A 55656-nucleotide genomic window follows, 5' to 3' on the forward strand; every position below is an offset into this window, starting at 1 on the left:
CTCTTGATCTCAACTGAGATCTCACCTCCTTCGGGAAGCCCTCCTTATGAGGTTTGATAGTTCAGCAGTGCCCTGTACTTTCCCTAAAGTAGACTTGTCACACTGGAATCGCCTGACTCCCCTCCCTACTCTCTCCCTACGCCCCAAGCTGGGTCGGTGAACGGACCTTGCCTGTCTCGTGGTACTCCATTCTCAGCCCTCACCCCAGCACCTGGCCGGTACTAAGTGCCCAACAGATATTGATTGAATGAGTGAATGAAATTGCCCTTCATGGGCCAGAGGTTAACATTGTGTGCAGGCCTCAAATACGAGTTCCCATTCACTTTTATGAAATCTGCTCAGCTGCCCTGACGAAGTTTTACTTCTTCAGACTTGGGAGAGTAACACATGGGTTGTTTGGTTTGATCCTTACTTTCTGGAGTCCATGAAGGGTTGATGGGGACCCAGCTGCAGAGAGAGGGATGACCAGGATGGTGGGAGTGACCCTGGCTGATGTTCTCCCTGCTTGACCCTCTTGTCTCTGCAGCGGCTGGACTCTATTATCTGGCAGAACTGATAGAAGAATACACAGTGGCCACCAGCAGGATCATAAAATACATGATCTGGGTAAGTGGTACCTTTCCCCAGGCTTGCCCTCACTCTTGCCCTGCCTCAAAGGAGGAGGTGGGGAAAGACCCCTCTCCATGTTGTTTCCTGAACGTACCGCTCCTACCTCTCTGCCCTGTACCTTTCCTCTGGGTCTGCTCTCCTGGGTGCAGGTCTTTCCTGGCCTCCTTCCCCAAGTGGCATCGCTTCACTGCAGATCCGGTTCCTTAAGGTGACAGCTGAGTGCACATTCTCTGTTGATAGGACGATGGCTTGGCCTTTGCTTGGCTGTCTTCCATTGTCTCTTGCTCCTTGCTCTGCTCACAGCATTTAGAACTGAGAGGAACCTTAAGGACGGTTTTGAGTACTGGTTCATTGTCTTCTTTCTAATTGGATCAAGTGATTTGTCCTAAGAGGAAGACACCTCCCCTGACCCAGGCCCTGCTCTCCCCGGGTCTCATGGAAGGCTTCTCTTCCTGAAGACACAATCCTTGCCATTGATGTCAAAGCCACAGGAATGACTGCGGGTGGATGGATTTCTGCCAGCTGCAGGGAAGGCTAGGGGTGGGGTGGGGGCACATTTGGACAGGAGGAGTCCAGTGCCTCTCAAGTCACCTGCCCCTTCCATGCTGGGCATGGCCTGGGGTAGGGAGTTAGTGGTGGAGACAAGACCATAGTTCTCAGCTCTGGGTTCAGAGGCCTGGCTCGTGGGTGTTGGTACAGGAATTAGACCTTCATTCAACCAACTGCTGTTTGTTAAGCACTGACAACTATAAGTCTTTCAGAACAGTGTTTTTCAAACTGCAGGTATAATTCATTATTGGCTTGTGTAATCAATTCAGTAGGTCATGATTAGCATTTAAAAAAATGGAATAGAAAAGACTAGAATTAAAATTTGAACTTTGATCATATACATGTATGTGTTTGTTGGGGTCACAGTGTAAACTGTTTTTCTTACTATGGGTTGCTGTCAAAGCTTTGAGAAATGGCATTAAAAAATGCTGCCCTTTGGGAGCTGAGAGACTAGTTGGGGAGGTCAGACCTGTGACTGTGAACTGAAGAGAGATTGAAGCATGAACCTGGTGTTGCCCTGAGTGTGCTGGGGGTTAGTGAGTCCAGGAAGGCTGCCTGGAAGAGGCTCCCTGCACTGTGTGCCTCTGGTTGTTTCAGTTCTCCACAGCTGTGCTGATTGGCCTCTACGTGTTTGAGCGCTTCCCCACCTGCATGATTGGCGTGGGCCTCTTCACCAACCTCGTCTACTTTGGCCTCCTCCAGACCTTCCCCTTCATCATGCTGACCTCGCCCAACTTCATCCTGTCATGCGGTGAGAGGGGCAGGGTTGGGGAGGCAGCTGAGGTGGCTAGAAGTGCCCAGCTCCGTCTGGGGCACAGAAGGGGACATAGAGACAAGAGGCAAACCACTGAGGCCAGGCTGACTGGGAAGATGGGGTTCTCACATGTCAGGAGCCTAGAGTTCACCTTGACTTTAGTGACTAGAATTTGGTGGTGGTGGGAGTGGAGGGCATACTCAGGACTTTCCCAGGGAGGTAAGTTTGAAGAAGGGTTTGGGAAGAGAGGAGGTGGGTTGTCTGAGTAGTTATAGCCCCTGAGAAACCACTTGGCCAGGAAAAGTCCCTCCCTGGCAGGCAGGCAGCTCCCCATCCAGTCTCTGGCCTCATGGGGCTGTGGGCCCTGCTGCAGACAGCTGCCCTGGGGTTGACAGCCTGTCTGGAGGCCCCTGGCCCTCCTGCCTGGTCCTGCCATCACACTCTGACCCTGGGGAGGTATTGCCCCTCTCTAGGCCTTAGCTTCTCCATCTGTTCAGAAATGATGTTTGAGAGGCTCAGCCGGCCCATAGTAGGTGCTTACAGATATTTATAGATACTCGTGGAAAAGGTTTTGGAAAATGTTTGGTTACTGGGATAGTCTTTTTTCCCATTAATAATGATCATCCTGGCCTTTGGTCAGGGTAATAGATGGAATTGGGGGTTTTTAAGAGCTGCTTTTCTATTTCTGTGGGAGAACCTGGAAGAAGAGTATTTTCCACAGGGAAGGCGCAGTGTTAAAGCCGGGACTGGCCTCTGCCCTGAGGGCCTTGGTGTGATTTCACCAAAGGATTTCTTCTGCGAGGGTTGGTGTGGGGAGCCCTTCCCTGGAGACCAGGCCCCTCTGCATCTTCCCAGGGGGGAGAGCCCCCCCCACCTATTGCAGCAGGCTCCCTAGACCTGCCCTTTAGGTGCCTGAGAGGGTTTTTGTGAAAGATCTTGTGGGCACCAGGCACCATCCTATCTTCCATTGTCCCCTAGTGCTAGAGTGTGGCTAGGCATGGTAGAGCTGCGGTCCCTGCCTTAGAAGGGGAGAGGCATGAGAGGAGAAAAGAGACATGGCATTTGGCTGTGAGGCTGTGAGCGGTGTTGAGTTTGGGGGCACGCTTTGTTTTGGTGCCTGCCCTTCACCTCACCATGGGAACAGGCAGGGGTGCCTGTCTCTGAGCAGCCTATTCGATAAATTCATCTGCACGCTAAGGAGGTGTGTGTGGGTCCAGAACATACCAGTTCAGCCCACTGTGCCTTACCCTGGGGCAGATGAGGAAGGACCCCTTCCCCAGAATTTTGAGGAACCCTAAGACTGCACCCCAAAGTGTCTAGCAAACCGTGCCCTTTTATTCCTGAGGAGTGAAAGCCTCTTTATTTGAGGTGGCCTTCTCCCTGCTGCCCAGTTTGGAGTAGAGTCTCCTGGGAGTGTGTGATCTGCACACCCCTGACGTCCCCCACCCACCGCCCATGAGAGAGCTCTCTTCAGGATGCACATCCACTAAAAACCAGGTTAATTGTCACGGTGCTTCAGATTATGTAACACTGAAGTCTCTTTTTCATAACATTCAAAGAGCTTTCTTACCTACCTTCTAATTTGACTCATAAATGCCCTCTGCAGCAGGAAGGTGGGGGCTAATTCTCCCATTTTAACAGACGGGAAACTGAGTTCTGGAGAGTGGTATGTTGGCCAGAGCCACACTCTGAGTCAGGTGTAGAGTCAAGACTAAGACTCAGGGCTCCCAACTCCCAGGGGCCTTTTGAGGGTTACAGTCAAGCTTTATGTTATTCCCTTCAAACTGACCTACTCTTCGTTCCCTCAACAGGGCTAGTGGTAGTGAATCATTACCTAGCATTTCAGTTTTTTGCGGAGGAATATTACCCTTTCTCAGAGGTAAGAAGCGTTCAGTACATCAAACAGGGCGGGGAGTAAAGGGGACTTGCATGATTTGCTCTGTGAACTCAGCTGTGATTTGAAACTGAGTCTATTCAGGGATAACACATTTCAGAAACACACAGCATAGGTGATTTTAGAGAGCAGTGTGGACGCGGAGCAGGGATCCTTTTGGCTGAGGTGGGGAGGACACTACCCCGCCGTGAGTCCTTTGGGTCTCCCAGGATCCCAGCCTAACACCCTGAGGTCAGGAAGGGGCCCTGGGGCAGTGTTGTCTGACGCAGACCTCACAGGGCTGGGGTGGGCTGCAGCCCTGAACCCCGGCTCCTCCGAGGGGCCGGCCAAGGTTCTCTCCTCTCAGGATTTCTCCACACCTTGCTGTTCCAGTTTGAAGCCCTGGGGAAGAAGAAGGTCACTTCTTTGGGGAGTGTGGGTCAGTCATGGTTTTGCCCTCCATCTGTCTTCTTCAGTTCAGAGGAGTTGCTTGTCCTAGTGACCTAGATTTGGGGATTGTGGCCACACTCAGTCATCTTCAGCCTCTGCCTTTCCCTGCTGAGTTATTCTCATGTCTGAGGATGTCCTGTCTTTGCTTTCCGGGCCTGGGCCCCCTTCAGAGATCAGGTGTGGGGTCTTCTGTGCACTCTTGACCACCTCTCTAAGATACACGGTGACCACGCCCAGCCCATCCTGGCACCTCCAGGGGCACCCTCTTCTCAGTGTCTCTTGTTGCCAGGTCCTGGCCTATTTCACTTTCTGTCTGTGGATAATCCCATTTGCGTTCTTTGTGTCACTGTCGGCTGGGGAGAACGTCCTGCCCTCCACTGTGCAGCCAGGAGGTGAGAGGGGTTTGTAAGGGGTCGTGGGGGGAGGACGCCAGCAAGGCCTGAATTGGCTGGGGGAGCCAGAGCCCAGCCCTGTGGTGGAGGCACTTGGGCTCCGGGTGGGGAGAGCTGTGTTCACATTCACACGCACACACACACACACTCATCTCCCTGCCTGTGTCTCCACAGATGACGTGGTCTCCAATTACTTCACCAAAGGCAAGCGGGGCAAACGCTTAGGGATCCTGGTTGTCTTCTCCTTCATCAAAGAGGCCATTCTACCCAGTCGTCAGAAGATATACTGAGCCCCTTGGGGAGGGGGTGTGGGGGCAAGATCAGGAGAGTCAGGCCCTGGGCCTCTGCACTAGGTTGGGCTGTGAGCCTGGGAGACACCTTCCCCTAGCCCTGGCCCTACTTCCCTTGATTCTCCCTGAAGCCCCCATCCCCACCCTCAGGAGGCTCAGCTTGGCTCATTTCTGATGCTGCTAGAGGCTGTGACCTCAGAGGGCACCAGGGAGGGTGGCAGAGCCTGCTTAGCAGGAGGTCATAGTCCACCTGGTTGTGCAGAAGCTGAGCTCCCTCTGGCCCTCCCCGTCCCCTTCTGTGATGGGTCAGGAGGATCTGGCTCAGCCAGGGCAGCCAGGGCAGGAGCCGTGAAGCTGGAGAGCAGACAGTGATAAGTCCTCTGGGCAGATGGCCCTGGGGACGGGCCATGGCTTGGCACTTCCAAGAGAAATAGATTTTGCTGTTGAACTGTGATTTCTGTCCAAGTGCTGATTCTCATTTGAATAAAGATTCTAGGTGGCACTGTTTGCCTTAATGCCCTGAAAGTTCATCTTCCTTTCTTCCTGCCCATCTCCTGCCCTGGACTGGACTGGCTTTTCTGCTCCAGGGGCTCCTTTTCTGGGTTTGGGTCTTGCCCTTCTGAAGGGACTGTTCTTGTGGCCCTTAGAGGAAGGGGGCAGAGAGGAGGAGCTGAGTCTGGTCAGGGGGTGGGGGTTCGGGGTGGAGGCAGCCTGTCTTATGCCTCTCCTTTTTCTTCTCTCTCTTCTTTTCCCAAGGCTCTGTGACTGTCAAGCTGGGGGCAGAGAGGGGACAGTTTGGGACTGGGTTAGATTTTCAGAAGAACATCTACAATATCCTATTTATGTCTTCCTTTGGGGAAAAAGCAGTGGTTTCTGGCTGAATCTGTCTCAGGCTCAAGGAGAAACAAAATAAAAATTGACTTCCAGGCAGCCTGGGCTACAGCCTCTTTTGTAAGAAATGGGACTGGCAGGAGGAGCTGCTTGTCACTCAAAGAGCTCACAAGGCCTGGCCCTGTCTCCTGTGTGCTCTTGGCTCCTGGGGAGATGACTCAGTCTTCCAAGAAGGCCAGCCAGGTCCCCGCACAGACCAGCATTGTTGACCTTGCACCCCAACTCCAGTGCCTTGCAAGTACTCAACTGTACAGACTGGAGTACAGTCCCCGTGAGAGCCGTTACTGGCCGTGTCCTACACCTCAAAGCGAGGCTGGCAGGTGCAGAGATGGATTGCACTCATGTGGTACCTTTAAGCCACTGGGAAGACCCCTGTGCTTGAAAATCTTTCCTCTGGTCCTGCCTCAGGTCCCAACATAGCCCTTCATTTCCTTGGCTTTAGCATTTCCTGTTCTCTTAAAAATAGCAGCCTTCCCCTTCCCTGGGAGGAGCAGCACATTTTCGTCTTCTTGGTGGGAATGAGATTGCCAGGCCCTTTTATCCTGTGCAGACAAGGGGGGACAGGATAGAGGACACTGGGGGCCAGCGTCATCCTCACTTCTGGGCCAGCAGCTGGCCCTGTTCTCCCTTGCTGTCCATTTCTTTGATCCTCGTCCCAATGATGTGGCTTCACCCCCTCTGTTCACTGCACTGCCGTGCTCTCCCAGGGGTTGCCAGTGGCCTTGTGCCAAATCCAGCAGACCCTTCTGATAGCCTTCTGGATCTCTGCAGCACCCGACAGGGCTGATCACCCCCAGCCTCTTGAGTCGCACTTCCCTGGCACTTCTGTGGCTGGTTCTCCTCCTACCTCTCTGGCTGCTCCTCTCAGTGTCCTGTGCCAGCTTCTCCACTCGCCCCATGCACAATGGGGTTTCTCAGGGTTCTGTCGTGGGCTCCCTGGAGGAGCTCCTCCACGCTGATGGCTTCAAGGACTCTGCCAAGGAATTGAGAGTTGACCTCCAGCCCCCAGCATCCCTCCTGGTCGTATGAACCACAGTTCTGCTGCCTTTGGGTGCACAGACAACTCTCCTGGCCCGGATGGCACTTGTGGCTGTCCTCTGCAAACCTGCCTTTTTTTGGTACCTGCCGTGGCCCTAAGATCACTCAGGAGCCAGACCAGAAACCTGCTTTCTATCCCTGCTTTCTCTTTCTGCCCCTCACATCCAACCTCTAAAAACTGTCAAGTTTACCTTCTTAACATCTCTTAATGTGAACCACTCCCACTGTCATCAGCTTTCACCTGGATTATTGTGATAGCCTCCTGCTTCTCTAACCCACAGCCAGAGTTGTCTTTCTAAATTGCATAGTTGATCAAGTCACTCCCTGGCCTACAACCTTCCATGGCTCCCCACTGCCCTCAGAGTAAAGTCCAGACCCCTTAGCATGGCTCGTGAGACTCTAGTGTCCTGGTTCCTGCTCGCCTCTCTGGTCTCAGCACTTGCCACCTTGCACTCTGCGTCCCAACCTCCTTTATCCAGAGATGCCACTTTGATTCCCCTTTCTTCTGCTCTGAAGGCACCTGGGTACCTTCCCTGTCAACTCTCAACTTAGATTTCACTTCCTCCCAGGAGCTTTGAGTGTCCCCTCTCCCGCCAGCATGCCACACAGATCACCCTGGGCTTACTTGCTACCTTAGCAGTCTGCCTCCCCACTAGACTGTAAGCTCCTTGAGGGCAGGAACTGTCCTTCAATTTTTGTATCAACAGTGCCTGGCTTGGTGCCTGGCACATAGAAAGCACTAAATAAATGTTTGTTTAATGAATGATTTGTAGTGATGTGTGCGGGGGATAGCAGGGGATCCAGGGTAGCTTCCTGGAGGAAGTACGAATGCTTTCATAGTCTCAAACTGAAGCTGTAGGTCTGTCCTCCCTCCCTCCCCCACATATGCTGCCTGTGCCTCCCTGAACTGCAGAAACCCCAGTGGCAGCTAGGAATGAAGGATGGCAGCCCATAGTGGCAGGGAAGCCCTTGGCAGGGTGACACATTAGCTGTTTTCCACTCCATTCTGGATCTGGAGACGAAGAGTGAAGCTTAGAGCCTGCAGCAGGAAGGACTTAATCTGAACAAGAGGCAGAATTTCCCAGTGGTCCCTCATCCTAGAAGCTTTGTCCCTGGTGGGCTGTTGGGTTGGGGTAGGGGGCAAAGGGGACACCAAAGTGTTACTTGTAGAATGCTAGGGCCCAGGATAGAGACTGACTCCCACTCTGAGCCTTGGGCCGCTGCCCTAACTTGGATCTCCTGGAGGGTCCAACAGATTCTTTGTGGAGAGAAGGGAGACCTGGGGTCTGGGCTTTTGTTGAGGGGAGGGGGCTCCGATCCTTGAGCTTGGGAGTGGGAAGCCTGTGGACAGTCCTCCCCCTTCCTCACCATCCACATACGAGTTGCCACACCTCAGCCTTCATTGGGCTGCCTCAGGTCCAGAGGCTACCAAAATAAGTTTATGGGGGGGTTTGGGGGAAGGACAGAGTGAGGAGCCCTTGATGGGCTTGCACAGCTGCCAGGAAGGCTTCATCAAATGTCTCACGCAGGTTCATGGCTAGAGTATCAGTCCAGAAGGTGTCTTCGCCGAAGTGCCGCTTCCGGGGCACGTCCCTCATGCTGACAGAGTAAAAGCCCTGGGGCACCTTCATCCTGTACGGCTGCACTGAAGGGTACAGCTGGCGGACTATCACCTCGAAAGGCAGCCGGGGAACAGGCGCCACCGAGTGGCCGGCCACCGTGCGCAGGCGCGCGCCGCCGTGCCCATTGGACCTCACCTGGAGGAAGCTGTGGAAGTCGTGCTCTGGCCTGGGGTCTGGATGCACGCCCAGGCGGATGCCCTGTGGGTAGCTGATCTGGATGCTGGGGGATCTGGCAGGGTTGTTGCTAAGATTCCACAGCTTGGGTCGGCTGACCATGGGCCGCGTGTAGATGGGCCTGGGCATCACCAAGGGTGGCAGCTTGAGCTGCAGTGTCTGTCGCAGGCGTGCCTCTGGGGAGGGGTGGAAGCTTTTGGGAGGCCACAGTCCCCGGTGCTTGGTCTTGGAGAGGGTGATGGCCCGGGGTGGAGCATGGGGCTCTTGCTCAGTGTTGCCCATTAGAGATTGGCCTCCGGGCAGCAGCTTGCGATGGAGCCACTTTTTGAAGTCAGCTTCTCTCAGGCTTTGGTGCTCTTTCTGCAATGTCAGAGGGCACAAGATAGTTGTGGAACGCTACTCCCGCTGTGCTTCTGTGGAAGGAGGCCCTGTGGCTATAGCCCTTGGAAACCTCAGGTCTGATTGGCCAGATACAGTCCTGCCCCAGCGGAGCCCTGAGTCTGATGGGAGAAACTCTGGCCTTATGGGAGCCTTCATTCTGATGGGGAGACGATTGCCCAAAGGGAGCCCCTGGGCTGATGGGGCAGATAGAGCCTCTCTCATAGAGGGGGGTCTCCAATCTGATGGAGAGACAGCCTCCATCCTAGGTGAGGCCTCCAACTTGAGGGGAGAGACACAGTTCCTGCCCTACAGAAAACCTCCAGTCTTATGGGGGAGACAAGCCTGCACCCCACTAAAGGAGTCCTCAGTCTGATAGTGGAGGCATGTCCTGCCTCCTAAGAGAGTGTCTGGTTTGATGGGGGGAAAAGGCAAATGAGATGTGCAAACTGCACACTTGACCCTGGAAGGAGAAAGCAGAAAGGCTTGGAAAGCCTGGAACTGGGTGCAGCAACTCTAGGCAGGCTTCTTGGAAATGGTCAACGTTGAGCACTCATGTAGGGGGGATACAGTTGGCTGGCTCTCCAGGCTGGGTGGTAATGACTCGGTCTGTCTCTCTGTTCTTGCCTCCACTAGAGTTGAATCTTCAACCCTCAGCTTCAAGTTGAGCCTCCACTAGACTTGAACTGCCCCATTCCAACCCACTTGTCTCAGTGTCGCACTTCCCAGACTGTTGCTGAGCAATCTCAGGTGGTTTAGAGATTGACCCAGCTCCAGAGGTAGGCTCTGATTAGGCTAAGCTAATCATAATAATTCCATCAGCCTTGCCCTAGACCTGGGTCAGGCAGCACATGGCTTTCCTTTAGCTCTAGGGATTGGAACAAGAATGGACATATGATCCAATTGAGGCCAATGAGCGATGAGGGGAGATCTGCAAAGGGCTTCTGGGAAAGTTGAGAGCCACAGGAACAGATGGGCTTTGCCTCCTCTGGACACGTGTGACTTTGAGGACTAAGTGACACCGACAACAGAGGAGGGTAGGGCTGAGAAAACTGGCAAGAAGTGCAGCTGGAACAGAGCTGGAGTACTGGATTTTGCCAGCCCCGAAGCCCTCCCCACTTCTGGATCCACTTAGGATTCCCAGCATCTACTTTCTGGGCTTTCCAGTTCTTGCATCCTATGTAATTATACCTGCTTAAAATCCTTTAGTTACTTCCCTCCTTCCCCATCCAAGGTCTGTCATTGATCTGGGCCCCTGCCAAATATCTAGCTTGTCAATCTCCAACTCACATCTGACCCCCTCGCTGTACTGAATTTGCACTTCTCAGCATACACTATGCTTCCATGTGCCTCATGCCTCTCTATACCTGGTCAGCCCTTCCCTACTTCTTCATATGGCCCACTGCTGCCCATCTTTAAAGACTCATCTTAAGCATTACTCCTCTGGCACCCCCCTGAACCCGCTCCTCCTCTATGGGAATATAACCCACTTCCCCTACTAGACTCTAAGTTCCTTGAATGAAGGGACCACATCTCATTTGTCTTTGGAGCTTCAGGGTCTAGCAGGTGCCCAGCAGAGTGAGTGCTCAGGGTCTGTTGGAAGGATGGATCTTTTTAACCAGTGTGTCCCAATATAGGCAGGGCCTGAGTCTCGTTAGAGATTCTCCTCATCCAGAAGGAGGCAGTGCACTAGGAGGGGCTCTGTAAATACTTGCTGATTTAAGCTATATTTGCTTTCTAACACAAGACTTTTGACCTAAAAGAGTGGCTTATAAGGGTGGAATTTCAGTCAGAGGAGGAGGAGAGGCAGGCTCTTTCTGGATGGGACTGCTTCTAGCCACTCTTCTGACTAACTGCACGGGTGTCCCTGCCTCCTCTATTTATGTGCCTGGACAGCAGCAGATGCCTGGCGCCCCTGCCTGCCCTCTCCCTTACTTGATATTCAGTCAGGTAGTCCTGCTCCATGAGGGTCAGCTGGTCCTTCAGCCTCTTCAGTTTCCCCATCTCACGAGCAAAGTTCTTCTTGTCCCATTTCCACATAGCATCCTTTAAGAACCTGGGGCCAAGGTGGGGGTGTGTCATCCCCCCCTGACTGAGCTTCAACCTGGGCTGGGAAGACTGGCTGCTGCTGAGGGCCTGGATGGGGATGGGAGGAGCTGCCAGAGACAGGGTTCCCACTGCCCAAGGCCCCTCTGGCTAACTGCTTCTTTAGAGGTGAGAGGAAATCACCACCCTCCTGCTGAGTAGCCAGGGTCTCAGGGCAAGGAAGATGGGCAATGCTGAGTCCACAGGGGCCAGCCCTTGTGGAAAGCCCTGGGAATAATATCCTGGAAGGGGCCTCCTCAGCAGACTTGTCCCCTAGCCATCTGGCTTCCCAGACCCTCCTTTTAAAGGCTCAGCCTTGGGCGAGGCCCTAGGGGAAGGGCTGGCAGGGAAGGGATGGCAGGCTGTGGGTGGTTCTCACCCTCACCGGGCACAGATGCGGTGATTCCATATTTTGCAGTAGTCGATGGGCTTGCAGCCCATGGCATCCCGGGCGTGGACATTGGCGCCATTTTCCACCAGGACCTTCACACAGCTCAGCAGGCCCTCACGGGCTGCCAGGTGCAGGGGCGTGGAGCCGTTGCATGTCCGACTGCGGAGGGCCCCGGCAAGGGGAAAAAGGGCAGAAAGGAAGGACAAAGGGCATCTGTCCATCAGATAGGTGGGCAAACCAGCTTCCAGGTCTGCTCTGCCACCAGCCTGCTGGGTGATCCTGGCATGTCCCTTCTCCTCTCTGTGCCTCAATTTCCTCGACTGTAGAAGGAGGGCTTGGACTACATGAACAGTAAAAGTCTGATTCTGGTGACATATGACAGTTAAGAACTGCTAGAAGGAGAGCTGGGTTGGCTAGAGCTCAGAGACCACTAACCTCATCCACTCTTAAATCAGCCAGCCCTCCTGCCCCTTCCCCGTGCCTGGCTGTGGCCCACAAGGCCTGCATGACCTGGGCCCTGCCTCCTCCTCAACCTCATCCTCCAGACTTTGCCCCACTCTTTCCCAACGTGTGGCTTTTGCACATGATGTTCCCTCTGCCTGGAACTTCTTCCTGGCTCTTTGCATGGCTAGCTCACTCTTTGCAGGTTCAATTTGAATGTCACCTCCATAGGGGTAACTGCCTCTTCCAAAACATATCCTCTCCCTGCCCCCTTTACTCACCACCCCCTACTCTGTTTCCTTCATAACCACTTACTACGTTCTGTCATTTTGTTCATTTATTAGTTTGCTAATTTACTGTCTGCTGCACTAGTATATCAGCCTCACGTGGGCAAGGACCATTTCTGTGTGTTCACGGCTATATTCCTCAACTCTGGCAGGATACTGAGCACAGTGCATGCTCCATGAATATTTTGAATGGATGCAGCCTCCCAAATGCCATCTATGCACTTTCCATGCATTTTTCGATTATCACAATAGTCTCATGTGATTGGCACTGTCATCCTCCCGAATTGCAGTTGAAGACATGGAGGAAATAGTTCCCAAACTTTGCTGCAAATTAGGAACACCTGGGGATCTTTTAGGCCTTCCAAAGCCCAGGCCACACCCCAGACCAATGACATTACAGCCTTTGATTGGAGCACAGGCATTGGTATTTTCGAAACTCCCCAGGTGATTCCAATGTACTGACAGGTTTGGGAACCTGAGGCTTAGAGTTGAGCGACTTGCCTGAAATCTCACTGTTCACTAGCAGGTGGCAAAGCTGGGACATCAACTAGGTCTGTCCTCTCCCAAGGCCCGATCTCTTTACTACACCACGTGGGCTCCCTGACTGCTTTATGTGGGACCCAATCCTTGTCACCCCACAGCCCCTCCCCCTGTGCTGCATGGATCTGCCTGCCTGGAAAGGGAGTTCCTATCAGCCCAGCCTCCAAGCCACTCTTCAAGTCAGGCTGGACTCACGTGTTAAGGGCCGCCCCTTGCTTAAGCAGATAGTGAATGCAGGGGAGGGCTGTGGTCTTGTTGTTCCTGTGGATGACGAGGTGCAGGGGTGTCTGGCCATTGTTGGTGGGCAGGTTTACTGGAAACTTGTACTCCTCTACCAGGACCTGCAGGCATGCCAGCTTGCCGCTCTGGGCTGCAAAGTGGATGGCAGTGAAACCCTGTGGGGGCCAGAGGAGAACAGGAAGAGGCTGAGCAAGATTGGGGCCCCAGGATCCACAACCTAACCTACACAGCAATTTCTTGGGGGTACCCTTCCCCTCTTCCCTGTGCCTCAAGAGTTGCGCACACTCCTTTCCCACTGCAGTATGTGCTCACCCTTTCTCGCTGCCCCCAAAATGGCCCTCCCACAGAAGGTGAATGAGGACGATCTACCCAGAAAAGGACATCTCCGGATGCTCCATAGTCAGATCTGCGCCAGGGCACCACTATGTGAGGAGCTCTTTGTGAGGTGGAGAGGACTTCAGACAAGGCCTTACCTTGTCGTCGGCCGGGATTTCCCCACGGTCCCGGTTCAGACAGAACCGCAGCCATTCCAGGTTGCCCAACGCGGCCGCGAACAGCTGGTAGTAGCTCCCGATCGCCCTCTGGTCCCCCTCATCGACGGGGCTAGAGGCAGTGCGGGGTAGGGGCGAAGTGAGCAAGGAAGCGGCCATCCCGGCTGGGCGGCCTGCGGGGGGCGCCGCGTGGGCGAGGGCGGCACTCGCGCCCCTAGGCGTTTGTGCAGCCCGGGCAAGGCGGGCTTGGTCGGCGGGCAATGAGAAGGCGACCTTCGTCGAGGGCCCCGGGCTCCTCTCAGGAGGTAAGCCGGGCCCCAGCCTGCCTCCCCGGGCTCCTCGGGCCGCACAACCGCCCCGGCCCGCTCCAAGTCCTGCCCTCCCGGGAGGCGCTGAGCGGGTTTCCCGCGCCCCGCAGCAGGGCCACCGAATCCCGGCCCACCTGGGCTGCTTGGACGCCGAGTCACTCCTGGTGACCTTCGAGACTTTCTCCGCCAGCTGCATGGAGACCCCGTGTTGTTAGCGGCGCTGCCCTCCCCGCCCGCCGAGAGGCACCGCCGCGCCCGCAGTGTCCCGCAGCTGCCCGCCCGCCGAGGCTCGACCGCGCTCCGAGCGCAGACCGCCAGGGTCCGGCCGCCTCCCTCGCTCAGGGGCAGAGCCGGGCGCCTCCAACGGCCCCTGCCGCTGCCCACACCGCCACCCCAACCGCCCAGGCCCTCTCGTCCTGGAAACTCCGCTTCAAACACACGCAACAAGACGAAAGACACCTAGCTTTTGTTTCTGATTATAAAATTTATAAGTGCTGATTGTAAAAAAAAAAAAAAACAAAGGACAACGAGGAAATTAAAAATCACAATCCCATCATCCAGAGAAATCAAGGTCTATTACGATACACATATCGTATATACATTTTGGACCTCTTTTCGTTTAGCGTTGTATTATGAGCCAGCTTCCACTGGCATCCGCAAGAACTGAAGGTACATTATGACGCAACCGAAGCCCAGCATCTAATGGATGCGCTGTCACTTCACATGCGGCGCAGAAAACAGAATGGCTGGTTGTTTTCTTGGGATGGATTCTGGAAGTAGAATTACTAGGTGAAAGAGAATGAACTTTTTTTGTGTGTGGGGAAAATTGGTCCTGAGCTAACATCTGTTGCCAATCCTCCCCTTTTTGCTGAGGAAGATTAGCCCTGGGCTAACATCCCTGCCCACTTTCTCTGTTTTTGTATATGGGACGCGGGCACAGCATGGCCGGATAAGCAGTGCGTATGTCGGCGCCTTGGGATCCGCACCCTCGAACTCTGGGCCACCAAAGCAGAGCGCACAAACTCAACCACTACGCCACCGGGCCGGCCCCGGGAGTGAACATTTTTAAGCTTAAGATATGTATTTCCAAACGGCCCTCCAGCAAGGTTTTATACCACTTACACTTCCTCCTGCAGCGATGCAGGTACTGCGCGTCAGCCGTGTGACTTGGGGCACGTTACTTGACCTGTGTCTTAGTTTCTGCATCTGCAAAATGGGGATTATGGTACTTCTGTCAACCTAAATAAGTAAACTGAGGCAAGCTCCAGAAAAAGGAATGAATTTATTCAGGAATAGCAGAGGAATTGAAAATCGGGGCAAGCAAACTACGGTGAACCATAGGCAAGTCTGAACAAAGGGAAGGTCAGCTTTTCTTAGGTTTCAGATGGAAACTGGGGCGGGAAGTTTCGAATAAAAGTTCACTGGAGAAGAACCAGAGTTCGAGGTTGTGGTGGTTTCTTACTGGCAGCAAACGGCGGTTCGTGAGTGTTGCTAGGACAGAGAGGGCTCTTCCTTTTCTTAAAAGCAGGAGATGAAATTCCCATGTGAAAAAGGTCCTCCCTTGCACCAGAAGAAAAGTGACATTCCCATCATCACGGATAAGAAGTTGAGACACAGAGAATTTTATACTAACAATTCTATACAAACAGACCCTGTTGTCTTCCTTCTTCCCGCTGGTTCTGCAGGCAGCAACGAGCGGTACATGCGTGAGAGCGCCCCCTTCAGGGCTTCCTGACTCCATTTTAAATGAAGTTTTCCTTTATTTTCACGTTTCCCAAGGAGGGAAGGAATGCGAGCGGTGGGACCGAGGCTAGCTGAATAAATGCTATCTACGAATTTGCTATTATTAAAAAAGGAACTATTCAAACCCTCACCAGCACTGGATATTATGATTTTAATAAACATTTGCTAATTCGGTAGTGGAAATGGTATTCTAGTTTGACTCTTTGATTACTAGCAAGAGTTAATTATCAGTGTTTTTCTCTTCTGGGAATTATCTGTTTATTCATTGTTCTTTGAGGGTCTTAATATGTTTCTTATTCATTTGTAAAACTTATTAGCATAGTAACCCTTTCTATATATTTGTTGTCAATATTTTCCTCAGTTTGCCTTTTAACTTTTTGCAGTATACAGTAGCCAAGCAGTGGATGTTGCTTGAATCAGTGTTGAGTGTTGCTGAACCATCCACATTCTCACGCCTTCTCAGGGGGAACAACCCCAAACTTCTCAGAGGGCTTCTGAGGCCCCAGGGTCAACTGTAGGCATACCTGACCGCACCACATACTTCTAACCACCTTCTCCTCCCTGTGCCCCAACATCCCAGGTATTTCCCCTGGGAAAATCTAAGAAGGAGGGGGGAAGTCTTTTAAGACCACAGTGACCTGCAGGGAGGGACAAAAATTCAGATTCTCCACCCAGAAGCACCTCTACCCCTTTCCACAAAAACCTCCTCTGGCAGCCCACTTGCCTCCCACCCCCAGTGGAAGTCAGCACCCCTCCCAAGCAGCTTAAAAACCAGCCAATCCTACGGGATCTCTGCCCCAGGTGGGGCCTTAGCAACTGGCTTCAAATTAAGATAAAGTGACAATGCTTTGCAAGGACAAAGTTTGAGGATTTCCTGGCAGCTGCAGGATTCTGGGGGCTGTTGCTTCTGGGGTATTAGGATCCTAATGATAACAAGACCCTATGTGTGTTTGGGGTTGGAGAGTGTGTCTCAGGACCTCTTCAAGTTCACTCTCATTATCTTCACCTGGGGTGTCTTGGGGTCTCTATAGCAGTAGTTACAACTCTGGCTGTACTATATTAGAATCACTTGTGGGGAAAATACCAATGCAGGGGACTTATGCCTATGGATTCAGATTAACTGATCGGGTTTGGAGCCTGGGCATTGGTATTTTGTAAAGTTCTCTGGGTGATTCTCATGTGCAGCCATTCTTGCCTCAGTCCTCTTCCTGGGGAGGCAAGAGGCTGCAGGTGATCCTGAGAAAGGAAAGTCACTAGAGTGAGGCAGGATATAGGATCAGAGCAGAGTCTTTGGGAAGAGAGGATGCCGTTCCCTAAAGACCCCTTGGCTGGAGCCAGAGCCGCGAAGTTGGGCAGACAGACAGTGCCTGGTGGAACAACAGAAGCCAGACCACGGGGAGGGCAGACCGCAGAAAATGCCCAGAGAAACAGTTAATTTCCTCTCTGGAAGTGGATGGTAAGGATATGGCTCCTGAGAAACTGGTCTCTACTGCCCCCTAGCAAGGGAGATGGAAGGCTGAGGGAGGAGGCACACCCAGAGAGCAGTGGAGGCGGTGCCTCAGAGCCGGTCTCCACACTCCAGCTCCTCTTCCCTGTTCTCTGACCACCTCAAGATCCTTTGGAAGTTAAACTCTTTTGGATTGAGTTCCTGTCACTTTCAACTGAAGCCTGACTAGTAAAAAGCTCCTGAGGTTAAATCTTCTGTAGGAACAAATAATTGGGATTAGTGGGGTGGTCCCTGAAAGGAACTGTGTGGTCCAGAGCACTGTGAAACCGCAGGGGACACTGGAACCTCTTCCTGAGCTGTCTTCCCAGGGGTGGATGTGCACCCCAGGGAAATGGCCAAGTAAGTGAAACTGAAGAATTATGCTTTGAGTGCTGGAACCAGTTTGTTTGAGCAGGAGCACATCCTCACCTGGACTAGAATCAGGGGAGGCTGACACTTTCTCTGTGATCTGGCAGGGCCTAGCATGTCTCCTGAGGATGGTAGCAGGACAGGGGATCTTGGCTGCAAGCAGTCGAAGTCCTTGAGTGGCAGGTCTGGGTTCTGGCTTTGGTAGTAATGGGGTTGAAAACAGGACTGACCGACTTTTAGGTCAGCACCCTGGGGTATCCATTTGTAGTTGTGGGGGGAGGAATAATGCTACCTTGATGGGGTAGACACTCCCATCTGGGGGAGAAAAGAAGCTTGAAAGACAGGTCCTAATAGGTGGGAGAGAGAATGCCTGCCTCTTGAGACCAGATTTGGAGAAAGACAGGTCTCCAGGTTCCACCACATTGTGGGGGTGCAGATGGAGTCTCAAGACAGGAACCCCAGAGAACAAGTCATATCTCTTACACCAGATTTCCAAGTCGTGTGCCCATTTCCTTCTCTTCTTCCCAGGACTCCCAGTGAGTGTGCCAAATCTGAATGTGTCCTTTTCTTCAGCCTCAGAGCAATTCCAAGGGATCAGCAGAACCCTAGCTAGGCTGGCGTCTTCTCCCTTTCACCGAATGTCTCACAGATTGGCAATTATTGTGAGGCTCCTAGTTCCAACGAGATTATTTAATCAGACTAGCATCTGAATATCATGCTTAATTCAGATGATCCCAGAAGGGATCTAAAATGAAATTCCAATGTCTCTTGGATTGCTGAGACCTAGAATAAGTTTGTCTCAAATGCCTGTGCCCAACTTCCACTTCTGGAACAGTGGCATGAGGAGCTCTATGGACTTGATCCCCAGGAAACAAACGTAACTAGTAAAAATTATTTTACAAACCAACAGTTAAAGTCTCTGGAAATTGTCCTGAGAGCATACAGCAAGTGAAGAAACATTTATTCAAGACCATCTTCAGAATCTCAGTAAGAAGAGCAAAAGCCTGTGGCACCTAAGCCACAACCTGCTCTCTCCTCCCCTCTCCCCATCTCAGAGCAATGACTGAAGTTCTGATCCAGGTGGGTGTGGCTAATAAAATAGGCTCCCTTTCCCCTTAGCTCCTGGTGAAGAGATCTAGTATCTCATTGGGAGGAGCAGGCTGCCAGCATTTCTCATCATCGCTTCCCCGCTCAGCTCCAAGTTGTAGAGGCTGAATTCCTGGTGAGTGCAGCCAAGAGTTTGGGGGCTCCCTTCTTCCATCCAGCCCCCACTCACAGGGCAGAAGCATGACAGGCTGAAAATATTGGGGCTCTGATCATCCTTGTCCCAACTTACCTGCTCATGGCACAGAGGTTCCATGTTGGGGAAGGCAAACTGAGTGGACCAGAGGCTGCCGCCCCTGCCCCAGATCCTGCTCATAAAGCAGGATGTCACTCTCAGAGTTGTGAGCCACTGTCCCTGCCCTTAGCTCCACAACAGATACTCAGAGCTTACGCCCAGTCAATCCATAAGAACTGAGAGCTCCAAGGCTCTCACAAAAGGAACTGACTTTATTTGAGACAAAATGTGGGGACATTCAAACTTAAGAGTGCTCTGAAAACCATGGCAATTTTGGTGGTAAGCAATTAAAAACAACAAGCCAAACTGTAGGGCAGCCAGTTTACCAGAGAGAACCAAGGAAAAAGAGCTTAGAAGAGCCCTCTTAGGGTCAGAACAAACCTCAAAGACTGGCTTCAAAACTACCTCCACAAGGGATCCAAATTTAATTGAATCAGACTCTGGAGCAATTTATGCCCTAGGACATTGTTGAAAATAGAGCAATAAGCTGGCAATTAGTAGAGCCTAAAAATTGAGTATAATACCAGCAGAGGCAGACAGTTTAACAGAGAGATCAGGAAAAAAGACAGTCCAAGAGAGTCCTGCTAATAGTGCCATCCCAGATTGACCATACACATGCCCAGGGATGCATCCTCTAAGCAGTCATATCAGAGGCTTCACACTGAGGGGTAAAAAGACTTCACTAAAATAGTACATTGAAGTCACTAAACAAGTAAACAAGCAAACAGCAACAAACAAACCCTGTAGAAGCAGATGGGGAAATCAGTGTCTGCAGTTGCTATAATATATTACCTAAAGAAACCCAGTTTTCAACAAAAAATTATGAGACATACAAAGAAACACAAAAGTGTGTTTTTGTTTTCAACAAAAAATTATGAGACATATAAAGAAACACAAAAGCAGGAAAAAAAGCAAGCAACAGAAACTGTCTGTGAAAGGGCATGGATACCAGATTTAACAAACCAGGACTTCAAAGCAGCCATTATAAGTATGTTCAAAGAACTAAAGGAAACCATTCTGAAAAGAAGTAAAAGAAGGTATGACAATGTCTCATCAAATAAAGAATACCAATAAAGAGAAATTATTTTTTAAAAAAGAACCAAGTGAGGGGCTGGCCCCGTGGCTTAGTGGTTAAGTGCGCGCACTCTGCTACTGGCAGCCCGGGTTCAGATCCTGGGAATGCACCAACACACCACTTGTCCGGCCATGCTGAGGCGGCGTCCCACATACAGCAACTAGAGAGATGTGCAACTATGACATACAACGATCTACTGGGGCTTTGGGGGAAAAAAGGGGAAAAAAAAAAGGAGGAGGATTGGCCATAGATGTTAGCTCAGGGCCGGTCTTCCTTGGAAAAAAAAAAAAAAGAAAAAAAAAGAACCAAGTGAAAATTCTGGAATTGAAAAATACAATAACTGCAATAAAAAATTCATTAGAAATTCTCAACAGTAGATTTAAACTTGCAGAAGAAAGAATCAACAAACTTGAAGATAGGCCAGAAGAGATTACACAATCCAAAGAGCAGGGATAAAAAAAGAATGAAGAAAAATGAACAGAGCCTCAAAAAAATATATGGGACATCAGTAGGCACACCAACATACACAAAATGGGAGTACCAGAAGGAGAGGTAAGAGAAAGGAGCACAAAAAATACTTGAAGAAGTAACAGCTGAAAAAGATTAATCTACATATCTAAGATGCTCAACAAACTCAAAGTAGGAAAACACAAACAGATCCACACCCAAGAAATCACACTAAAAACACTGAAGACAATGAGAAAATTTTGAAAGTAGCAAGAGAAAAATGATTCATCACGTACAGGGAAACTCCAGTAAGATTAACAGCTGACTTCTCATCAGAAATAATAAGGCCATAAGGCAGTGGGATGACATATCCAAATGCTGAAAGAAAAAAAGAGTCAACCAAGAATCTTATATCCAGCAAAACTATCTTTCAAAAATGAAGATGAAATAAAGACATTGCCTGACAATCAAAAACTGAAAGAATTTGTTGCTTGCAGCCCTGCCTTACAAAAATTACTAATTGAGAGTCTTCAGGCTAAAAGCAAGTGACCCTATGCCATAATTGAATCCTTGCAAAGCAAAAACAAAAGTAAGAAAAAAACCCAAAGAGCACTGGTGAAGATAATTATGTATTATAAAAGATAATATAAATGTATATTTCTTCTCCTTTCCTCTCTTAACTGATTTAAAAAGAAATTGTATAAAACAATATGCATATAATTGTACTGTTGGTCCTATAACATATAAAAATATAATATAGTTGACAATAACAATGCAAAAGAAGTAGGTGGGAGCAAAGCTGTATTGGAGTAAGAAAGTAACACCAGATGGTAACTTGAGTCCACAGGAACAAATGAAGAGAACCAGAAATGATAAATCAGAAGATTAATATAACGAAATCTATAAATATGTACTTTTTCTCCTTCTCAACTTCTTTAAAGGATATAAAATTACATAAAGCAATAATTAAAACAATGTATAATTGTATAGGTAACATATATAGATGTAATATGTATAGCATAGCACAAAAAAGTGGAAGAGAGCATAGAGATATATAGGAATAATGTTTCTGTATCTATTTCCCTAGAATTAAGTTTGTATAAATCTGAAGTAGATTCTGCTAACATAAGATGTATATGGTAAGCCCTAGAAGAACCACTAAGAAAATAATTCAAAACCTAGTGTGAAAAGCATCATTAAAGGAATTAAAATGTTACACTACAAAAGGTTCACTTAATGCAAAAGAAAGTGTTAAATGAGGAATAGAGGAACAAAAAAAGATATGACACATACAGAAAATGAAAAGTAAAATGGCAGATGTACATCTTACCATATCAGTAATAACATTCAATGTGAATGGATTTAACAATCCAATCAAAAGGCAGAGATGGCCAAACTGGATTCAAATCAAGATCCAACTACATGCTATCTATAGGAAATATACTTTAGATTCAAAGGTACAAATGGGTTGAAAGTAAAAGAATGGGAGAAGCTATAGTTTGCAAATAGTAACCATAAGAAAGCTGGAGTGGTTATACTAATATCAGACAGACTTTAACACAAAAAACTATTACTAGAGATAAAGAGCGATGTTTTGTAATGATAACAGGGTCAATCCATCAGAATGATATATCAATTATAAACAGACATGCACTTAACAACAGAGCCCCAAAATATAGGAAGCAAAAACTGAGAGAATTGAAAGAAGAAATAGACAACTTAACAATAATAGTTGGAGACTTCAATACCCCACATTCAGTAATGGATATAACAACTAGGCAGAAGTACAAGGAAATAGGAGATTTGAAAACACTGTAAATCAATTACACCTAACAGACATCTATAGTGCTCTCCACCTAACAACAGTAGAATATACATGCTTCTCAAGTGTGCATGGAACATTCTGCAGAATAGACAATATGCAAGGCCATAAAACAAGCCTCAATAAAGTTAAAATAATAGAAATCATACAAAGTATATTCTCTGACTACACTGGAATGAAATTAGAAATCAATAACAGAAAGAAACTTGGGAAATTCACACATATGTGGAAATTAAGCAACACACTCCTAAGTAACAAATGAGTCAAAGAAGAAATCACAAGGGAAAGTAGAAAATACTTTGAGATGAATGAAAACAAAACCACAACACACCAACACTTATTAGGTGTAGCTAAAGCAGTACTTAGAGGACTATTTATAGCTGTAAATGCCTATGTTAAAAAAGAAGAAAGATCTCAGATAAATAACCTAAAATTCTACCTTAACAATGGAAAAAAAGCAAACTAAACCAAAGCAAGTAGAAGGAATGAAATGATAAAGATTAGAGTGGAAATTAATGAAATAGAAAAAAATAGAGAAAATCAAAAAAACTAAAAATTCATTCTTTGAAGAGGTCAACAAAATTGGCAAATCTTTAGCTAGACTGACCAAGAAAAAAAGAGAGAAGATTCAAATTACTAAAACATGAAGGAAAGAGGGGACAATACTGCAGACCTTACAGAAATAAAGAAGATTATAGGGGAATACTATGATCAATTCTTTTCCAACAATTTACATAATTTAGATAAAATGGACAAATTCTTAGAATGATACAAGTACTAAAATGGACTCAGAAATAAATAGAAAATATGAATAGATCTATAACAAGTAAAGAGATTCAATTAGTAATAATAACTGAAAAAAACTCCCAACCTACTCACAAAGAAAAGCCCAGGCCCAAATGTTTGATGAATTCTACCAAACATTTAAAGAAGAATTAGTACCAATTATACACAAACTCTTCTTTCCCCACCCCTCCCCCCCAAAAAAATAGAAGCGTGAACAATTCCAACTTATTTTATGAGGCTAGTATTACCCTGATACCAAAATCAGACAAAGACATCACAAGGAAAAAAATCCTATGCACCAATATCTCTTGTGAATATAGAGGCAAAAATTCTCAACAGAACACTACCAAACCGAATCCACTAAGATATTGTGGAATTGAAGAAAGATGGAATCTCTCCATCTTTTTTAGGCACCAAAATGGAGCTGGGCGGACATGAAGAGGAGAGGAACAAATTCCTCCTTCAGGATGAACTCTTGAGCTCATTAAATGCCTGAAATGAGTCACAAATCTTCTCAAGGAAGATAAGATTATCCCAACAGAGACCCTGTTCCTGTCAGTCATCTCCCACATTCCTAAGTTTACTGGTTTGTTTCAACCGACTCTCACCCTGATGATTACCTTGTGCCTGAAATTTGTTAAACACATTCCTTCCCTCCTTTTTTTTTCTTTGCCTTTGTTAGCCACGACTATACAACCTTCCTTCTCCCTTCAATGGCTGGAACACAATTCAAGTGCTACTTGAATCTGTGCTTCCCAGGCTGCAGTCCTGACAAACCTCAAATAAACTTCTTTTTGTTTTAAGTTTTACCCGAGTCTACGTCATAATTGATAGACAATATAAAAATGATAGTATACCATGACAAAGTGGAGTTTATCCCAGGAATGCAAGATCTGAAAATCAATTGATGAAATATACCATATCAACAGAATAAAGAAGAAAAACCCATAATCATCTCAATAGACACAGAAAGAGCATTTGACAAAATCCCACACCTCTTCGTGATAAGCAGTCAAATTTGGAAAAAAATAAACAAACAAAACTTGAAAGCAAACAAACTTGGAAGACAATGAACTTCCTCAACTTGATAAAGGGTATTTATGAAAAATCCACAGCTAACATCATACTTAATGGTGAAAGACTGAATTATTTCCCTTTAAAATCAGGAGTAAGACAAGGAAGTTCACTCTTACCATTTCTTTCTTTCTTTCTTTCTTTCTTTTTTTTTTTGGTGAGGAAGATTAGCCCTGAGCTAACAACCGTTGCCAATCCTCCTCTTTTTGCTGAGGAAGATTGGCCCTGGGCTAACATGCGTGCCCATCTTCCTCTACTTTATATGAGACACCGCCATAGCATGGCTTGACAAGTGGTGCATAGGTCTGTGCCCGGGATCCGAACCTACGAACCCCAGGCCACTGAAAGGGAGCAAGCAAACTTAACCACTACACCACTGGGCCGGCCACCAGACTCTTGCTACTTCTATTCAACATTTTACTGAAGGTTCTAGCCAGGGAAATGAGACAAGAAAATTAAATGAAAGGCATCCAGATTTGATAGAAAGAAGTAGAACTATCTCTGCAGATGACATGATCATGTATATTGAAAATCTTAAGGAATCCACTAAAAACCTATTAGAACTAATAAATGAGTTCAGCAAGGCTGCAGAATACAAGATCAATATGCAAAAGTCAATTGTATTTCTATAGATTAGCAATAAGTAATCTGAAAATGAAATTAAGGAGGCAATTCCATTTACAATGGCATCAAAAAGAGTAAAATACCTAGAAATAAACTTAACAAAAGAAGCGCAAAACTTATTCTCTGAAAAGTAAAAAACTTAGTTGAAAGAAATTAAAGACCTAAATAAATAGAAAGTTATTCCATGTTCATGGATCAAAAGACTTAATATTGTTAAGATAGTAATAGTTCCCAAATTTATCTGTAGATTTAATGCAATCCTCGTATAATTCAAACTGTCTTCTTTGTAGAAATTGGTAAGCTGATCCTAAAATTTATATGGAAATTCAAGAGATCCAGATTAGCCAAAACAATCCTGAAAATGTGGGAGGACTCCCACTTCCCAATTTCAAAACTTACTGCAAAGCTACAATCATTAAGAAAGTGTGGTACTGGCATAAGAATAGACATATAGATCCATGAGATAGATTTGGAATCCAGAAAATAACCCTCACATTAATGGTAAATGAATTTTTGACAACAGTGCAAAGATAATTCAGTGGGGAAAGAATAGTCTTTTCAACAAATGGTACTGAGACAACTGAATATCCACATGCAAAAGAATGAAGTTGGACCCCACTTCATACCATGACAAAAAGGAACTCAAAATGAAGAAAGACATAAAAGTAAGAGCTAAAACCATAAAACTCTTAGAAAAAACCATAAACATAAATCTTTGTGACTTTAGATTAGGCAATGGGTTCTTAGATGTGACATCAAAAGAAACAAAAGAAAAAAACCAGATAAAGTGGATATAATCAACACTAAAAACTTCTGTGCTTCAAAAGGCACCATCAAAGTGAAAAGACAACCCACAGAATGACAGAAAATATTTGCATATATTGATTGAAGATTTGTGTCTAGAAAATATAGAGAACTCTTACAATTCAACAACAAAAAGACAACCCCAAAATGGGTGAAGAATCATTTCTGAATAGACATCTCTCCAAAGAAGATGTAAAAATGGCCAACAGGCACATGAAAAGATGCTCAACATCATTAGTAATCAGAGAAATGCAAATCAAAACCACAATGAGATATTATTTCACACCTATGAGGATGGCTATAATCAAAAAGTCAGCTAGTAAGTGTTGTTGAGGATATGGAGAAATTGGAACCCTCATCCACTGCAGATGGGAATAGAAAATGGTCTAGTCACTTTGGAAGTGGCTTTGTTGTCTGGCGGTTCCTCAAAAGAAACAGAGGAACCGCCTGACCCCCAGATGGTAAACAGAGTTACCATCTGACCCCCAGTATTTTTGCTCCTAGAGATACACCCAAGAGAAATGAAAATGTAGTCTTTGCAAAAACATGAACGTTCATAGCAGCATTATTCATAATAGCCCCAAAGTGGAAACAAGTACATGTCCACAAACTGATGAATGGATAAACAAAAGGTGGTATATTCATACTGTGAAATATTATTTGGCAATAAAAAGAATGAAGTACTGATACATGCTATGACATGGACGAACCTTGAAAACATTATGCTACGTGAAAGAAGCCAGACACAAAAGACCGCACGTTATATGATTTCATTTATACGAAATGTCAGGAATAGGCAAAGCTATAGAGATAGAAAGTAGATTAGTGGTTACCTGGGCTAGGGAAGAGGCATAAGAGGGGTTTGTGGGGTGATGGTTAGGAGCACAGGGTTTCTTTTTGAGACAATGAGAATGTTCTAAAATTGATTGTGGTGATGGTTGCACAACTGTGTGAATATACTAAAAATTGTTGAATTGTACAATTATAAACAGGTAAATTGTATGGTATGTCAATTATATTGCAATAAAGCTGTTATTAAATAAAAACAACACTATGCCCTGTCGACACCAAAAAGCTTTCCTCCAAATGACTGCAAATTGGCTTGGGGATGGGAATTTTATTCTCAGGGCCTCATGTGGTGTCAGCTCTTGATCCAAGAATTCTGGCCTGGTTCCACAACACATTGACCCAGAAATGGAACTCAGCCCTTGACTGAAGTTCTATCCTCCCACCCTGCCCTGCCACTTAGGAAGCATTTATGACTTCATTGTAGATGGGGCAGAGGAGGCAGAGAGGATGACATTACAGAAGAGCAGGCAGCTTTCAAAGGAACATCAGGTATCCTGGGTTTTAGGATACTCTTCACCCATTTATCAGTTGGGTGGGGGGGGGGCTTTCCTCAGCCTTCTGCATCCCCCACTCAAGTCCCTCAGGCCATCTCCCCAGCAACTGCCCTCCCTTCCTGTCTGGAGCAAACCAAATTCCTCTCCAGCATCTCTCAGGCAGAGCTGTTTAGAATCAGACACATCTTTAGTGGCCTTGATTGTCCTTTTTACGGCCCCTGAACTCATGTTCCACCTAAGAAATTTATCAAGATATTTCTTAACAAAGATAAATATCTCCCTAAGAGGAATTCTATTGTCAGTTAAGACACTAATGTGGCTTCGTTTTTTTAAAGTGGAGAGAATAGTTTAATGAACCTCATGGACCCATCACTCCCAGCTTTAACAATCATCAATGTTTTGCTAATCTTGTTTTCACATAAGATAAATTCTTCATCTCAGTTACTTCTTATTTGGGGGGCTTTTAAAGTAAAAATACAAATGCTCCTGTCAGAGCAAAACAGAATACAGGCTGAGCAACCTTTTGTTCTTTCCCAGTGCCGGGAACCCAAGGAGGGGAATGGAGCGTGGGAGCCACCCCCTAGCCGGCGGGGGGGCTGCAGGTGGGGGCGGAAGAGGTTGGTTCAGGTGTGTGGGACCATGGCTGATGGGGAGGTGTGCGTAGACGTGGACGCGGAGGGCAGGGGTCCCAGGACCGTGCTCCCAGGGCGAGGCTGCGGGCGGCCTAGAGGGCGGTGTCGGACATGAGGTCCTGCGGCGCCCCCTCGCGGGAGTAGAACTCATCGATCACGCTCTGCGGGATGCGCTTCAGCATCTCTTTGGGGAAGATGCGCAACAGCTTCCATCCCAGGTCCAGCGACTCGAACACGGAGCGGTTCTCGTAGGGGCCTAGGGACAGAGCGGGAGTGTAGGGCGCGCGCGTTTGTGTGTGTATGTGTGTGTGTGGCGGGGTAAGGGGGTTACTGCCTAAACGCCCCCAACGCGCCTCACCCTGGTTGATGAAGTTCTTCTCGAATTTCTGCAGGAATTCCAGGTAGAGCAAGTCCTCTGAAGTGAGCGCCTCCTCCCCCACCACTGCCTTCATGGCCTGCACGTCCTTCCCAATGGCGTAGCAGGCATACTGGGTGAAGAGAGGCGGGGGGGCGGGAGGGGTGTCACCACAGGCTTATCACAGGAGTCTGATGGCCCCCAAATTGGCTGTGCGTGGCCCACTTTTTGGGGAGAGATTTTGCCAGGAGAAAAGCTCGTGGTTCAGAGGGGGCTCAAACCTCCAGCTTCCGAAGCTAGCTTACCCGCCAGCCCCTGGACTCTCTCCTTCTTACCAGTTGGTTGGAGACATCTCCGTGGTCCTTTCTCGTCATACCCTCCCCGATGGCGGACTTCATTAGCCGTGACAGGGAAGGGAGCACGTTGATGGGGGGGTAGATCTAGGAGGGGGGAGCAGAAGAAGGGAGTGGCAGAGGGAGGGTGCGAACTTGCCTTCCCTTCCTACCACACTTCTCTCCCCTCCCCCTGTGGTTCACAGGAGACTGGTCCTCATTTGTCCCACAGCGAGGTCGCTGGTCACTCCCCGCCCTCCTTCATCTCCCACAAATTCTAGGTCTTGGGTATGCAGGTGTCTACAGGTGTGCTTCTAGACAGGAGAGTGGCCGGGGAGATGACATGACCTTAGTTAGTGAAAGGCTCGCTATTTCAAAACTGTTGATTATTTGGACAAAAACCAGGTTGAAGCTTAATAGCTAACAGCTGTAACGAAAGAAGCTGCCACGCAAAGAGGAAAAAGTCATAGGGTGCCTTTAACCTCACATGGGACAGACACATTATTCACCATCTACTTGTGTCAGTTACCCATTGTTTCCTGTTCATCAAAACAAATTACTGGAAAGGGAAGAGAAGTGTTTTTTATTTAGTATATACTATCTGCTAGATGCTTTGTATATGCCAACTTATTTTATCCTCCACAATGCAACTGTGTGATAAGTATTATTATTCCCATTTTATAGAAGAAGAAACCTAGGATCAGAGAGATGAAATTATTTTCTCCAGGTCCCACAGCCAGGTAGGCCGGATTCTACCCGGACCTGTCTTCTGTCTGTGAACCACACAGTCTTCCTGGTGGGTTATCTCCTGTTTGGGGTTAGCCTTGCCTGGCCCCTCCTAATTCACAGAGAGACGAAGCACAGGGGATGGTGGGACATCTGTTAGTCGGTGTCTTTGGGGTGGTAGACAGAGCAGGATGTGGGTAGGGAGGGGACAGTACCTGTCTGTTATGAAGCTGTCTGTCCACGTAGATCTGTCCCTCTGTGATGAAGCCCGTCAGGTCTGGGATCGGGTGGGTGATATCTACAAGGAAATGCACTGGCCTCAGTGTAGATGGGGCCCATGTCTCTACCCACTTGGGGCCATCTGGGTTCTATTTGCCTCATGGGAGTGATAGGGGTGTGGGGGGCAAGAAAGGGAGAGCATCCAAACTGGTGGAGGAACAGAGCTACTGCACATCTATGCAAAGAAGCATGGGCCATTTGAGAGTCCAGGTGGACAGGAGGGGGGAGGTAGGGGGCTGTGGAGGTAGTGGGTAGTGAGGAAGCTCACCGTCATTGGGCATGGTGAGGATGGGGATCTGAGTGATGGATCCGCCCCGGCCTTCCACGCGGCCTGCCCGCTCGTAGATGGTGGCCAGGTCTGTGTACATGTATCCAGGGAAGCCTCGGCGCCCAGGCACCTCCTCTCTAGCAGCCGACACCTGCAATATCCGTGCGCATTGGGGTAAGACAGGGGTTGAACGGGTGATACAGAGAAGGGTGAGGGGAGATTCAGCGACTGTGTGAGAAGTGGGTGGGGGGCAGAAGAGGAATGGCTAGGCTGCTGCTGCTCCCTGGAGCTCACGGGAGTGGGGGCGGGCCTGGATGGGCGAGCTCTGGGGTGCAGGGGCTGGGGAGAGGCAGGGCTGAACCCCACACCCCTTGCCAACCGCCTCACCTCCCGCAAGGCCTCTGCGTAGGAGCTCATGTCAGTCAGTATGACCAGCACGTGCTTCTCACACTGGTAAGCGAGGAATTCTGCGGTGGTCAGCGCCAGGCGCGGAGTGATGATCCGCTCGATCCTGGAGGTAGGGCCAGTGTTTAGAGAGCCTGGAGGCCCAGGCTGTGCTAAGTGGAAAGTGCACTGGGAAGCTGGTACTGTGCATAGCAGCAGAGGAGTGGATAGACCCCCAGGTCAGGGCGATGGTTCCTGGGAGTGGGCACTCAGCCATGTCTGACACTCCCTCCTCCTAATGTTCAAGGTAGGAAAGGGGCAGAGGCTGGAGCAGGCGGGGAGTTGGGTGAGAATGAGAGAGACAGGGCTAGCAGTGTCTGATGAGGGTGACGGTGGCCCGTCCTGTGGCTTGAGGTGAAGGACTCTGGCGTATCAGAGCCAGGTGGGGTCTGCTCTAGCTCCCTCTTCCCCAGGGCACCCTGCACTTGGGTCCCTGGAGACTCTCACTCTGCATCCTCAGGATTCTTTCCTCACTGTTTCTCTCACTGCTCCTGAGCACATAAGTCTGCACCATCCATGCACTTGTCGGCCTGGCAGCCCTTGTCCACTTGACGCATTCCCAAGGCCATTCCTCTGGCTCTGGGCATTCGGTCCTGGGCCTCTGTGCCTGTGGGTCTTTCCTTTGGTGATTCATCGGGGCGCCCAGAGCTCTGTTACTTAGTTTTTGAGTACCCTCAGTACCCAGGATAGTTTATTAGAATTTTTTTCATCCACCTGACCCCCAGATTTAAACTCACTTTTTCTAAACTTTTAAAATAGCAGTTTTTCTAAACAAATGGTTTAGGGAAATATCTTTAGTGGTGACTTTGTGGAAGGGGCTCAAGGATGAGGAGCCCTGACTTGGGACAGTGGCTGGATGCAGGTTGTAGGAAGAGCAGAGGGGCTGCAGGCGACAGGTAGGGTGGTGGTCCGGCTCCCTATGTCTCTCCGTGGGCTATCCATGCCCCTTACCCAGCCTCAGTTTCCCCATCTGCACAACAAGGGGTTGTTCTCCCAGCTCTGGCCCATAGCCATAGTTCTGGGATGCCCATGAGCCATGGTACTCTGAATCTTGGAAGCAGACAGGGCCTGCTGCCTGCGGGCAGTATGGGCATCAGGGGAGGGCTCACGTGGGGTCATTGGCCAAGTTCAGGAAGAGGCAGACGTTCCCCATGGTCCCATTCTGCTCGAAGTCAGACTTGAAGAACCTGGCTGTCTCCATGTTCACCTGGACACACAGCAGGGAGGGCTGGAGGCGGGGCCCAGTGGCCTGAGGGCAGGGGCCTGGGTCCCTCCCATCTCTTCTCAGTAAAGCCTGTCCACTGACTGGCTCCCAGTCACTGGGAGCATGCTGGGGCTTGAGAAGACAGGGGCTAGGGTTGCTGCCCAGTCCTGGGGGGGGGGTCTCATCAGACCCTTCAAAGAAAGGTTCAGACTCCAGGTTGAACTCCGCTCAGTGCCATCCCTGCCTATCCCTTGGCCAGCTGCTTCCCTGCTAAACTCCCCGTTCCCCTCAGGCCCTCTGAGGGCCCCCTGGTATCCCCCTCCCGAAGCTGTCTTGTCTCCCCAAATTCCCTGGCTTCCCCCTCCTCCAGGCCATGTTGGGCTCATCTGGTAGGTGCCATGGCCTTTGGGATGCTTGAGGGACAAGCGGCCCTGGTCACTGAGCCCGCCACACTCCCTCTAGTCATGCTCTCACCTCTCCCACCAGACAGGCTGGGACTGGGACGCTTCTCAAGGAGAAGAGTTGTGCCTCCCCCATCAGATCAGGCCGTGCCAGGGGCCAAAGGAGACAAGGCTGCCCACCCACAACTTCCAGAATGTGCCAATCTGCCCAGCCCCTCTTACCCCCATGGCTGCAAAGACGATGGCAAAGTTGTCGTCGTGATAGTCCAGCACAGCCTTGGACTTCTTCACCAGCCCAGCCTGGCGGCAGATCTGGGCAGCAATCTGGGGTGGAGTGGGTTGGGAGAAGGATGTCAGCACCAGAGCCCAGAGCCCACCCCACTGAGCACCACTGAGGAGGATGGACGGAGCACTTTCCAGTCCATCCTCCTGCCAGGGCCTTTGGTGGGAGGAATCCAAAGCCAGAGAGGTGAAAGGGCTGCCCCAGATCCTACAGCCTTTCGAGGGGGGTGGGGCACCCTATTCTGTGGCTACTAAAGGGCTGAGGGTGCCTGTCAGGAGGAGCAGGGCAGAATAATAGTTCCAAAGAGCAACTGCCTCAGTATGGGTTTGGGGCAGTTTGGCCCTTCAGACCCCCTGCGCCTCCCCCACCTGCTAGGGGTTATCTGGGCGCAAAACTGCCCCAGGCGTGCAGTGTGAGGAGTTACCAGCCACACAGATCCAGGTGTGTGTGTGTAGGGGGAGGGCGGGGATGCTTATGCCCTCTAATCATTGTCTTGAGGGTGCCCTGGGGCACATCCAGGAGTGGTCATTGTGGGGCTGGTCAGGGGAGGAGCATCTAGAGTCCTTGTCACACCAGCTGCTATGAGAACAGGCTGTTCACTCTTGGTGGCAGGAGTGGGGTAGGGAACCTGCACAGGGAGGCTTCAGATGGCCGTGGGGCTGGCATAAGAGGGTTCACTTGGTGCAGAGAAGAAAGATCATTACAAGGAGCAGTGGGTAGAGCTGTCAGCCCCGCTGAACGGGACTCTCAATACTGGGGCTACCGACGGGCTCTCTTGTGAGCCAGGGAATGCCCCGCTCACTTGGAAGGAAGACCTGCCTGGGGACAGTGAGGAGGTCTTATATAGCCCTCAGTCCCTGAGCTGCCAGAGGACAACTGCCAGTCTGGATACTGGTCGCCCCAGCTGGGCTGGCCGCTCCTCACTGGTGCACCAGCCCTGGCCTCAGCTCTGTTCCTTCCCCCTGCCCGTGCCTGCAGGCCCCTGCAGGCCTCACCTCATTGTGTGGGAGCCCAGCCGCTGAGAAGATGGGGATCTTCTGACCACGGGCAATGCTGTTCATGACGTCAATGGGAGAGATGCCTGTCTGAATCATCTCCTCAGGATAGATGCGGTCGTGGGGGTTGATGGGCTGGCCTGGGAGAGGGCGATCATGGACCTGTGCTCAAGGGTTCAGGTCCTTCCTCGCTCCCCCAATCCTGCGCCAGACTCCAGAACAGGAGTACGTAACAGAACTTTCTGTGATGATGGAAATGTGCTCTAACTCCGCTGCCCAATACAGCAGCCCTAGTCTCATGTGGCTATTGAGCCTATGATATGTGGTTTTAAAATGAAATTTTATTCCATTTGAATTAATTTGTATTTAAATGGCCACGCGTCCAGCTCTCTCTTGGACAGTGCTGCCCTGGTACATTGGAAGCGGCAGCAGGGTGGAGGTCAGGCTGGCCCCCATGGCCGAGTCAGGGCCTCTTCAAGATCTACAGGTGCTGTGTGTTGTTCAGAGGACCTGAGGGTGACCCAGAGACCTCCTGTCTGAGCAGATGTGTGTTCTGTGCTCTGCCTCTGATTGGCATGTGGCCTTGGGCCAGCCACGGACCTCCATGGGCCTCCATCGCTTCCTCAGTAAACTGACATGATAGGGTTGGAGGACCCAGCACGGCCTCCCAACTGGGAGAGGCTGTGTCTGCCTCTGTAAGCCACCCCAGCCAGCTCTCAGGGGGAGGCAGGGAACTGGAAGGCAGGAGAGAGATGATCTTGGGGCCTGCGTGGAACCCCGCATGACGATGATGGCATTTTACAGGAACTGGACATGCTGTGTTAATGGCAGTGTTTCAGTCTCTGTGGCAGATTTGGGGGCAGAGGGACCTTTGCTGCTCTCATATCACATCTGATCTGCCTGTTAGTTGACCAGCCCTGGGGGCGAGGCCTGGGCAGTCGCCCCTGGCCTATGTCTGGGGTAGAACTTCCAAGGGCAAGGTGACAGAGGTGATGACTGGGAGTGGGGAAGGTGCTTAGAGGCTGGGTCCCAAAAGCCATCCAGAGCCTGGGACCAAGTGACCAATGGTCACTCACCATTGATATCCAGGAAATCCTCCGCCATGACCACTGGCCCCTTGTCAATGGGCTTGCCGGAGCCGTTGAAAACCCGACCTAGGGGTGAGTGAGGGGTGTTGGAGGATGCTGGGGGCCAGCCCTGTGTCTCTCACTGCTGCTCACCCTCCATGCCACTACCAGCTCCCACCGCCCCCACATCTTGATTGCCCTGTGTCCCCCTCCCCCTCAGCCCTCGGTTACCCCCAGAGAGCTGGCTACAGTGACTGTCTCCTTGGGGGGTCTTCCCATCTCTCCTGAAAACCTTTAAAGGAAAGGCCTTGGCCCAGGACCATGACTTGAATGGGCAGGGTGGGGGGGGCGGGGGGAGGGCAGTTAGGGCTGGAAAGAGGAGAGGGCCAGGAATGGCAGATCTTGGGAGAAAATTAGGGGACGTGCAGTCCATTTCAGCCTGACCCCAAATAGATGGCACCTGTGTGCCTCTAGTTTATTGAACCTGACTTCCTCATTTATTGAATGCCTGCTGTATGTCAGGCCCTGAGCTGGGGTTGGGGTCGAAGAGATAAGACACAAGCCCTCACCTCAAAGAGCTCACAGAGGAGGCAGACATGGAAAGAGGCAAGGACAGTGCAGTGTGCTAAGCACTTGGTCAAGAAAGCTGAGCTGACAGGACAGAGGAGCACCCCCACCTCGCCCCACCCCACCCTCACCCAGCATGTCCTCCGACACTGGAGTCCGTAGGATGTCCCCTGTGAATTCGCAGGTGGTCTTCTGGGCATCGATCCCAGAGGTCCCTTCAAACACCTATGGGACAAGAGGTTAGTTACTCTAATAAGGGGCTTGCTGGGGAGAAGGAGGCCTCCCATTTTCCCATTTGTCCCCAGCTCTGGGTAAGGTGCTCTCAGAAAAGTAGGACATTTTCCTGCCTTTGGAGCTTATAAGATAGTGTGGGAACTTTGTGGGTTCATTCATTTATTCAACTAGCCAACATCTCATTGACTTACCTGCACAATTGCCTTGGTCCCAGCCACCTCGAGCACTTGCCCGCTCCTCTGAGTCCCGTTGGGCAGGGTGAAATTGACAATCTCGGCATACTGGGCAAACTAGTGGGAGGAGAGAGTAGCCCAGAGCGCCAGTGAGACCAGAGGTGAAGTCCGTGTCTCCTCCCCAACCCTCCTTGATCCAATCTCAAGCTTCCATCTCCTCTCTTGTGCTCAGACACTCTTGGAAATGAACTTGAGGGTATGGGAAGTGGGAAGCTTGCATTCTGTTTGGGAGGCAGTATACCTGGATGGGTAGGAGCACTGACTTTAGAGCTGCAAGACCAGGGTTAGAATTGAAGCTCTGATGGTTAGAAGCTGGGTGACCTTGTGGAAGTTACTTAATGTTTCGGAGTCTTACTTTCCTCATCTTTAAAATGGGGATAATAATAATAATACCTACTTCACAGGGCTGCTGTGGGGAGGAAATGAGATAATATATGTAAAGTCATTAGCTGGTGCCTGGTACCTTGTAACAGCTCAATAAAATGTAGTAGCTATTATGGCTGTTTAGTTCTCCTGGATGGCACAGTTGTGTCTGCCCCTGGGGGCAAATGGTGAACACAAGGGGAAAGTGCTTTCCTTGGCTCGCAGATGTCCCCATGTACCAGGGACAGTCTCTCCCTAGACATGGGACTGGGAGTGATTCACATGTCTTCCTCACAGGCTTCAAGAGTAAAAAGAATCAGGCTAATATCTGGAATATGTAAAGAACTCTTACAACTCGACAATAAAAAGACAAATAACCCAAGTGAAAAACGGGCAAAGTATCTGAATAGATATTTCTCTAAAGAAGATACATAAATGTGCCAATAAGCATATATAATGCTCAACATCATTAGTCCTTAGGGAAATGCAAATCAAAACCACAGTGAGATACCACTTCACGCTCACTAATATGGCTGTAATAAAAAACATAATAAGTGTTGTTGAGGATGTGGAGACATTGGAACCCTCATACACTGCTAATGGGAATGCAAAATAATGCAGCCACTTTGGAAAACAGTCTGGCAGTTCCTCAAAAGGTTAACCAGAGAGTTGCCATATGACCCAGCAGTTCCACTCCTAGGTGTATATCCAAGAGGATATATATCCTAGGTGTATATCCAAAACATATGTCCACGTAAAAACTTGTACATGAATGTTCTAGCAGCATTATTCATAATAGCCAAAAAGTGGAAACAAACCAAATGCCCATCAACTGATGAATGGGTAAAGAAAATGTGATATCTCCATCCAGTGGTGTATTATTTGAAAATAAAAAGCAAAGAACTGATGCATGCTATAACATAGGTGAACCTTGACAACATTATGCTAAATGAAAGAAGTTAATCACAAAAGACCACGTATTGTATGATTCCATTGACATGAAATGTCCAGAATAGGCAAAGCTATTGGGACACAAAGTAGATTAATAGTTGCTGGGGGTTGGAGGGGGGAAAGACTGGGGTTGACAACTAACAGGTACAGGGTTTTCTTTCTGAGGTGATGAAACGTTCTGGAATTACATAGTGGTGATGGGGGCCGGCCCCGTGGCTTAGCGGTTAAGTGCACGCGCTCCGCTGCTGGCGGCCTGGGTTCGGATCCCGGGCGCGCACCAATGCACCTCTTGTCAGGCCATGCTGTGGCGGCGTCCCGTATAAAGTGGAGGAAGATGGGCACGGATGTTAGCTCAGGGCCAGTCTTCCTCAGCAAAAAAAAAAGAAAAGAAAAAAAAAAGGAGGATTGGCATGGATGTTAGCTCAGGGCTGATCTTCCTCACAAAAAAAATAAATAGTGGTGATGGTTGCACAATTCTATGTATACATTAAAAACTACGGAACTGTACACTTTAAAAGAGTGAAGTTTATGGTATGTGAATTAGAACTCAATTTAAAAAAATGATCATCAGGCTTTCCCTCCAGGACCACTGGCAGCAGTGGGCAGTGGAGGCTGGCCCCAAGGGACTCCCCAAGCTCTGCCTCTGTGCATGCTCCAGGAACCAGGTTCCCAGTCTTTACCCTCGTCTAGAGGAGGCCACAAGCTGGGCCAGGGAAGCAGACCCTCCCCACTGACACTGGTCCTCAGCACCAAGAGAGCTAAGTCCTGTACCTGCACCTCTTCCCAGTTAAGGAACTGGAGAGAATGCATAGCTTCATCCAGGCTCCCTCATCTTGCTTCCCATGGAGTAAATCATAATCTTAATCCAATAAAAATAAATGATAAACACCCCTGCCCCCACCAAAGTTCCTAATATTCGGGGAAATTAAAGTACTTCTCTAAATTACTCCTTGGACCTTAGAGGAAATCAAAACTGGAACGACAGATTACAGAAAAGAATGAACAGCATCACTTCATGCCGTGATCTGTAGAACACATCAAGTGGTACCACGTTTTCTGATCATAGTCAAAGTAAGTTAGAAGTCAATAACAAAAAAATAGAAAAACCTCATACATTTGGAAACTTAAAAGCATTCTAAATACAGAAGAATTCATAATCAGAATTAGAAAACATTTAACACTAAAGAAAAATGAAAAATTATATATCAACATGTATATGATGCCTTTAAAGCTTTAAATGCTTATATTAGAAGAGAAAAAAGGTTGAGGAAGCTTTAAGTATGCAACTTAGAAGTTAGGAAAAGAACAGCATTATAACTCCTAGAAAGTTGAAGAAGTAATGTAAGAGCAGAAATCATTAACACAGAAAAAATATATATAATAGAAAAGATCAACAAAGCCAAATTGGATCTTTGAAGAGCCTAATAAAACGACAAATCTCGGACAACACTGATTAAGAAGAGAGAAAAGGCATGAATAAATAACTGTTGGAATGAAAAAGTCAAAACTGGCTATACTAATAATATTAAAAAGATAATAGAAAGGAATTATGAACAACTTTATGCAAGATATTTCAGAACTTAGAGGAAATGAATAAAATCCTAGTAGAATACCACCCAAATGAAAACCAATTAAAAACTAAATAGAAAACCACACTAGTCCTATAATCCTTAAAATATTGAATAAATATTTTAAAATCTTTCCACAAAAAAACACCAGTCCCTGATAGTTTTACCAATAAGTTCTAACAATCAAGGAACAAATAATTTTGAAATTTATTTAAGCTCTTCAAAAGACTGGAAGAAAAGAGATGGTCTTTAATTCATCTTTTGAGGCAAGCATAACCTTGATACCAAGACAAGATAATTATGGGAAAATTATAGGCAGTCTCACTCACGAACAGAGATGCAAAAATCCTAAACAAAACATTGGCAAACCAAATCTAGCAATGTATAAAAAAGACCAAGTTACAAACCGAATAATAAAAGAAAAAAAATTAAAAAACAAAAAACGATGATAAACACACACACATACACACACAAAAATAAAAAATACCAAGTTGGGATTATTCTGGGAATTCAAGGTTAGTCTAATCTTAGAAAATCTATTAATGTAATTTGTCTTATTAGTGGATTAAAGGATAAAAAAAACCTGTGATCAAGTCAAAAAATTTTAGAAAATTAAAAAAAAACTGTCCATGATTAAAAACAAAAAACAAAGAACAAAACTACTCTTTGAAAACAGAGACTAAAAGGGAAATTCCTTTACTCAAAGTATCCTCAAAAAACCTACAGAAAATATCCTAGTCAATGGTATAATGCATGAAAGATTCCCTTTAAAGTTAGGAGCAAAACAACAAGGCTTGCTGTCATCATTCTATCCAGCCTTGTGCTGGAGGAACAGCCGAAGTCATAAGATGGACAGAAGATAAAGATTAGAAGGAAACAAAACCATACAATGGAAAACTCCCCCCCAAATCCAAGACAGATAGTACCCCCCGAAAAACTATAGACCGATTTCTCTTACAAATATAAATGCAGAAATTATAAATAAACTATTAGCTAGTCAAATCAAGCAGTATATTAAATAAATGAACAAGTATGACCAAATAGGATTTATTCCAAGAATGGAAGCCTGCATCCATCAACATTTGAGAATTTGTTAACATTTGACAACGTGTGTCATAATAATAATGAGTTTGTCAACATAAACTAAAAGAAAAACCCCAGAGGGTTATGTAAATAGAAACCAAAAAGTTTTTTGATACGATTCGGCAAAGCTGTTTCTATTACAATTCTGTCAAACAGGAACAGAAAGCAACTCCTTGAACGCTAGACTACGTACCAAAACCAATATCCACCTCCTTCTACAAGGTGAAATGCTCAACTCATTTTCATTTCTAGTAAAATCAGTAACACAGAGAGATGTCTGTATCACCATTGTTACTTAATATTGTTTTGGAAATTTTAGTTTATACAAGACAAAAAAAATATATTAAAAAGTATACCAATAAACATAAGTGGAGAATGTTCTATATTTTTAAAAAAGTGGTGAGAGGAGGAGACTGTATTCTCCAAAAATGTCAAAGAAAGGCTGTGGGAAAGTTCCAGATTATAGGAGGCTGAACAGCCATGGTGATTAAATGCATTACCTGACCCTAGGCTGGATCCTATATTGGAGGGGGAAAAGATGCTACAAAGGAGTTTATTAGGCCAGCTGACAAATCGGGGTGTAGATGGTAGATTAGATAAAAGTATCAGTGTAAATTTCTAAAATTGATAACTACTGTGGGTATATAAGAGAATATCCTCATTCTTTGGAAATACACACTGGAGTATTTGGGGATAACTTACCCTCAAAAGATCTAGAAAAGAATTATGCACATATATATACCCTCAGAGCAAATGATAAAACAAATGGGATAAAATGTTAACAGTTGGGTATGTGGATGTTCCTTGTACTATTTTTATTTCTGCAACTTTTTATAAATTTGAAATTGTTTCAAATTAAAAAGTAAAATTAAAGTATGCTGATGGAAGAAGAGATATAATTCTCTTTATTTACAGATGATGTGGTATATCTAGAAAAACCCAAGAAGCTCTAGCTAAAACAGCAAACAAAACAGGATTAATAAGAGGATTTGGCTGTATACAAGATAAAGACATAAAAATCAATCTCTTTTTTTCTATTCCAATGACAATCAGTTAGAAGAGGAAATGGAGAAAAATATTCCATCCCCAATAGGGCCAAAACACATAAAATATCTGGAAATAAAATTTAACAAGAAAGGTACAAGAACATAATAAAATCATATCAAAGGACATAAAACAAGCCTTGAGCCAATGGAGAACAATATTGTTTTCCAAGACAGAATGACTTACTATCATAAAAATATAAATCCTTTTCAAAAGTGTATAGATCAAATGCATTCTCAGTGGATTATTATTTTTTCTGGAATTAATAGAATGATCTTAAAATTCATATAAATGTCTGAGAATATCCAAGAACAATTACGGAAAAGATCAGAGATGGAGAACTTGCCTTATCAGAAATTAAAACGTGCTCCAAAGCTACTGAAGGCACGTGGTAGGTGCTGGTGTGAGACGGACAAATGGATAAGTGGGACAGACTAGAGTCCAGAAATATCCCAGATTTTATGGGACTATGATAGCACAAATGTGGTATATTAGTTCACAGGGAAAAACAGAATTTATTGAACAAATGGTGCTAACATAATTGGGTATCTACTTAGAAGATACCCACATCATAAACACAAATACATTCCAGGCATATTAAAAAAATTAAATGTGAAGCTGAAACAAACAAACAAAATACTAAAAGAGATTTTCTTCTTTTCTTTCTTATGGAATACTCCAGTTAAAAACCAGATAAAAGAGATGTCTTTAAGCAAGAAAAGAAATCTGGAAGCCATAAACGAAAAAATAGATATATTTGGTTATATAAACATTTGGAATTTCTGAATGGCAAAGGCACCATAAATAAATGCCAACAATAGACAAAGAGTTCCCACCACTCACTCTGTACAGCTTGATGTGTAGGAAGATTTCACAGAGGAGGAAGGGAAATCTAAACAGATAAAAAGATATTCAGCTCCCCGAGTCATCAGGTGCATGCAAATCAAAGCAGACAGTACTAATTTTCGTCTATCAGATAGGCCAGATCACAAGAGAGAGCATACTCGGGGCCAGCCGGGATGTCGGGAAGTGGCTGCCTTCATACATGATTGGTAGGAATGTGAATGACAGCCACATTTCTAGGCAAGCAATCTTGCCCCACATCGTCAATATCTATTTGAAAATAAATATGCATTTTGAACCAGTGATTCCATTTCCGGGCATCTATCCTATAGCAATAAAGGCATCCGTATAAAAGATATATATATTGCTGTACTATTTGTAGCAACAAAACCTGGAACCACACTGCATGTCTATCAATAATGGAACTATGGAATAAATCACAGTGCATCCATACTATAGCCTGCTAGGTTGCTATCAAAAAGAATGAGTAAAATGTGCATGTACTGACATGGAGGGAATCCTTGAGATGTTTTACGAGACTAACCTCTAACATGGGTATATTTGCCCATATACAGCAGGATCTTGACGTTGGTTATCTCAATAGGTTAGAGGCAGATAGTTAACTTTATGTGTCTTTTCTTTTTTTAGTATATGAAATCTGCCTTTCAGGCATTCACTATCTTTTTTTTTTTTTAAGGAAGATTGGCCCTGAGCTAACATCTGTTGCCAATCTTCCTTTTATGTCCCCAAAGCCCCAGTAGATAGTTGTATGTCATAGTTGTACATCCTTCTAGTTGCTCTATGTGGGACGCGGCTTCAGCATGGCTTGATGAGCAGTGTAGGTTCCCGCCCGGGACTGCTGAGGCGGAAGGCGCAACCTTAAGCACTAGGCCACCAGGCTGGCCCCCATGATGTGTCTTTTCTTTGGTTCACTAGTTATGAGGAGCATGTTTTGTGGGGTGGTTTTTTTTTAGAAATTTGGGACATGTTCAAGTACAGTGCAAGTGGTTATCACCATCATTACTATTATTACATCCCCTGCTCCCCACAAACTAGTGGCCTTAATGGCCAGGGAGGAGGGATGGATGGCTCAATTTCCCAACGGGGTGTGACCAGTGTGGGGGCCACTCCCCTGGGGGCACCCCTTCTGGGGTTGAACCTGAGACAGGAGGGTTTGCAGCTCTGACAGTCACTGAGGGAAGCTCTGGCTTGGGCCCCTCCTCGTCCTGTGAAGAGCATGCCAGGAAGGCGACCTAGTTCCCCCCCAGACTACCTCTTTGGCCCTGTGGAGTGAGGGCCCTGGGGATGAGAGGCTCTCCCCAAGAGGAACGCTCTGAGGTTGTTGCAGCGCTAATGCCCAGCTGTCTTTGGCTTCTCAACCACAAGAGGGAGCCCAAGAGCAAGGACTGCGAGGTCCTGAGAAACAAGTTAAATACAAGTCCTGGCTTCTTTCCCTTTTCTGCTCTTTGTGGGCCTGTGTCTCTGTCTGAAATGGCCACTGGCCTCATTGTCTGTGGAGGTGATGGTGGGTTGCTAACCTCAGGAGGAAAATTTCTGGACAGAGCATAGGCCAGTGTGGGCCTAAAAGAACTCAGGCAATGGGCCCAATAAAAACCAGGCAGCAGGGGGATAAAAAGTAATCATTTTATGTGGGTGAGGGAGGGTAGGAGGAAAGGAGAGTGGAGAGGTGTGTGTCCCTGAAAGATGAAATCAGAGAAAATGAACTTTAAATAGCAGAGAGATTACAGTCAGACACAAGGAAGAACTGTCAGAACCATCACTCCCAGGCCTGGAGAGTGTAGTCTGGAATCCTTTAGGAAGAGAACACCGGGCTGTATGTGTGCGCGCGTTGGGTATTTGTTTGTGGCGAGGGGTGGTCATAGCCAGCTAGAGCAATGCATGCGGAGGAGAATGCCCGTGTGCAACAAGGAGCTTTGGTCCAAAGGAGCCCTGTTTCCCAGTCACATACTGAGCAAGCCTGATTCTACCCACTCTCACTGTTGGTTACTAAGAGGACTGCAGGGAGTGGGAATGGCTCTGTGCAACCTGTCTCCTCTGCTGCAGATTCAGCTGAGTCCAGTAAGGGGTCAGGCCCAGGGGAGCTGCTGCACACACTCGGAGGCCTGGGGAGTTCTTAGCAAGCCTGGCGGGACTTGTCCCAGGGCGTGCTGGCCCCCAAGGCCTCTCCTTCCCACAATGCCCAGGGCAGTCTGGGAACTCCTCTTTGGAAACTGTCTTCAGACCTGATGTACACTCTTTTTTTTTGGTGAGAAAGATTGTCTCTGAGCTAACATCTGTACCCGTCTTCCTCTAGTTTGTATGTGGGATGCTGCCACAGCATGGCTTGATGAGCAGTGTGTAGGTCCCTGCCAGGGATCCAAACCCCGGTCCGCCAAAGTGGAGCACATGGACTTAACCACTACGCCACCAGGCCGGCCCCCTGATGTACACTCTTTAGAAAACTTTTTCCTCTGAGAGTTTGGGAGCAGCCACAGACATTTGGAACTAAGTCTGGTGGACTGGGTAAGTGCTTACTCCAAGGCTCAAATAAGGACTGATCTGAATCACAGAATATAGGAGTTGGAAGATCCTCTAGAGCAGCAGTTTTCAAGGTGTGGTGCCCAGCCCAGCAGCAGCAGCGTCACCCAGAAACTTGTTAGAAATGCAAATTCTTGGGCATCTGATCTGTTGAATCAGAACTTTGAGTGGGGGCCCGAAGGATCCCTCCAGGGGATTCTGATACATGCTCAAGTTTGAGAACCACTGCTCTGGTGAAATCTCTCTAGAATATTCCAGGCAGGTGGATGTCAGATATCCAGACTCTTCTTTAATGCTTGTACAACCTTGTGTGACTGTATGTGAGTGTGTGGGTGTGTGTGTGATTGTGTGTGAGTGTGATTTGTGAGATCAGGGCTGGTGGTATGGATGTTTAACAATCCAGAGGAGTCAGTTTTATACTCTACAAATTAGGATGGTAGCCTTTTCTGGGTCACAGACCATAGAAAATCAGATAAAACTGTGGAATCTACCCCCAGAAAAATGCACAGACACAGGAATACATACCTTCAAAGGTTTGCATACAATTTCAAGGGCCTTATTCCCTCAGCTAAGAACCTCTGATCTACACAAAATTCTTTCCCCAGATACTTTTCCACTTGAGAAGGACGGAAGCAGGAAGCCTAATTGCCTGTGTAATTCATTGGGGGCAGAAGGTGGCGCTGTGGAGACAAAATTGTGGCGTTTTGCCAGAGCAACTCTAGAACAAGGAAAGGGGTATGGGACAGTGGAAGGGAGTTCACAGAGGTGCCTTCTCTGTCTCCTGAACTTATGAGACTATAAACTACTGATTCCTCTCCTTCCTTCTGCAAGGGTCTCTGGGTGTCTCCATCACCCAGTTATTCTGTTCTGCAAGGTCACAGATGTGCCCAACATTCACAGAACTTAGGGCTGGGGATCTATCTCCAGTTCCCTAAGTCCACCCCACTTTACAGTTGAGAAAATGGATGTCAACATAGGTACTGACTCTCCACACTGCACTGGGTCCTCCATAGACTGACAGGCATGGTAGGGAGCGTGGTGAAGATGGGCGAGGGGGCAGGAGATGACACCAACTGTTGCATCAGGCATATTAGCATTTCTACATTCCAGGCAGAGCTATTGCTAGCTGTTCTCAAGGGGAAATAGTAATAATACATTTATCTGATTTGATTCTCATAACAACCCTATTATCATTTAATAGATGGAGACTGGGATTTACAGTCCTAGATAGATGGCTCTCAAACTTCAGGGAGCATCAGATCACCGGAGGGCTCGTAAAAACAGATTTCTGGGCCCCACCCCAGGAGATTCTGATTCTGTCAGTCTGGGGTAGAGCCCAAGAATCTGTATTTCTAACAAGCTCCGAGGTGGTGCTGGTCTGCTGATCTAGAATTGACAGGTAGCTAGTGGAAGGGGTGGGATAAGCTGGGATTAAAACTCAAGAAGAGGGCCGGCCCCGTGGCTTAGCGGTTAAGTGCGTGCGCTCCGCTGCCGGCGGCCCGGGTTCGGATCCCGGGTGCGCACCGAGGCACCACTCCTCCAGCCATGCTGAGGCCGCGTCCCACATACAGCAACTAGAAGGATGTGCAGCTATGACAGACAACTATGTACTGGGGCTTTGGGGGAAAAATAAATAAATAAAATCTTTAAAAAAAAAAAAAAAAAAAAAAACTCAAGAAGAGTTTAGACAAGACAAGACTGTCTGGACCCAGTGCACACACGCATAACCGCTCCATCACACTTCCTTCCAGGGCATCCCTGACACTAGTGGACCAAATAGTAATGTCCAGATGAACATGGAATTTGTTTTCCAGAAACGAGTGAGTTTGATTTCTTTACTATAGTTGGCTCAAGTTTTGACAGGTCCATATTTAGTCAAGCTAACACGTTCCTTCATTTGTCTCATTCATTTATTCAACCTTCCTTTAAACAAACTGAGCACCTACAATGGTCTGGGTTCAGTAAAAGTGCAGTGTGGGGCTCTGGGAGCTCAGGATTAATAAAACACCATCCATGAACCAATAGGAGGGCCCAGGGTGTAGGGAGAAGGAGACAGGGAGGAGACATGTGGCCAGGGAGTAGCCAGAGGCCTCAGATACTGCCAATAAACGGTACACAAAGCCAAAAGTAGGGACAGGCTGACTGCCCAGGGGGCTGGGAGAGGCTTCCAGGAGAAGGTGACCTCTCAGCTAGCCCTGGGGATGAGTCACAGGGAGGGGATGGCGAAACTGGTTGAGGAGGCAGAGGGTCAAGTATGTGCAGAGGCCAGGAGACGTCAAATGGCAGCTCCACACAGAGACAGTGTGGGTTTCTAGGTGGGGAAGGAAGCGTGATGAGAGACTAGAGTGAAAAGGCGCACAGGAACCCTGATGGAACGTAAGCCCTGTAAGGTGAAGGCACTGGGGAGGCACTGAAGTGACTTTGAAGCAGGGGAGTGAAGGGGTCAGGGCTGCCTGGCTGCAGAGTGGAGGATGGGAGGCACCGGGCTGGTGGCCAGAGGCCATGGCCATAATAAAGAAGTGGTGGGGTGGGAGATTGCTGACAGCGCATGGCACTGGCAGACTGGGGTCCAGAAGGGAGAAGTCAAGGGTGGCACCCAGATTTCAAGTTTGGGGGTGTATACCCCCCAGGGTGGGGTGGAGTGGGAGCCTGAGGGGTGGAACTGGGAGGGGGGGACCGCAGGGTGATCTCGTACCTTTGCAGGGCTCTTTGTGCCTCGAGAATCCTGAACCCCAGGACTCAAAATACTGCCAGTGTCTGCCATGTTCCCCCAGTTCCCTGGGGGCATGAAGTCGCCCTCACACCATTTCTATCTGTGAGGGCCCCTGCACTGCCCACCCATGCTGGCTCCCAGGCCGAGATAGTCCAAAGGCCTTTGAAAACCATCGAGCTCTGGAGAAAGGTGGCTGGCAGTGATGTGCCGCCTCCTCTGCTTCATTTTGAAAGAGGAGCCACGAGAGTGGCAGGTGGGAGAGTCTCGCCCGTGAGGAATCAGACGCGGGCGTCCTACTGCTGAAGAAGAGACACAATAGCCCAAGTCCCCCAGTACACGGGTGGTAGAAGCAGGTTTCCCAAAGCCCAGAGTGGGGCTCCCACTGAAAAGGCAGGAAGGGGAAACCTCAGGGGGCTGGGGAGATAGCTTGCAGGGGAGAATGTAGGGGTGGGTGACAGGGGATCAGAAAGAACAGGGCAGGCCCGGGGGCCATCCAGGAGCAGTACAATTTAGAAGAAATTCTACACAGGGGTTGGGGAGCCCTGGGATTTGGCCTTAGTGCCGGAAAGAGGCGGAAGTCTTACCTTGACTTGGTCTAGCACCACCAGGGGCCCGTTGACGCTGCACACAGTCCTGTAGGCTGGGGGAGGGGCAGGGGTGGGTGAGGGTCTCACACCCAGACACACACACACACACACAAACACACACACACAGAGGCATCCTCCGCCTTTCCCCTCTATGCACCACCCCCACCTCCTCCCAGCCTAGGCCATCAGGGTCATTAGCTGTGACAGGGCCAGCCACCATTGCTGTAAGGGTCATGCCCCTGCCCGCAGGGCCCCCGCTGCCTCGGACACCTGCAGGAGGCTGGGGGAGGGCCAGGGCAAGGGCAGAGGCCCCTGAGAGTCCTCCCCTCCCCCAGCCACGCAGAGGCCTGTCTCATCCCTGAGGCAGCTTCCCCTCCTGCCTCAGCCCCACCTTACCCACTCCTTCCTCTCTGACCCACAACGTTTTCCAAAAGTTTCTGGCCCCCGGCCATGGCTGAGAACTGCCCTCCCCTGCTCCTCCCCAGGACCACACTTCTCTCACGCCACACTGATTGAGCACTGTGTGTGCGGAGGGGCTGTGTGTGTGTATGAGGGGTGCAGGCATTGGTGAGGAAAACCAGCCTTGGTGCCTGCTCCCACTGCGCTTGGCTCTGCAGGCCCTGCTGGGGAGACTCCCGCACTCCCTGGGTTCACTGGGTACCCGTGGGGGAGGGGAGATCAACAAGGAAGGAGGAAGAAGCAGAATGTCCCACAGTCCTAGTGGCTGGAAAGACCCGCACATGGGGAAATGAGCTCCACTTACAGGAAGTGATTGAGTTAGACATCAAGAAATACTTCCTAACTCCAGTGTTGGGGACCCCAGTAGAAGACGCCACGGACTGGCAGACAGGAAGCCTATTTTGGTTCCACTAGGGGCTAGTTGAGGGACCGAGGGACTGTCCCTCGCCCACAGCCCTGGGTCCTGGTGAACTGCTAATGTGACAACTGAGATGAAGGAACTTGGCAAGGCAAGGTGGGCAGGGGTGTCTGTAAAGTTGCTGGGTCATCACAGGCTAGAAAGACCTCAGAGGGGAGAGTGGTCCAACCTTCCTTCAACAGGCGAGGAGAACAGGGCCCAGAAGGGTGAAAAGCCTGGCTGAGGGTCACACTGCACACCTGGGCAGGGCAGGGGCTGGGACCCTACCTTGTGCTTCCCTTCAGACCACATGGGCTTCCAGGCACTTACGCTCCTGCTTCTAGGCAAGCCTGGCCCCAAGCCACTCCACACGGAGGGAAACCAAATGCCCCAAGCTCGCACCCTCCCCAGTCGAGGGGGAATACTCCTTATTTTTGTGGGAAGTAGGAAGACCTACTGGGTAAGGTAATCCCTGAGTGGATATTTGCAAGGTTCTTCCAAGCTTAAGTCCTGTAGGAAAACTCAGGCACAGGAGGAGGGCGTGAGAAGATAGCTTCTTCTTGGGCCAGAGCAGGGGAACTCCCTCACCTTCCTGCCTTCAAACTACAGACCCCCGTGCACCTGAGCCGCCCTCCTCTTCTTTCTCCTTCCTCATGGGTTCCCATGGAGGAGGTGTCCCACCTTCCAGCCCTGGAGATGACTGCTCCCTGGGGTGAAGGGCTGGTGCCTTCCCTTCTCTGTGGCCTGCCTCTCAAAGAAGGTCTAGTATCCCCATTCTTTAAAACTACTCCCTCAGCCCCCGTCCAAGGCCAATTTCTCTCCTCCCCTTCACAACCTAGCTTCTCGAAAGCACGGCTCCATTGCTGTCTTCCCTTCCCCACCTTCCACCCCTTCCTCACCCTGTCCAATCTGACTTCTCTCTAGGTCACCTCTGGCCTACAGATTGCTAGATCCAAAGGGACCAGAGCGGACACACTCTCTCCCTCAGCCCCTGGGAGGCCCTGCCCCTTGGTGCCCCCCACCTCTCTGGCTGCTCCTCAGCCTATTTTGAGGCCCCTTGGATGTTGGAGGGCCTCAGCGCTGGGACCTGGCTCTTGACATCTCACTCTCCTTCCCCTGGATGATCTGCTTCCCTTCCCTCCCACCCCTTCCTTTCTTTAAGCATATCTATCAGATGGCTTCTAGGTACTGGGCTAGGCAAGTAAAGGTGGCAAATAAAACATGGAGCCTACAGTTCAAAAGAGGATAAAGAGAAAATAATTTAATTACAAACTGCAGTAGGTGCAATGAAGGGAAAGAACGGGGTGGGTGAGAGAGAATGGGCTGGAGGACCAGACTGGGTGCAGTGGAAGGAAGCAACTTGCAGGAAGGGCCATTTGAGCTGCCTCTTGGAGATCAAGTGGGTCATCCAGCCAGCCCCCAGAGAGCTGGGCAAAGGGCATATCTGGCAGAGGTGAGGAAGCCCAAAGGTCAGAAAGAACTTGGTGCCTTCGGGGAACAGAAAGAAGGGCAGGGCAGCTGGTGTGCACAGGCTCGCTTCCGGGGCGCAGGAGGACATAACAGCTCCAAGAGACATGAGGGCAGGGGTGTCTGTGGTGTTCGTTGCTGAATCCCACCTCTTAGAATGGTGCCGGGCACATGGTAGTGTGAAAGATGACATGAGTGGAGTCATGTTAAAATAGAGCCAGAGCAGCCATTCCAGAGGAATTTTCTCGCACAACTTGTTTTCTTTATCTTCCAAACTGGACCAAACCGCCGACATTCCAAGAAGTCAGTAAAGACAAACATATCCTGTTTGTATGGACTGATGAAACTGGACTTTGCTGATGACCGGATCACTAACCAATCAAGGAAGGACAAGGCTTGCCTAATGATGGAATCTCAAGCCAGTCTATGAAGTACAAACCTAGCCTCACCTCATCTAGCACCAATGGACTCTTCTTTAATACAACTCGCCTCTTCCTCCCCTTTTCCCATAAAAACGCTGAGCCCCTCTCCTGTAATTGGGACACGTTTTGGGTTTCTACTTGAATCTGTGCCTCCCGAATTGCAATTCTAATTGCCCAAATAAATATTTGCTGTTTAAATTGTAGTGACTTTTCCTTGGTCAACACTCAGGAAATATTTGTTGGATGAATTATGGAAGGCGTCACCTGGTCCCACCAGCTCGTTCCCCTCTGTCCTACATCAGGACCGATGGTGCCCCTGGCACTTTCCCAGCCCCAAACCAAGTGAGTTTCCTTTCTCCCAGCCTCAGGGCTTGCTCCCCTGGCTCCTGCCACTCCTCTGAAGACAGAGGGCGCAAGGATGAGAGAGAGGATGCTCAGGGCTAAGGGGGGTGGTGGGCATAAGAAGACCCCAAGGAGGGAAGGTAGGGCAGAGGCTGGGCATCACCCTCCCCACCAAGAAGAAAAATCGCCAAGCAGCCACACACTTCCCCTCCTGCAGACGTGGCATTTTGGTCAAATTCTCTGGATTGCTAGAACCATGTGGAGCGGAGCAGAGCATGTGAGCCCGGCAGAGGGAGGGTGGGGAAGTGGGTAGGAGGAGATGGATCCTGAGAACACAGGAATGAGTACGGGGCGGAGGGCGCCACATTTTAGAAAGCCCCGAGAAGAGCTGGTATCTTGCTGGACCTGGAGAGAAAATACCAGACCAGCCAAAAGGGCTGAGATGGCGGAAGAAAGACGCAGGGTGGGTGGGCCTCATAGGGCGGTGGGTGTGAGAGGGGAGGGGGCCCCGAGGTCCAGAAAGCCCCAGGGAATGGTTTCCAATTCTGCCTCTGGAGACAAGTCTTTCAACTTCCTCCCTTCGGTCACAGCCGGCTCCCCCCATTTCACAGCTTCTGCCACGTGAAAGCCCCATTAACCCTGGCAGCCAACAACTCTACCGTGGGGGGTGGGGCGCCTGAAGACTCGGGGAGTGATGGTGGTGGCAGGCACAAAGAGGGGAGCAGATCTGCTGCCCATCCCCAGTCCCCAAGGAGGAGGGGCTGGTCTTGGGGGAGCTGAGGGGCCGGGGGCAAAGTGCTTGCCTGCAGCAGAGCCAGGTCCTCCGGGCTACCAGCTTCTCAATTCGATGCCTGGCCCGAGCCCAGGCCACACTGGGGACCAGCGTGTGGTCTCCAAGTCCCCCACCTCATCGCACCAGGCTTGTCTGTAAGCCACCTTCCCAGGCTTCCAGCAAGCAGGGTGCCTGGCTCTAGGGGGGCTTCAAAAATAGATGCTGGATGAATACACCGCTCCATGGTCTGGACACTTCACTGCGGATAATCCGTGTATGTGGCCATTTAGGTTCCGCATCGGGCTATTCACACCTTCAAGGACTTGCCCCCGACTGACTCCTGCAGCCCACAGGGTCCTCTCCCTTCTGAAGTCCCACAGCGCTACCGGCTGCCACCCGAGAGGGCATCCTGCCCTCCAGCTTCTCTCTGCCTTAACGAGGCAGATGGTGTCTCTCCCCTCAGACTAGGGCTCTGTGTCTCTCCTGTCAGACTAGAGCTTATCTTTTCCTAGACGCTCTCTGGTTTGGACACAGCCAAGGTGGTGGCTGAGCAAGAAAGGTGTCGTTGCCTGGAAGCCAGGCCTTCTGTGCCCACTCCCAACTCTGATTGTGCCCATTGCATGGAATGGCAAACTGAGGCCCAGAAAGTCGGCTGGTTTCTCCTAGGGTATCCACAAATCAGGACAGTATCCTGGGGCACTCAAGGTTGATGGCCACTACCCCAGCCCTAGGACACACACCTCGACCCTGGAGAGGTAGAGGGTGGGGGGTGGTGCTGGAGGCAGGGGACTGGACCGGAAGACCTCTGAGGGGCGCTCCCTCAGTAGGACTTCCTGAGACTTTGCAGACACTCCCTCCAGCTGCTCTGCTCCCTGCCCCCCATTGTCCTTGCTGACACTTTGGGCTGCACTTTGGGCAGCAGGCGGGTGGAGCCCCTCCCTGCCCCCATCTCCCCACCGCCTTCCCTGTCAAAGGCTCAGCGGGGCTCCGAGCAGCCCACTAATTAGGGCCAGCCCAGCCACACCTGCAGCGTCCTGGGAGAGGGCTGAGCCAGGCGCGCCCATGCGTGCCTGAGGCCAGGGTGGGGGCAAGCCCAGGGCAGCAGGTCCCACACCTCCTCCCCAGTCCCGCTGGAGGGATTAGGGAGGGAGGGCGGGGCTGGAATCTTAGAATCAGCCCAAGACCCTGCTGGGTGGAACTCCCGCAGTGTAACCTTCCTTGTTTTTTGGTTGAGGAAACCGAGGCACTCAAGCCCCTGGGCTAGCTAACTGCTCTCCAACCCTCGAGCCAGGCTACCAGCCTGTCCGTCCTAACCTTGGCTCATGCTTGGCACCCCCCACCCCTGACCCTGGCATCTTCTGCCCCACATGACCAGATAAATCTCCAGCCACCTCCTCTCCCTGGGGAACAACTCTAGCTCGGAGGGAGGCACAGGGGTCCCTTCTTTCCCAGGGTGGATATTGCGGGGGTTCACTCCCCATCCTGATTCCACCCCACCCCCTCCTTTCTGGCCCATTCCTTCCCTCAGCCACTGCAGTGAAATCATTTTTATTGCCTCAGGCCTGTTTAGTTCACCTCCTTCTCCAGGAAGCCTTCTTCTGGACTCACACCCATCCATGGCTGAGCGAGACCCCTGGCTCTCTGGTCCCCCCAACTCTCCCCCAGGCTCTTTCTGTCTCTTTATGAAGTTCTCCTGCCAGAAGTGCCTGGAGTCCCCAGGTAGGAGGCCAGGCTGGGGGTGGGGGGAGGGCAGAGAGGGACCCAGGAGTCCTGCCTCAGCAGTAGCTCCCCCAGAGGGCAGTAGCTCTGGGAGTCTCCAAGCCCTCCTTGGTCCACACCTGCCTGTGCCCCACAAGGAGAAGACGGCTCAGGCCCCTGAGCAGAGAGGCGGGAAAGTGGAGAAAGCTGCAGGCGCAGAAGCACACCGAGGACTCAGCCTGCCCCTGGGCTGGGAGAGTGTCCGGGCTGGGCTGGGACTGGCCCCTGGGTGTACCCTAAGAGGACGCTGGTCGGCAGCAAATCGAAGGCAGCTGTCTGTATCATTGCAATAACATCTTTAACCCAGGCATTGAGCAAAGCCCGGAGGGGCTCCCCCTGCACTGACCCTTGTCTCTGGGTCAGCTCTTGGTGTGAACACACTTGCCTGGGTGGGGGGCCACATGGAGCAACACACGTGCAAACACGGGGCACTGCCACCCCTGGGTTGCAGCCTGGGTTAAACCTCCAGGGTGTCCTTTGTGCCAGGGCTTGTTGACTGTAAGTACAGGGCTGGCTGGGAGGGAACGGGAGGGAGGGAATTGTCTGCCCCCAGAGCAGACCCAGCTCTCAGCTGCCCTCTCAGGTCACTCCCCTCCCCCACTGGACTGCAAGGAGCTACAGAGGGAGCGGGGCTAGCTGGGCTAGGCCAGCTTTTCCCCACACACACCCTGTTCCGAGCCTCTGTTTCTGCTTAGCGGTGCCGGCCAGGCCGGTTTACTCCAGTGAGTTGGGCTGTCTGAGAATTCGAGAAGTCACCAGGCCAGGGAGGGTGACCTTGGACAAGGAGAGATGGGGGAGGGGGGGCTCCCTTTGGTCCTGGGGACTTACTGGGTTCTCTGTCTCAGACATCTGGACTTGGCCCACCCCTGCCGGACCGGCACTTGAGCCACACCCGGGGATGGCCCCTCTGAAGCCTGCAAGGGCACCCTGCAGCCCCTGTGGGCACACACACTCCTACACCTGGGTGCCAGGCTCTGGCTCTGCCTCCACACAGACATGTGACATCACCCAACCACACACTCACCCATGTTCTCCTCGGGAGCCTGCATGCTTAAGCACATACACACATATGCTTACCCTCATCCTGCGTGCACAAGCTTGCACACACACTGTCACACATTTCCTCACTCTGATCACACACACTCGCGCTGTCACATACGTATTCGCACATATCCTCACCCAAGTGAAGGTGGAGCCCAGACACACCGAGGCACCTGCCTTCCCCTGGTTATACACACAGGACACACACACATTGACATGACACACATCCTGAGAACGCACACGTACTCTGCATTGCCACACACGTTCTCCAACAACACTGGTTATGCATTTCCTGGTGCTGAGTGTTCTGGTGCACATGCACATACCCTAAACACACACATTCACAAGGGAGTGTGTGCACACACACACACACACACACACACGCACTCTCTCAGGGGGCAGTTGGGAGCTCTCTCTGGACTTGGGGTCTTAGTGCAGGGTCAGGGTGATGACTGGGAGGTTCCTGCAGTGACTCGCCTGCCCTCTCCTCTTGGGTAGCCTGGGCTGGGGACCCCCATCTCTCCACCTAGAGGTGGCCCCTTATCCAGGTAGCCCCTTGTCCAGGTAGCCCATTGCATCACTCCACTGGACTGAGAGCCCCCTGGGTCTCCCCAAGTCTTGGGTCTTCCTCTTCCCTGAGCCTAACGAGCAGGACCTGGGGACCCAAGCAGCCCACCCCAACCTCACTCGCTGGGGGGTCGTACTCACTGACACGGGGGCGGGTGATGTAGTTTCGGGTGACCGCCTGCATGTGCTCGCGGGCTGCGCCCAGGTCACAGCTACTGCTGGGGAGCCCCTCGGGCCTACTGTCTACCTTCGTGGCCATGGTGAGGTGTCCGGCTGGGAGCTGAGCGCCTGAGCCTGCTGACGGCAGGTCCAACACTTCAGGCTCAGCTGGAACTAGAAAGAGCTGACTAGCCAGCCCCTGCGGTCACCCCTCCCCTCCCCTCCACCCTCCTCTCCTTCTGAGCTGACTGTAAACAGAGAAACCAGTGCTGTGGCTCTGGAGCTCTTCCAGATCTGGGAGGTGCCCTAGGCCACCTGGGAGCAGGGGGATGGGGGAGGGAGGGGCGAGGCTGGCTTCTCTGACCTCTGTTCTTGGCTCTTCCTCTGTCCCCAACCTGCAGCCAATGTGAACTCCGTTCTTCCTCTTGGAACCTCAGGTGCTCTCCCAGCCCCATGCCCCTCAGCCCTCGTTCTGGTCTCCCCCGCACACCCAGTTTCTGGCAGGCTGCCCTCCCCTCAGGTCTTCTCCTCACTGTCCCCCAACCTGCCCTCAACCTGCACCCCTTACCCTGGCCATACCTGGGTACTTCTTTCCCTGCACAATTCCATCATCATCTTTTTTTGAACATCTGTAGAGGGTTATCTTGGGCCAGCTTCAGTGCCACCTACAGGAAGCTTTCCCTGAATCCTCCAGCACCCTGGATTCACCACATCTGGTCTCTTTCCTATGTCTGGTCTCCTTCTGGAGAGTTCTCTTTTGTTGCTGCCACTCGGCTGTGAGCCCCCACAAGCTGAGCCTGTGTCTCCTCCATCAGACTTTCTGTCTCATAATATGGAGAGCTCCCTAAGTACCAGGGCAGGTCTCTCTCCATCTGATCTTACAACCCTGTCTCACCTACTTGTATTTCACCTCAAGAGCCCATGCAGCAGGCCTGCCCTGACATTTTCAGCCCAGGGCAGAAAATACAAATGGAGGAACCCGAGGCTAAAGGCGTTGTCCTGTCCCCTGGGCCAGCCGGAGTGTGGCCCAGGTCTGCCGGGCAAGGCGGGGTGGACCCACCCAACCCAAGGTCTGCTCCAGTCCTGCCATGTCTCATTCCAGCCTCAGGATTTCCCTGCCAGCACCCCACTCTGAGTGACTCAGGACAGCCAGTTTGAAACCAAACGTGTTTCCCAGCGCAGCCTGGGGCAGACTGTGCTTGTCTTTTCTCCCCACAGAGTTAAAATCTCACCCTGCATCCTCCGGTCTCAGGACCCACATCAGGTATCTGGTCTCCGCTCTCACAAGTCCTATTTTTTTCAAAGAATTCTCTCGGGGAGAAGGAGGCGGGGGGGGTGTGACTATGAAGGGGAGCAGATCTCTGTGGTGATCAGTTCTGTATCTTGACTGTGGTATTGGTTCCACAAATCTTACGTGGGTGATAAAATGACGTGGAACATCATACACACATTATACCAACGTCAATTTCCTGGTTTTGATATTATACTATAGTAGTTGCAGAAGGTGTAACGACTGGGGGAAACTGAGTGAAGGGTACACAGGATTTCTCTGGACTGTCTTTGCAACTTCCTATAAATCTACAGTTATTGCAAAATAGAAAGTTAAATGAAAGTGTCTTGGGGCCAGCCCCATGGCTTAGCGGTTAAAGTTCGGTGCGCTCCACTTCAGCGGTCTGCGTTTGTGGGTTTGGATCCTGGGCACGGATCTACATCACTTCGCAGCCATGCTGTGGTGGCAACCCACATACAAAATAGAGGAAGACTGGCACGGATGTTAGCTCAGGACTAATCTTCCTCAAGCCAAAAAAAAGTGTCTTACTTGAGCAAAAAATGTTTTAAGTGCTTCA

At 49.6% G+C, this 55656-nt stretch overlaps 3 protein-coding genes across 5 annotated transcripts in view; 1 reads left to right on the top strand and 2 right to left on the bottom strand.

The window, feature by feature from the left end:
* TEX261 (testis expressed 261) overlaps positions 1–5419 on the top strand; it is a 5912-nt gene extending 493 nt beyond the window's left edge. Inside the window, exons 2-6 of the mRNA XM_004435565.3 lie at positions 527–606; positions 1756–1909; positions 3724–3791; positions 4525–4627; positions 4802–5419. Of these exons, the coding sequence (XP_004435622.1) occupies positions 527–606; positions 1756–1909; positions 3724–3791; positions 4525–4627; positions 4802–4917 (521 nt within the window). The 3' untranslated portion in view covers positions 4918–5419. The remainder of the gene's footprint in view (positions 1–526; positions 607–1755; positions 1910–3723; positions 3792–4524; positions 4628–4801) is intronic.
* Positions 5420–8091: 2672 nt separating this feature from the next.
* On the bottom strand, positions 8092–13999 carry ANKRD53 (ankyrin repeat domain 53). Its single transcript, XM_087436600.1, is given in 7 exon segments — positions 8092–9002; positions 10956–11076; positions 11491–11684; positions 11686–11709; positions 12956–13159; positions 13478–13672; positions 13937–13999. Coding segments are annotated over 7 exon segments (1518 nt in total). The 3' UTR covers positions 8092–8285.
* Positions 14000–27035: 13036 nt separating this feature from the next.
* Positions 27036–53991, bottom strand: ATP6V1B1 (ATPase H+ transporting V1 subunit B1). 3 transcript variants are annotated; one of them, XM_004435566.3, is made up of 14 exons: positions 53792–53989; positions 46423–46478; positions 34694–34792; positions 34400–34493; positions 33711–33788; positions 32635–32774; positions 31579–31680; positions 30861–30958; positions 29695–29818; positions 29308–29458; positions 28976–29058; positions 28038–28142; positions 27706–27835; positions 27036–27603 (listed from the first exon to the last, which is right to left on the bottom strand). In XM_004435566.3, exons 1-14 carry the CDS (start codon positions 53907–53909, stop codon positions 27440–27442), a joined length of 1542 nt encoding a protein of 513 aa, XP_004435623.1. In that variant the 5' UTR covers positions 53910–53989; the 3' UTR covers positions 27036–27439. The 3 variants fall into 3 exon arrangements, with proteins under 3 accessions (XP_004435623.1, XP_087292723.1, XP_087292724.1); XM_087436597.1 differs by lacking the exon at positions 33711–33788 and having other exon boundaries at positions 53792–53990; XM_087436598.1 differs by lacking the exons at positions 29695–29818; positions 30861–30958 and having other exon boundaries at positions 53792–53991.
* Between the last annotated feature and the right edge of the window lie 1665 nt (positions 53992–55656).

Source organism: Ceratotherium simum, chromosome 11 (assembly GCF_057802395.1).
Source record: "Ceratotherium simum simum isolate JZ-2026a chromosome 11, ASM5780239v1, whole genome shotgun sequence".
In the NCBI taxonomy this organism is placed as follows: Eukaryota; Metazoa; Chordata; class Mammalia; order Perissodactyla; family Rhinocerotidae; genus Ceratotherium; species Ceratotherium simum.

Coding starts and splice junctions, on each gene's coding strand:
- ATP6V1B1 (XM_004435566.3), bottom strand. CDS start 53,909: ATGGCCACGAAGGTAGACAGTAGGCCCGAGGGGCTCCCCAGCAGTAGC. Junction 34,494..34,693: donor GGACCAAGGCAATTGTGCAG/GTAAGTCAATGA, acceptor CTTGTCCCATAG/GTGTTTGAAGGGACCTCTGG. Junction 32,775..33,710: donor GGATTTCCTGGATATCAATG/GTGAGTGACCAT, acceptor GCCCTCTCCCAG/GCCAGCCCATCAACCCCCAC.